This window comes from Oryx dammah, unplaced genomic scaffold, assembly GCF_014754425.2.
Source record: "Oryx dammah isolate SB20612 unplaced genomic scaffold, SCBI_Odam_1.1 HiC_scaffold_3, whole genome shotgun sequence".
NCBI lineage: Eukaryota > Metazoa > Chordata > Mammalia > Artiodactyla > Bovidae > Oryx > Oryx dammah.
The window spans coordinates 44,117,245-44,189,333 of record NW_024070187.1 but is presented as its reverse complement, the minus strand read 5'-3'; the positions used below and the strand labels follow the sequence as shown (position 1 = coordinate 44,189,333).

Genomic DNA, 72,089 nt, shown 5'->3' with positions numbered 1-72,089 from the left:
GAACGGTGACTATATGCTATTGCCCACCTCATGCAAATTCTAACCATCCTTCTAGATAATGGGAGGGGGAAAGTACACTTAACACACTAATAGCCACATATCATATGTGACTATTATGAAAGTACAATATGAAAGTACACTTAACATATTAATAGCCACAGTTCCCAAGTTGTGTTCCCATGCTGTGTTAATTTGGGCTTCCCAGGTTGTATGGATGTGAGAGTTGGACTGTGAAGAAGGCTGAGCGCTGAAAAATTGATGCTTTTGAACTGTGTTGTTGGAGAAGACTCTTGAGAGTCCCTTGGACTGCAAGGAGATCCAACCAGTCCATTCTGAAGGAGATCAACCCTGGGATTTCTTTGGAAGGAATGATGCTAAAGCTGAAACTCCAGTACTTTGGCCACCTCATGCAAAGAGTTGACTCATTGGAAAAGACTCTGATGCTGGGAGGGATTGAGGGCAGGAGGAGAAGGGGACGACAGAGGATGAGATGGCTGGATGGCATCACTGACTCGATGGACGCGAGTCTGAGTGAACTCCGGGAGTTGGTGATGGACAGGGAGGCCTGGTGTGCTGTGATTCATGGGGTTGCAAAGAGTCGGACACAACTGAGAGACTGAACTGAACTGAACTGAACTGAGGTGGCGCTAGTGGTAAATAACTCGCCTGCTAATGCGGGAGACATACGAGATGCAGGTTCCATCCCTGAGCTGGGAAGATGCCTAGAGGAGGGCATGGCAACCCACTCCAGTACGCTTGCCTAGAGGATCCCATGGACAGAGAAGCCTAGCAAGCTGAAGTCAACAGGGTCGCACAGAGTCGGACATGAGTAAAGTGACTATGCAGCAGCAGCAGCACTAGATGTTGTGTTGTTCTATATGCATTGTTTCATGTAATTTTATTTCATATTCAAGGGGACACTCTGAATTGGCTGTTACTACTGACATTTTACAGATGAGGAAACTGAGGCATAGAGGACCAAGTGACTTGCCCTAGATCACAGAGCTGCTAAGTGACACAGGTGGGAATAAACTGTTCTGTTTGATTACTGAATTAGATTTTTCATTCATAAATTAAATGCAAACTTTTTGTATCTTCTAATTATCTAAATTAGCACAGAAAAGTTCAAGGACCATAAGAAATATAGTATATAATGACATATATTTGTTGTTGCTTTTTGAAAAATACAAAAGTGTTTTTTAAACCTATTGAAACAATATTCTAAAATAAACTTTAGCTTTAGTTATTTAGTATCTAGTATTTAGCTATTTATATTATATGCAGAGGGGCAATGCATTCACTTGTGAAGTGCACCCTCTTCTCTTGGTGATAAACAGGATTAAAGAGAGAGCTCATTCAAAAGCTGTACATGGGATGGAACCTTGGCCAACAGGCTTCATATAATATTGTGGTTTTGTTGGTAAGACTGTCTTGGCAGTGAGGAGAACTGTCTCAAGCATTGTAATCTGGGGACCAACTTCTAAAGTCTCTCTACCTGACTCTCCTCACCTGGTTCCAACCAATCTATTAGTTATTCACGGCTGATGTACTGCACAGTATGGGTGGGGGTTATACCATTCTCACTGCAGTCCACATGAATGGCAGCCCTAGGGTTCTGCAATGCACAGCCTGGGAAGCTATATGTAGGTGGCTCTGAAAAGAATGGACAAGCCTTCCTGACACCTGCAGTTTGGGTAAAATTTAGTCACTCATAAAATAAACTGCCATCCAGTTGTCTGCACTGCTGTCTGTGAACCAGAATTAATGTGAGTCCACCTCTGAGACAGGTCCATATTCTCTGTTCTCATACCACCAGAGTTTGGATTTGGAAGACCATGAACCAGTCCCTGGAGTGCTGTAACACTGTTGAGGAACCAGATGCCATATTATGAGGCCTCTAGGTAAAGAGCCACAGGCTTCCTTGGCACGACCATGATTAAACTACATGTCCTCCCATTTGTGGAAGATGTTTTGCTGTGCCACTTGGGAGAGGAGGACTAAATCCCCAGCTGTTAAGACAGCATCAGCTAAGAGGGCTCCCTTGTCCCCTTGGGACAGCTTCTGAGGGTCCATCTGGCTTCAGAATTCCTTGTAAGGTTGGCTGAAGCTCCTACCAGGACTGTGCCATAGCTCAACTTCTCCCACTGCCCCGTCCTGCTCTCTTCCTTTCCTCCCACGGGTGCTAATAAACAACCTGTATGCTCATCTCCATCTCAGAGTCTGCTTCCTGGGAAATCTAACCTGTGATACCACTCAAGCCTCAAAATTCGAGACCCTAACCTTAGGGATTGGGAATTGTCATTATGGAAACAACAATGGAGAACTCTCCACTTATACATCTGACAGTGATTTACTGAGCACCTAATATGAGCCAAGTCCTTCCTAGACATTAAGAACAGAGCAGTGAATAGGAAAAGTGTCTGCTTTCCGGAGAACTTTCTAGTGTGGGAGGCAGACGAAAACAAATAACAATTTAATATGTTAGGCAGAGATGCGTACTTGAAGAAAAATAGAGCAGGGTGAAAGGTTGGAGTTTTGGGGTGGGAGGAACTGTCTTAGGATGGTTCAGAGAAGGCCTTTCTGATGTGCTGACATAAAGCAGAGACCCAAAGGAAGCCAGCAGTGCAAAGATTTGGGAGACGAGCACTCTGAGCAGAGTCACCTAAAAAGCAAAGGCCCAAGGTGGGAATAAGTGCTGGGTTTTGAGAAACAGCAGGAAGACCAGGATGGCAGAGTGGAATGAGCAAGGTGACAAGTAGTAAGCTGGACAGATCAGAGGCCCAGAAGGGTGTCTGAGCACAAGGGAAAGCCTTAAAATGTTTTAAGCGGAAAAGCAACAGAATATGACTTATGTTTTAAAAAGATCACTCTGACTGCAGTCAGGGGAAGAATGGAAGCTGGGGACCAGTGAAGAGGCCCTGCAATAATTTAGAAGAGGGATGATGGTGACTTAGACAAGTGTGAGGGTGGTAAGAGGTAGCTGGATCTGGGGGTGTATTTTGAAGGTGGAGCTTTAAGGCTTGCTGATTGTTATGGACTGAATGGTTCTGTCCCCCTCCCTGCAAGGTTCATATGTTGAAGCCCTAATCCCCACCACCCAGTGTGATGGTATTAGAAGGTGGTGCCTTTGAGAGGTAATTAGAATTAGATGAGGTTAGGAGGGTACAGTCTCCATGATAGGATCGGTACCCTTATAAGAACTTCCTCTCACCACCCTGTAAGAAAGCCACAAGAACTGAGCCTCCAGCAAGCCTGGAAGAGGGTTATCACCCTAACCAACCAGGCTGGTACCTGGATCTTTTATTTCCCTCCTCCAGATTGTGAAAAATAAATTTCTGTTGTTTAAGCCACCCTCTCTGTGGTATATTGTTACAATAGGGAGAGCTAAGAGACTGATGTGTCAGATGAGGGGCTAGGGGTGGGAAGAGAATCAAGGTGGCTCACTGACATCTTGGCCTGAGTACATGGATGAATGGTGGTGTCTTTACTGAAATACACATTCTCCCCATTTGTAGATTTCTAGAATCTTTTGTGCACAAGTCAGAGGGCCCATATGGCAATTTGTATTTGCAGGAGAATCCTTCACTGCATGTCTGAGAAGACGTATGATGAAGAAACTAGAGGAGATAGCATTTAAATTAAAACAAATATGCACTTATTGTCTTAAAAGAAATATTCCTGGTGGGAAAGAGAGAGTGAGTGGGGAGGCTGCATTCAGAGGCATTCTGCTTTTATTATCACCAGAACTGTCATCTCACTTGCAGAACAGAATGTGCTGTGTTAGTCGCTCAGTCGTGTCCAACTCTTTGCGACCCCAAGGACTGCAGCCTGCCAGGTTCCTCTGTCCATGGGGATTCTCCAGGCAAGAATGCTGGAGTGGGTTTCCATCCCCTCCTCCAGGGGATCTTCCCCACCCAGGGATTGAACCCAGGTCTCCCACATTGCAGGTGGATTCTTTACTGACCAAGCCACCAGGGAAGCCCCGAACAGAATTAGGTGTAATAAATAAGCTTCAGCTTCCCTGGTGGCTCTTGAGAGTCCCGTGGACTGCAAGGAGATCAAACCAGTCAATCCTAAAGGAACTCAGTCCTGAATATTCATTGGAAGGACTGATGCTGAAGCTGAAACTCCAATACTTTGGCCACCTAATGTGAAGAACCGACTCATTGGAAAAGACTCTGATGCTGGGAAAGATTGAAGGTGGGAGGAAAAGGGGACAACAGAGGATGAGATGGTTGGATGGCAACACTGACTTGACGGACCAGGAGTCTGAGTAAACTCTGCGAGTTGGTGATGAACAGGGAAGCCTGGTGTGCTACATTCCATGGCGTCACAAAGAGTCGGACATGACTGAGCAACTGAACAGAATGGAACTGAAATAAGCTTCAAAACCAGAGTACTGCAAATGCAGTTTGGGGTCTCTGGTCAGTTTTGCTGGCATTTATTGATATAATTATAGTTTTCTTAACTTTATGCAATAAATTTTACTTCAACCAATGTTTAGGACAGTGTTTGGCAAAAACTGATCTCATAATTTTTATAAATCCAAATGCAACTCAGTGTCCCATGGGGAGAGAATTGTTCTTGTTATCTTAACCAACTGCTAACCAGAACTCTGCCTCTGTTTGTATTCACTTTTACTTCGACTGGACATCTCCTAAAATCCCAAGAAGGAAATATTTCTAAGCTATAAGGAGCTTGGGATGTGTTTTTCAAAAGTACATTTCTGGTTTTTTTTTTTTTTTACCAGTCAAGGAATTTTGAGAAATGTACCATTTGCCTAAGGGCAGATAATTTAAAAGATCTCTCTTGTGATGGCTTCAAATAAGTCAGTGATTGGAAAGCTGATGCATGAATATAAGACATTATTATTCTACACTGACGCTTCAGGGGAGGAAACTAGTTAAGGGAATATTTTCCTCCCTAACATTTTATCCCTGCTGAAATAAGTCAAAATACCCAATGTTCTTTGTATTCAGAGGTGACACTGGTCCCAGCACAACTGTCAGCTGCTGTCAATCCCAGGCTACTGGAAGCAAAGTCATGGTACTTTAACTTGCTTTTCAGTTTGCTCAGCATGTCTTTGAAGCATCGCCTCTACTCGTCTCTTCCACAGCTCACTGTTCAGCCAAATTGCACTATTTCAGCAGGAACTCAGCTAAATACTCAAAAGCTAGTGGACCAGCCTCCTTCTTGTTGAGGTTTTTAAGTCTGTTTTTCAAAGAGAGATCCTCAGACAGGCACCAGCCATACTGCCTGGGGAGCTTGTTACATTGCCTATTCCTGGACCTTATCTCTCGATGGAAGGATTCAGAAACTGGGAATAGGAGAGCAGATAACCAGCATGTTAAGCAAATGCCCCTGGTGATGTCTATGCACTGATGGTTGGGACCTCTGAGTTGAGGGTTTTTACAGTCACCAACTATGTTTTGGTTGAGCCTCATGTATTCCTTTACACACTGGGCTGGGACATCAACAGTCTGTAGAAGCCTATTTCCAGAAATAAATCTGGACATCTTCACAAAAGGCAGGTTGGTTCATACGACTCAAAGCTTTCCAGAAAACCCCCTGTCCCTTGAATATTTTATGGCTTATATTTTGAAAATGTCCCATGTGCAGTCAAGTATATATCTTTCTAAATGGCTAAATAGATCTGGAACAAAGGAAACAAGCCAAATCCAAAACAGTAACATATTTTGAAAGAAGAAGCACCATATTTCACATATCAGTAACTGTGATATGTTACTGATTTACATATCAATTACACTCATTGAATAGTAAGAGTAGAATTATGACCTTTGGTGGGATTGGAAGAATCCCTCACCTTGGCTGATAAACAGGCAAGAACTCTTTCAGGTATTTGTTAAGAAAATGAAAATAACTACAGTATCTTGGGCTTCCTTCCAGACAGGTATCCTCTTCGGCCTGCTCAGGGCAGTCTGCACTTCTCCTCTGGTGACCCAGATGCAGCTCCTCAGGCTCAGAACTTCCTTTCCCTCTGTATTGTTTCTGCAACCACAGAGAACATTTCTGCCCATGTTTTTAAAAATGAACTTTTGATTGTGAAATAATTACAGATCTGTTGGAAATTTTTTAAATGAAGAAGTATAGGGAGCTTTAATATGCCCTGTACCCAGATTCCCCATGGGTAATATCTTGCACAACTGTAGTACAGCATCAAAGCCAGGAAGCTGATACTGGTGGCTGGTATGATCTATGGAGTTTCTTCAAATTTGACCAGTTCTACCCCACACTGTGTGTGCTGTGTGTGTGTGTGTGTGTGTGTGTGTGTGTAGATCTATGCAAATTTATCACACGTGTAGATTAGCATAACTACTACTGACACTAACCTACATAACTCTTCCACCACCCAAGGCTCCCTTGTGCTACTACTTCACAGCCACAGCCAGCCTCCTCTCCCATCATCTTTGTGTGTGTACGTGCTCAGTCACTCACTGGTGTTAGACTCTTTGCGACCTCATGGACTGTAGCCCGCCAGGCTCTTCTGTCCATGGAACTGTCCAGGCAAGAATACTGGAGTGGGATGCCATTTCCTACTCCATGGATTGAAAGCACATCTCTTGGGTCTCCTGCATTTGTAGGCAGATTCTTTACCACTGTGCCACCTGGGAAGTCCACCACTGTCTCTAACCCTGAGCAATAGCTATTCTGTTCTCCATCTCTGTAATTCCATACAATTATTTTTAATAGCATTTTAATAGCCTTGGAGCAACTTCCAACCATGCTGAGCTTCCTGCCTGAACTGTCCAAGTTGTCTCCCAAGATACCAATGACCATTTTTGTTCATGCCCTCGTTATAAACTTGCATACATTTTTAGTGGTCTGACTATAAATATAATATTCCTAAAAGCATTATTTTGAATGTATAATTTTGCTGAATGTGTGGTTTTTCAGCAATGTTTATTATGGGAGAGCAGAAATATTCGTATAATGACTCCAACATATTAGAGTTTATTTTTTACCGAAAGAAGAGTTCAAGGAAGATCTTCTGTCCAGTGAGCATTTCTCCTTCAACTGGCAATCAAGTACTTACACTCTCTTCATCTTCTGACTCTGTCACTTTGATGGTTAATTTTATGTGTCAGCTGCACTGGGTCGAGGGTGCCCAGAGGTTGGTTAAACATTATTTCTGGGTGTATCTGTGAGGGAGTTTCTGGATGAGATTATATTTGAATCAGTACATTGAGTAAAGCAGATTGTCGTCCCTAACGTGGTCAGGCCTCATCGAATCCATTAAAGTCCTAAACAAAATAAAAGGCTGATTACGAAAGAATTCTTTCTCTCTGCCTGACTGTCTGTGAGCTGGGCCATCAGTGTTTTCCTGTGTTTGGACTCAGATGTGGATTGGAATTTACACCATTGTCTCTTTTGGTTCTTAGGTCTTTGGACTTGGACTAGAACTGTACTATTTGCTTTCCTGGATGTCCAGTTTGCCATCTACAGATCTCAGAATTCTCAGCCTCCCTAGCCATGTAAGCCAATTCCTGATAGTAAATCTCTCTCCCTCTCTGTCTATATATATCGTATTCTGTTTCTCTAGCAAACCCTGCCTAACACAGCTACCCTCTGGGGCTACGCACAACTGCAGTTGTACCCCTCTAGAGGATGGGTGGAGAAGGCAATGGCAGCCCACTCCAGTACTCTTGCCTGGAAAATCCCATGGATGGAGGAGCCTGGTGGACTGCAGTCCATGGGGTCTCTAAGAGTCAGACATGACTGAGCGACTTCACTTTCACTTTTCACTTTCATGCATTGGAGAAGGAAATGGCAACCCACTCCAGTGTTCTTGCCTGGAGAATCCCAGGGATGAGGGAGCCTGGTGGGCTGCCGTCTATGGGGTCGCACAGAATTGGACACAACTGAAGCAACTTAGCAGCAGCAGCAGAGGATGGGTACACAGAGAATGGGGGAAGCACAGCTACTTCTTTGAGATCTGACTAGAAATGGCCTGATTGCTTTCACTTACACCCCGTTGAATGTGTGAATTCAGTCATGTGGCCACACGAAATCACAACAGGGGTTGAGGAAAGTTGTCTAGTTCAAAGGACATCTCTCTTCTAACTTCTAAAAATTGAGGTTTCCTTAGGAGGAAACACCAGGAGAAGAAATGGCTTTGGGGTAGGCAAAAATAATGTCTGAAATAAGGATGAATGCAAAGATGATACTATAAAAATGTTCACCACAGAACTGTTTATAACAGTGAAAATATTTTAACAATCTAAATAACCTGTAATAGGAGATTGGTTAAATACATTATAATGAATTCATAACATTATAAAATATGACATTTAAAATGGTATTACAGAAGAAAACATGCTTTAGCATGACATGGAAAATGTTTATAACGCATTGTTAAAGTATGAAAGGCAGGTAATGAAACATATACAATATATTTCCTCTTTTGTAAAACAACAACAGAAGTAGTAGACATGTGCACAGAAGAGAGACTGGATGAGTATATACAACAATTTTAATAAAAATGGTTATCTTTCTCTGGAAAACTATAGGTGATTTTTATTTTCTTCTCTAAAATCTGAATTTTCTAATTTGGGGGGTATATACCAAAAATGTATTACACTTGAAATGGAAATAATAAAAAGTTAGTTAAAATGAAGATCATGAGTATAGATGACCATAAAACTGGTGCCCTGGTTTGAATCCTCACTCTATCACTTACTAGTTATGTGACCTTAGATGAGTCATTAACCTTTCTAAGTATTGATTTCCTCATCCACAAAAGGAGAATAGTGGTAATAAAAATTCTGACCTCATTGTCTTGTTATGAGACTTGAATAAAATATTGTTCTTATAGTTCAGTATCAGGCCCACAGTAAGTGCTCAAAAAGCTTAACTATTGTTACCATGATCATTATTAATAGTAATATAGTACAGTGTCTTAGGGCAACTCAAAGTCATAGGGTTGGAAGGCACATGGAAGTCATTGATGGGTCTTTCCATTCCTGGACCAAATATCAATCTTCATAAATAAATTCTTGCTTCCCTCAAATCTACATTGCTTTTCATTCACCTCAGTTTGGTATTATCCTGTTCATAAACTTTCAAACATGTTCTTTTTTATCATTACTATTCAGCCTAAACTCCATCTAATTTTGTAAAATCACAAATTACAATATTATTTCCTTTTAGCGAAAGATTACACCACCAATCAATCATCATTACACATCATTGCTAAAGAATTTGGCTCTTAAGAGACTTCTAAGCAATTAGGATGACAACATTTCTTTTTTTTCTCTGTTGTTATCCAAGTGGTGGTAGGAGCAGAAAGTGAAAGTCACTCAGTCGTGTCCAACTCTTTGCGACCCCCTGGACTATAGTCCATGGAATTCTCCAAGCCAGAATACTGGAGTGGGTAGCCTTTCCATTCTCCAGGGGATCTTTCCAATCCAGGGATCAAACCCAGGTCTCCTGCATTACAGGCGGATTCTTTACCAGCTGAGCCACAAGGGAAGCCCATGGCAACATTATACAGAACATATCTCTCTTACCACCACCATACAGATACTGATATCTGTCCCCACTCCCAGAGTTTCTTTTATGCAGAGGCAACTCTTCTGGCTCTCTCCAGCACTTCACTAACTCTTCCCCCTCCCCTAGCTAGAACTTCCCTCTTCCTTCTCTTTGGGGAGACTGCCCTGGGCCAGCACTCACTATGGTTAAGTCTGGTTAATTCTGGATGCTGCAGGGGAAACACATTTGTGTTTGTGTGTGGGTTAGTAGCTTATCTGGTCCAACTCTTTGCGACCCCATGGACTATAGCCTGCCAGGCTTCTCTGTCCATGGAATCCCCCAGGCAGGAATACTGAGTGGGTAGCCATTCCCTTCTCCAGAGGATCTTCCCAACCCAGGGACTGAATCCACGTCCTTTGCATTGTACGTGTATTCTTTATGGTCAGAGTCACCAGGGAAGCCCATTTGGCATGTCTTTAACCTAGACTTTATCAGTGATAAAGAAAACATTTTATCTCCCTTCTGCTTTATCCTTTGTCTTATTTCTTAATTAGTTCAAAACCTGGATGGGGAAATAAAACACATACATACAGTTTCTTGATAATATCAAAGGATAATGGTGGGTTTTTTGTTGTTGTTTTGCAGAGGGGAGGGTTGATGTGTGTGTTTTGTTTTTACTAAAGCTATAGTAGGAAGCAGGCAGGAAGAAAGGTATACTCAACCGTCTAAAGAAGTAAAACTATCTGACTAGGAAAGGAAAGACTAGGTTAGTGGTCAATGTGGATTCAATTTGCATTTTTAGGACACGTTAGTGCTTCTCAAACTTTAATAGTGCCAAAGAATTACCTGGGAATGTTGTTGAAATTAACAATCATTTTGCTTAATCTAATATTTACAATGTGCCTACAATTTCTAAAGCATACATCTATCTGCATAGCATGTCATATTTGCTCACCTGCCCTCACCTCTGAATATCTCTCATTCTCATTATCAGCCGGCTTTTGCTGTTTAACAAGCCACGCCAAATGCATTGGCTTAAAACAACAACCATTAACATGCTCACAGTTCCCTGGCGTCGGCCCCACTGGGTGATTCCCTTGCTGGTGTTGACTGAGCTTGCTCTTGATCTATGGCCAGCTGCAGGGAGCTAGACTGCTGTCCCCCAGCAGTGCTGACTGTTGACTTGGGCAATGGAGAGTACTGGACCACATGTTTCTCATCACCATCCAACTGGCTAAAGCAGGATTGTTCATGTGGCAGCAGAAAGGTTCTACATATAGGGTGGATCAGCCTACACATGTCAGCTCTTCTCACGTCTCTACCTCCAGTGCTCTTGCCTGGAAAATCCCATGGACTAAGGAGCCCGGTAGGCTGCAGTCTGTGGGTCGCTAAGAGTCGGGCACGATTGAGCGGCTTCACTTTCACTTTTCACTTTCGTGCATTGGAGAAGGAACTGGCAACCCACTCCAGTGTTTTTGCCTGGAAAATCCCAGGGACGGGGGAGCCTGGCGGGCTGCCGCCTATGGGGTCGCACAGAGTCGGACACGACTGAAGCGACTTAGTAGCAGCAGTGGCATGTCTCTACCTGAATCACATTTGCTGCCATCAATCCCACTGGTCAAAAAGAGCTGCATGACCAAATCCAGCATCAGTGTGGGACAGAATTACCTAAGTTGTGGATGCTGGATGGGGAAGCATTTGTGGTTGCTCTTGCAATCCGACTGTTCAAGTTCAAGTTGGCCTTTAAGGTCCACTTCCCTACCACTCAAAAGTCCCATCAGGCTTATTTTTATCTCCGTACTATTACTTTTCTACTGTCCTCCTCCTAGAACACTCCTTCTACCTATCACTGGACAGAGAACTGGTCCACTTTCAAAAAGTATGTCCTACTTAAGCTTGTTGTCTAAGTTGGATGGGATCTTGAATTACACAGCACAGCTCATTCAGACATTCAGACTCATTGTTACTTATACACAGGTTGCCTCCAACCTTATTAGATCAGATATTTCTAAAGGATTTTGATTATGGCTTGCTCATCTTTGCATTCCTGTGACATTCAGCAAATAATTTAAATTTGAAGTCCATTCATGTCACTGGGAATGGAAAAATTTCATTCTTTTTTATGGCTGAGGTATGAGGTAATATCAAGAGGCTTTTTTAGTTCTTCTTCACTTTCTGCCATAAGGGTGGTGTCATCTGCATATATGAGGTTATTGATATTTCTCCCAGCAATCTTGATTCCAGCTTGTGCTTCATCCAGCCCAGCATTTCTCATGATGTACTCTGCCTATAAATTAAACAAGCAGGGTGACAATATACACCCTTGACATACTCCTTTTCCTATTTGGAACCAGTCTGTTGTTCCATGTCCAGTTCTAACTGTTGCTTCCTGACCTGCATATAGGTTTCTCAAGAGGCAGGTCAGGTGGTCTGGTATTCCCATCTCTTTCAGAATTTTCCACAGTTTATTGTGATCCACACAGTCAAAGGCTTTGGCATAGTCAATAAAGCAGAAATAGATGTTTTTCTGGAACTCTCTTGCTTTTTCCATGATCCAGTGGATGTTGGCAGTTTGATCTCTAGTTCCTCTGCCTTTTCTAAAACCAGCTTGAACATCTGGAAGTTCAAGGTTCACATATTGCTGAAGCCTGGCTTGGAGAATTTTGAGCATTACTTTACTAGCATGTGAGATGAGTGCAATTTTTGAGCATTCTTTGGCATTGCCTTTCTTTGGGCTTGGAATGAAAACTGACCTTTTCCAGTCCTGTGGCCATTGCTGAGTTTTTCAAATTTGCTGGCATATTGAGTGCAGCACTTTCACAGCATCATCTTTCAGGACTTGAAATAGCTCAACTGGAATTCCATCACCTCCACTAGTTTTGTTCATAGTGATGCTTTCTAAGGCCCACTTGACCTCACATTCCAGGATGTCTGGCTCTAGGTGAGTGATCACACCATCGTGATTATCTGGGTTGTGAGGATCTTTTTTGTACAGTTCCTCTGTGTATTCTTGCCACCTCTTCTTAATATCTTCTGCTTCTGTTAGGTCCATACCATTTATGTCCTTTATCAAGCCCATCTTTACATGAAATGTTCCCTTGGTATCTCTAATTTTCTTGAAGAAATCTCTAGTCTTCCCCATTCTGTTGTTTTCCTCTATTTCCTTGCATTGATCATGCTGCATAAGATCATGGCATCTGGTCCCATCACTTCATGGGAAATAGATGGGGAAACAGTGGCTGACTTTATTTTTTGGGGCTCCAAAATCACTGCAGATGGTGATCACAGCCAGGAAATTAAAAGACGCTTACTCCTTGGAAGAAAAGTTATGACATTGCTTTGCCAACAAAGGTCCATCTAGTCAAGGCTATGGTTTTTCCAGTAGTCATGTATGGATGTGAGAGTTGGACTGTGAAGAAAGCTGAGCACCGAAGAACTGATGCTTTTGAACTGTGGTGCTGGAGAAGATGCTTGAGAGTCCCTTGGACTGCAAGGAGATCCAACCAGTCCATCCTAAAGGAGACCAGTCCTGGTTGTTCATTGGAAGGACTGATGCTGAGGCTGAAACTCCAATACTTCAGCCACCTCATGCAAAGAGCTGGCTCACTGGGAAAGACCCTGATGCTGGGAGGGATTGGGGGCAGGAGGAGAAGGGGACGACAGAGGATGAGATGGTTGGATGGCATCACTGACTTGATGCACATGAGTTTGGGTGAACTCCAGGAGTTGGTGACGGACAGGGAGGCCAGGCGTGCTGTGATTCATGGGTTTGCAAAGAGTCGGACATGACTGAGCGACTGAACTGAACTGATGAGGTAATATTTCATTGTGTGTATGTATATATATATATATATATATATATAGAGAGAGAGAGAGAGAGAGAGAGAAAGAGAGAGAGAGCACATTTTCTTTATCCATTAATCTGTTGATGGACACTTAGGTTGCTTCTATTCTTGGCAATTGTAAATAATGCTGCTATGAATATTAAGGTGCATGTATCTTTTCTATTAGTATTTCTTTTTTTAAAAAAAATACACCTAGGAGTGGACTTGCTGGGTCATACAGTAGTTCTGGCTTCTCTGGTGGCTCAGGCAGTAAAGAATCTGCCTGCAATGTGGGAGACCTAGGTTTGATCCCTGGGTTGGGAAGATCCCTGGAGAAGAGAATGGCTACCCACTCCAGTATTCTTGCCTGGAGAATTTCATGGACAGAGGAGTCTGGTGGGCTACAGTCCCTGGGGTTGCAAAGAGTCAGACATGACTGAGTGACTAACACACACACACGCATACACACACAGCAGTTCTACTTTTAGTTTTTTTGAGAAACCTCCACAGCATTTTCCCCACAGTGACTGCATCAATTTACTTGCCTACCAACAATGCAGGAAGGTTCCCTTCTCTCAACATCCTTGTCATTATTTGTTATTTGTATTCTTTTTGACAATAGCCATCCTGACAAGTGTTAGGTGGTATGGCATGGTGGCGTTGATTTGCCTTTCTCTAATGATTAGTGATGTAGAACATCTTTTCATGCACTTGTTGGCCATCTGCATTAAAAGTAGGTATTCTTATTGCTTCTTTTTACATTAGTAAAATGAAAAACAGAGAAGGAAAGTAACTTGATCACAGAGCCAGGAAGCCTAAGATCAGGATTTGAATCCATTTCTCTTGAACTCAAGAGCCTAGCCTTTTTAATTTGGAGAAGGAAATGGCAACCCACTCTAGTACTCTTGCCTAGAGAATTCCGTGGTCAGAGGAGCCTGGTAGGCTGCTGTCCATGGGGTCGCACAGAGTCGGACATGACTGAAGCAACTTAGCAGCAGCAGCAGCAGCCTTTTCAATTAGTTTCCTAATGGAATGAAAATAAATGGTGTTGAATATGCCATATGCAGGTAATTAGGAACTGAACAAAGACAGCATGTTTATCCACTTTGGAATGCAAGTCACGCTTTTTAGGGCTTCTCATAGAGATGAGCTCAGAGTTTTGATTCAGATCAGTAGGTTCACAAGCTATTCTCTCTTCTCTGTACAAAGTTTTCAGACTCTAGAAAACTGAATCATTGATAAAATGATTCTAGACTCACAAAAAGCTGAAAAAAATCTAGAATGCTAACTCATTAGTGTCTAGGGAGATAGAGAAGTTACAACCACACCAGCACAGGTGTCAGATGGGTAGCATGGTCTTTTATCAACAGGGAAACCAAGATGAAAAGGTTGCAGAGTGTATTTACTTCCTGCCTTCTGAAGAGGATTTGAGTCCATTGCAAAGGGAGTGGTTATTTTAAAGCAATACAGTCACTGATGAGGCATGGTGAGTCATTCTTGATGAAAAGGCTAAATCTGCCAAGCTGACAGAAAGACTCATATTGAGTCATTAGTACTCCATCTCTTTTGAGCAGTACTGGGGAAATTCTTCTTTGTCAACGACCCCACTTTCAATATTCCATAAGGACATCAGTATTGATTGGGCTCCCCTTTCTTGGTTTGGGATTGTGAAGTCTGCTCTATTCTGATTCTTCTGACTCTGATTACTTCCTCCCCAGCATCACAGTAGCAATTTGGACAGCTGTCACCAGGAGATGACAATGCCCAGACTTAGTTACATAGGGAAGGGGTAATTGGTCAATCTTCCAGGAGGTGCGAATAACTCAGGGAGGATAATGTTACCAGATAAAGTGAATGATGTTTTAAAAACACTTTTCTTTTTCACATGTGAAAAATGTGACAACAACTGAGATTGTGAAAGAAATAAATCCAAACACCTAGTGTAGTAGTCAGGATTGAATGCTGGTAGTGGACATAGCTCTAGGTATTTAACTGTGAAGGGACTTGATGTAGGGAATAAGGTGTTTACAAAATCATTGAGGGGTCAAGGGATATGGACTCTAGACTGGGCCTCTGGAAATGCATTCTAGAATACTACAGAACTGACCTATCAGGGGAGCTACCATCTCTGGGGCTACTGCTAGGGCTGCTGATGTCAAGAACCCAGAGCTGAGATTGTGTTCCTGGTATCAGGAGGCCATACTGCCTCTGGATCCCAGGACCAAAAATTCCATGTCTCTGCTGCCTTGTTTGCCAGTGACAATCAACAGTCCAAAAAAAAAGGCAGGAAATGTCTTCCACCTTCTAACTCTCATGGAAGTACATCTAATTGGCTAAAGTTAATTTGTTTCTATAATGCTAGTTGGGAGTCCAGAGAATGTAGTTTATAATTGTCCAGTTTCTAGTAAGGGGGCTTCCCTAGTGGCTCAGACAGTAAAGAATCTGCCTGCAATGCAGGAGACTTGGATTGGGAAGATACAGTAGAAAAATGAATGGCAACCCACTCCAGTATTCTTGCCTGGAGAATTCCATGGACAGAGGAGCCTGGCGTGCTACAGTCCATGAGGTTACAAAGAACTGGACAAGGCTGAGCAACTAACACTTTCACTTCTAGTAAGACCCATGAGAAGGAGGCTGAGCGAGACAGTGCACACTCTCCACACTCAGGGTCAAGTGACACACTCACTGCCATGGCCACAAATGGCTGCAACAGCAGAAACCAAGGTCTCCCACTTGCTGAGTGCTCCATCAGTGCAAGTACTGGGCTGAGTTCTTTACACCTGTCATTCCTTCCCTGCACTATCATTAGGTTCCTTTCACAAAGGAGAGAGCTGGGGTCTCTCTAGAGAGACAGTAAATTGCACAAGTTTATGCTGGTGCTGATTTCCCTATAGCTCAAATGGTAAAGAATCTGCCTGCAATGCAGGAGAGCAGGGTTCGATTCCTGGGTCGGGAAGATCCTTTGGAGAAGGGAACGGCAATCCACTCTAGTTATTTTTGCCTGTAGAATCCCATGGACAGAGAAGCCTGGTGGACTACAGTCCATGGGGTCACAAAGAGTTGGATACAAGTGAGTGACTAACACACACATGCTGGAGGAAGAGGAGGAGCCAGCCTCTGAGTTCCGTCTGCCTGATTCCAGAGGCTACTTTCTCATTGCTACTTGACCACCAGCCACCCAATTCTTTATCACTGCTCCCCCATCCACCATCACTCTGAGCCAAGAGCCTCTGAAACTCTCTTCACTCTCTGTTAAGTGCAGCGAACCTCAGGCTCTGGGCCAGTTCACAGACTCCTGAGAAGTCTCCCACAGCTTTCCTCTTGGTCCCTGCTTTTGAAGTTATTGCAATAATCTCAGTTTTCCTGCTTGGAAGAAGCTTTCTCTACCCATCTCTCCTCCTTCTGGAAAAAGAATTGCTTTACTCATCCCAAGGAAGGTCTTCATTTCCCTTCTGCTACATCCACATCTACTTTTAATTCATCTCTCTCCATCTGAAATACAGATGAAGGCAAGACCAGGCTCTCTGAATTCTGAGTCTAAGCAAAACGCAATTACTATATTTCTTTTTTCTTGTTCTAATCACAGGAGACTTTTCTGAGAAACCTAGTTACTGATTCTACCACTCCCTTACTTCCTACTTCCAACTCCTCTTTGAAGCTTGACATTGGTGTGAAAGGTATTTTGCTTCAAATTGCTTAAGAGGTCTCATTAATGTGGTTGACGACAGCCATATCCTGCCATGCTTTGTGAGACTTGTCATTTCCCCTACCCTGAAAATTTAGAACACATGTGAAAGGAATGACAAAGTGATGTGGTCATTATTTGTTTATTTGCATCTGTCTTTGGAAAATATTTCCTTAATTTGAAATACCCTCCTCTCATGAGGTGTCACTGATTTGTCTCTGGCTGTCTCCCCTCTCTTCGTATCTGGGTTCATTCAGCAACCACCAAATGATAAGCAATCTCTGGGACTCATTCTAATTATTTATTCATTCAAATCTGTGAATGCTTACCATGTGCCAGACACCACGCTAACTGCTAGAAGAGTAGGTGAATAAATAGTCATAGTTTCTGTCTTCCAGGAGGTTCCATTCTAGACATCACCAAAGCAGTTTTAAGTAAATATATAAGGAATTTGCCTGCAATGCAGGAGGCATGGGTGGGATCCCTGGTTGGGGGAAGATCCTCTGGAGAAGGGAATCGTTAACCACTCCAGTATTCTTGCCTGGAGAATCCCATGGGCAGAGGAGCCTGGCAGTCTATAGTCCATAAGGTTGCAGAGTCTGACAGGACTGAAGTGACTTAGCATGCACACACACATGCCTTCTTTCTGCATGAGCCTCCATTTGCATAACAGTCACCCCTCTAAGAAGTAGGAATGCATCTAAAGTTTACTAACTTGTCCATTTTCAAAATGAGACTTCCAGCACTGTGTTCAAAGTCAGGTACTACTCCAAAAGCTTACATTCTATCTTTCTAAGTATGTTTACTCTCTGGTCCTCGGTTAACTGACTAGCTCTATTAAGTGCAATAAAGTTCTGCCATTTGGGCTGATTTTTACCTCAGGCAGAGGACTGATTTCCAAAGGAGAGCTTCAGTTAGTGACAGTATATACTGCTTGATAACCTCCAGATTCAGTTTTGAGGTATGAGCCATCAACAAATAATATTAGACCACAGTTATCAGTGGCATTCTCTAATACATTTGAGTCACAAACAGAACATCCTCTAACCAAGGCAAGACAATTGTGCTGTTCACCTTCCTCTGGCTGAGTGGCAAAATTCAGTGTTGGAGTGGTGATTAGCTAGTACTGTGAGAGTACAAGAGTAACAATGTTACAGGAGGTGAATCAGCTGGCTGAAAAGGGTTGCATGTTCTCAGCCAGCATTAATGTCTGTCCTATATGAGGAACTATGAAGTCAAATGAGGATCCTAGAGCTAGTTCAGTAAAAACATCAACAATTACTTATTTTTTTAAGCAACAGCTACTATTATGGGGAATAAATCTTTGCAATGAGGTCAAGAGTCTGGCAATAGATTTTTGATGGTTCCCATGAAGTTGAATTAAAACTCCAAGGGTTTGTCCAGATTTCTTATGCACATATAGACAAAAGGGATTTTTGTATTTAGAAATACCAGTAAATGAAGCTATTGAAGAATTTTCTTTCCTTTTTCAGAGAACCTTTCTGAAAAAGGAAAACACTTTCAATATACTGACTTATCTTTGAACACTTGAGGTGAATAAATACAGATAGCTGAGCAAAAATGACAGGGTTTAATTTAGTAATAGTAGCATCCCTGTCTACTGGGAATTGATGAGGCTGACCATCTGCACATAAGCAGCCATTTTTCCTGGAGGAAAAGAGATTGTAAGCTTAGACAACCTCAGGAGAGCTGGAAATAGTTGGTTACAAGAGATGTTTGTTCTCTTTGTATTTCAAGACCACTCTGAACATAGACCCAACAAATTTTCCACCCTTGGCAGGTGAGTGAATTTGAGTGAACGCCCTCTAGATCAAAGGCAAACTCTCAGAACAAAAATCAAGAGGAAAATCGAAGCTCATCCAGTTTCATTGGTGACTCACAACAAAGTTTGTCCAAATGGATGCTGGTCTGATAAGAACAGCCCTCATTAGATCAATACTCATCAGTCTGGGACACTGGGTTTGAACAACAGGTTTAGAGGACCTGTGTCTGTGTTCTACGTTATGATTCTTCTTCTTATGACAACACTTTCAAACAGCACAATACAAAATAGAAGTATAAAAGAGAACCAGAAAGCATGGAAAGGAATGGTCTGATTCCAAGGATGTCAAATATATGGGAACCAATAACAAAACCTGGGTACCAAACTTAGAATAAATAGTTGAAGAACTCAACACAAAACAGTGGAGCCCAGATTTGGCACTTACTTACCATGTTGAGACAGACTTGACAGCCACAAGCAGGGGGGCATTAGGGTATCTGTGAGAACCTCATCCGGCTGAAGGCTGGGATCCGTGGTGATGGACAGAGCAGACTGTGTCTCAGTGGAGTCTCCAGGAAAACTATGGAAATGAATGAAAACCATCCAAATAACAGAAACTTCAGAACTAGCAAGTTCTAAAACAAATTCAGAACTTGGTAGTGTAAGAGATTTAGTCATCATCACTTGCATTTGGCAGACTCAAAGGCAGGCAGGGGAGTGGAAAAGCTTTATGTTAGAAAAGGGGAAGGGTTCAGGTGTGCTCTGATTGGAGACTGTTGGCAAGGGGAAGCTGTTGAACATCTATTATATAGATGTTCAGTGCTGTGCTTTGAACACAGGTGTCAAACATAACCCTTGTCAATGAGGAGCTCACACTCTAGTTGAGGAAGACAGAAAATTATCAACAGAAATGCAATTTGGCAAGTATCATGGCTGATAAATGGCAGGATGGTCATTTATCCTACTGTGAACACAGTAGGAACAGTGGTTGAGTGTGAAAGCTTTAGTCATTCAGTTATGTCCTTTGGGACCCCATGGACTGTAGTCCACCAGGCTTCTCTGTCTATAGAATTCTCCAGGCAAGAACAGTGGGGTGAGTTGCCATTTCCTTCTGCAGGGGATCTCTCCAACCAAAGGATCAAACCTAGCTCTCCTGCACTGCAGAAAGATTCTTTACTGTCTGAGCCACCAGGTTACCTGTTAAACAATGAGTCCCAGGGGAGTGGGGTGTGGTGGGGGTTGGGGATTGGGAGGGAAGGGTCTGATTTGTAAAGATTACTGATTTCAGTGGATTTCCATGGTGTAAACACTCCCACCCTGGCCAGTTTTAATTTACCAGTAGGATGCCACTAAACAGGTTGTTGGAAAGAGACATGAAGTAAGGTGCCATTATATCCTGTTTCCACCATACAGTACAGCAGATGCAAATAATCTCAAGAGCACAGGTAATAGTAAAATGTAGAAAAATAATTAGGAAATTACGAGTTTGAGTGTTTACTATATTTTGTTTTTAAGACAATTGGCTGAATTGTAAACTTACAATTAAGAGCCACTGTATTTAGAAACCAACTCACAAAATTATTGAACATTTAACAATCACCTCTTGAAAGAGAATATGAACTATTGTAAATGGGCCCCAGCATACCACTAGAAAAGAGTAATTTCAAGAATTATTGTAGGCTCACCTAGAGTGAAGACTGCAAGGAAATCAATGGGAGGGATCCTGCCTTTTCATCTCCATCTCAAGCACCTAGTGCTAGGCTGTTGAAAAGTCAAAAGTAACTCATTAATTCTCTCTCTCTCTCTCTCTCTCTATATATATATATATATATATATTTAAATTTGAGCTCCTACTATATTCTGTGCACTTTTCCAGGCATTTGGGGAGTATCATAGCAAATACCAGCTGATGGCTCAGAGGTTAAAGCATCTACCTACAATGTGGGAGACCTGGGTTCGATCCCTGGGTTGGGAAGATCCCCTGGAGAAGGAAATGGTAACCCACTCCAGTATTCTTGCCTGGAGAATTCCATGGATGGAAGAGCCTGGTGGGCTACACAGTCCATGGGGTCACAAAGAGTCGGACACGACTGAGCGGCTTCACTTTCACTTTTCACAGCAAACACCAAGGCCCTGCCCTTTAGAGGGTTTCCATTCTTTTGGGTGTGTGTGTATGTGTATGTTTGTTATAAACGTCTCGTATCAGGAGGTGGATGATAAGTGTTATGGCCAAAAATTTTGCGGTGCAAAGGAGAAGAAAAGGAGTGGGAGCATTGTTACTTCAAATGGGGTTTCCAGACAACTGTCGACGTTGAGATCTATGAGGGAAGGGATGACCGGGTCTGGAATCTGAGAAACTGCCTGAGTAAGGCTGAAGAGCAGACTCATATTTCACCATTCAACAGGACTGGAATACAGCGTAACCTAGGAAATTTTTTCTTCAGGGAAGCCACTCACTTGGCCCTAACTCTCCCCAGCCGCTCCTCTCAGGTGCAAACTCCTTCCTTCAAGTCCGTGGGCAGGGCTAATTCTCGGTACTGGTTGAAGCCTGCCAAACGACCAGACACCCTTGCGCAGGCGCAGATGCTCCGCTTTCAGGCACACTGGTAGGAGCGGTTCGCGCATGTGCGAGAGCGAGACGGAAGTTTTTGTCCCAAGGCCTTCCCGTACCGTCCAGGAGGTGGGTCGCCTCCTGGTTCCGGGGTGTACTTGTTGTATGTCAGTTGTGCTCCGGTCTCCGACAGCTGTCGCCACTACGGACATGAACCGCGAGCTCTTCGCGGCGGGCGAGCGGCTGGTGTCGCCGGCTTACGTGAGGCAGGGCTGTGAGGCCCGCCGCTCGCACGAGCACCTCATGCGGCTACTTCTGGAGAAGGTACTGGCTCTGGGGTCCCTCCCCAACCGCCGCGCCCCCCCAGGCTCCGGCTCCGCCCAGCGCCCCTGTTAGTTCCAGGACATGCCCCACCCGCTCGTATTTGCTGTCTGAACCCTGTCCCCAGAGCCTGTCGCAGATTGGCATTGCCCTGTGCCGGCTTGCACCGCTCAGGTCCTTCTCAGCTTCGCCAATGCCGCAAAACCCGAGAGCGTTATTAGGGGATACGAGGTGTTCGGGATGTTGAGCCACCCCCACCCTCCCTTTGTTTTTCTAACTTCGGGTTGGAGAAGCGAGGGGGCGGGACCACATGATTTAGTTTTTTGTTTGCGGGTAGGGCACAGTTCGCCTCTTCCAACTTTCACTACTCCCAGGAAACACGTGATGTTTATATAAACTTAGGTTTATTAACTGGAAGGGCTTACCTGGTGGCAAAGAATCCGCCCGCCAATGCCGGAGAAGTAGGTTCCATTCCTGGGTCGGGAAGACCTCCTGGGGAAGGAAATGGTAACCCACTCCCAATTTTGCCTGGAGAATCCAGGCTCCATGGAAAAGGAGCCTGGTGGGCTACAGTCCATGGAGTCTCAAAGAGTCAGACAGAACTTAGCGACAAAACAACAAGGCACTTAAAATCCGTCAATCCTAAAGGAAATCAACACTGAATATTCATTGAAAGGACTGATGCTGAAGCCCCAATGCTTTGGCCACCTGATGCAAGGAGCCGACCCATTGGAAAAGACCGCGAAGCTGGGAAAGATTGAAGGCAAAAGGAGAAGGGGGCGGCAGAGGATGAGATGGTTAGGTAGCACACACGGGATGGACAGGAATTTGAGCAAAGTCTGGAAGATTGTCGAGGACAGAGGAGCCTGGGGTGCTGCAGTCCTTGGGGTCTCAAAAGAGTCGGACCCCTTAGTGACTGAACAACATGCTAACTCACAGCAAGTATTGCTGAGGAACTTCACAGGTCTCCTGGTTCTTGCCAGCATCCTGAATTTTAATCTCAGTACAGTTTGGCAACCCCAGTTTTAACACCCTAGTTTGAAAAATCCTAGTTGAAGATAAGGTTTATTTGTCTTCAGTTACTTTAAACTTTAAAGTTTAAACCTGAATAAATCTCATTGTATGCATTTATCATCACTTCTTGCACCAGTCTGTAGATAATTGTAATGGATTGTAACAAACGTTTTGCCTCCTGGGAGTTTCTTCGTAGTGTTGAATTCATGTCTGAATTTTAGAAAGCAAGGAGCAGAACAGAATGTGCATGAAAAGTTTTAAAGTTGGTTGAAGTAGGGTTCTAGGGAATGATGGTTTTTTAAATATAGTCATAAGCTTTTTTTCCCCTCCTTTTTTAAGGGCAAGTGTCCAGAGGATGGTTGGGATGAAAGTACACTTGAACTCTTTTTACATGAACTTGCAATTATGGACAGCAACAATTTCCTGGGCAATTGTGGTGTGGGAGAAAGGGAAGGAAGAGTGGCATCTTCATTAGTTGCTCGGCGACATTACAGGTATGTTCTTTTTTAAGTGCAAAGCATTTCTTTTTTCTTTGTTAAAAACCATGGTGGCAGTATTAATAATATTAAATTATAAAATGTTCATTTGTAACCTACTTCTTGTTTAAATGGACATGTGAACTAGCTGCAACAGGGAGATGGAAACAATTTATCTGAGTAGGTGTTTTTTAAGACAGTAGGGTAAAAGTTCTAGTATGTGGTGGTTCTCCTGTCACATCTGGGTTGTTAAAAACACTGGCTGTATGTTGTGTTAACAGTGTTTAACCTAACCTATCTGGTTATAAGAGTTTAAAATGTGTTAGGGTTCTTTATAATTTTCCATGTTTCTTTTCTAACATTGCAAATTTTTTTAATAGAATGCTATATGGATAGAACTTTCCATCATTCACTCACATCTAAATTGAATCCCATTATATGAGTATCCTGCTTTGTTGCAGCAGGTGTAGGAAAGGTATATTTAATTTCAGGTTATTAAATCACTCTTTTCTTTTGTATTATTTCAGAAAACAGTATTCCATCAATTCTGACAATGATTTAGTTGTCAGTGGTTCGAAATATGATTATTTCTCTGTTCTCCAACCTTTCCTTGAAAAATAGGTAAACTCTTTAAAACTCATGTCTTCCATGATTTTAAATCATGATGAAATTTTCCTCGGGATAGTAGAATTTTATTTCAGCCCAAACTATTGTCAAAGCTAATGATAACGAATGTATGAGCTAGATGAAAAATTCATGGTTAAAAATAAGCTGATAACATGGTTGATAATATATGTTAAAAAAAAGCTTTGTACCTGAGGTTGCAGTGGTCATGGAGTATGACACTAGTGTTCTGTGATAATTCTTATGTGCAGAGTTTCTAATCTAGGCAACTATGAATGATAAATAAATCAAATTTAAAATGAATGGTTTGTACACTAATTTTCAAGGAGCATATAATTCTTCTAAACTTAAGGCAGTATTTGAAACATCAGTTCATCTGTGTTGGAACTTAACTCACTGCTCTGATTAGGAAAATGGAAAGAAGATAATTTAATATTGCATATATTCTGGTTTTCCATTGCTGTATAACAAACCATGTCAAAACATAGTGACTTAAAGCAGTCACTTATTGTTGTCTCTCACAGTTCTGTAGGCTACCTGGACTCAGCAGGTAATTATTGCTTCAGGTCTCTCACGTATACAGTCCAGCTGAGAGTTTAGTCATCTGAAGGTTCAACTGGGCAGTTTATCCAAGTTCAGTCACTTAGATGGCTGGGAATTGAGATGGCCTCTCCAAGTGGCTTGACTTGGGTCTCTACCAGCATGGCAACTGGATTTGAAGAGAGAAACCCTCTCCTCCTCTCTCCAGCCTCCCCTTGAGCAAACCCTTCAAGAGGCCAGGTAGAAGCTTTAAGCCTTGTTATGACCTAGCTCAGAAGTTCCACACCATCATGTCTGCTTGATTCTTCCAGACCAAACAAATCACTGAGGCCAGCCCAGATTCAATCTGGGGAATTAGACTCCATCTCTTGGTGTGGCCGTGGCATATGGGCATAGAGAGAAAAGGAATTGATAGTGGCCATCTTTGAAGACTAGCAACCACAGCATAATTGATGGATCTGTTTTGATTTAACTAGATATTTCCACATTATAATAGTCAAATATAGTGTTTATTTGGTTATTTGTATACTTATACAGTGGATTACTTAATACTGAACATTTTTGTCCAGTTGTTGGCCCATTTTTTGCTTAGGTTCATTCATGGAATTGGACGATCAGGTGATATTTCTGCTGTGCAACCCAAAGCTGCAGGTTCTAGCCTTTTGAACAAAATTACCAATTCTTTGGTCCTGGACATCATAAAATTGGCTGGTATGTACTGTGTTAATCATAATACTTTTGGCTGACCAGTCACACAAACCTTTGCCTCTTTTATTAATGCTTCTTTCCAAAAGGAGTATAAATGGCTTTTGAAAAGATATATATAAAACCTTTAGAATAAGATGGAAAATAAGAGCCATAAGCCTGGAGGATGAATTTAGCAGTGAGCTTCCTAAGCAGGAATACAGAAGTATTAAGTCTATAACTCTTTTTATTTGATAGAAGTATATAATTTCTTTAAGAAGGATGCTAGTTTTTCAATGGCATATCTAATTTCTGTTTTTCTTCTTTTTTGTAGGTGTCCATACAGTGACCAGCTGCTTTGTAGTTCCAATGGCAACTGGTATGAGTCTAACCCTGTGTTTCTTAACATTGCGACACAGAAGACCAAAGGCAAAGTATATTATATGGCCACGAATAGACCAGAAGTCTTGCTTCAAATCCATGATCACTGCAGGTAAAAAAAGAGAAGTAGCGTATATGTCTTAAATATCACAGAAAGTTCAAACATGTTATATAGAGGCAAATAAGTGAAAAAGAAACTAAAGTGAAGTCACTCAGTCATGTCTGTCTCTGTGACCCCATGGACTGTAGCCTGCCAGATTCCTCCATCCATGGGATTTTCCAGGGAAGAATACTGGGGTGAGTTGCTGTTTCCTTCTCCAGGGGATCTTCCTGACCCAGGGATTGAACCTGGATCTCCTGCACTGCAGGCAGACTCTTTACCATCTGAGCTACCAACTAAACCTGTTCCTATTCCATTTTTTAAATTGTGGTAAAACATGCATAACAAAATTTATTATTTTAACTAATTTTAAATATATAGTTTCTTGACATTAAGTACATTCATAATGTTTGAACCATCACTATCATCTCTCTACAGAACTTTTTCATCCTCTTAAACTGAAACTCTACCTATGAAACAATAACTCTCCCCTGCCCTCTACCCCAGGTCCATAGAAGTCACTATTCTACTTTCTGTCTATGAATTTGTCCTTCATATAGGTGGAATGACTGTCCTTTTGTGACTGGCTTATTTGACTTAGCATAATATCTTTAAGGTTCATCCATGTTATAGCATGTACCAGAATTTCCTTCTTCTTTTAAGACTCCCGCTGTGTGTGTGTTTGTGTGTGCATGTGTGCATGCATATTACATATATATATCTCACATTTTGTTTATTCATTAATTCACTTACTGATGGACATTTGGGTTGCTTCCACCTTTTGGCTATGGTGAATAATGCTGCTAAGAACATGGGTGTACATATCCTGTTTGAGTCCCTCTGTGAATCCTTTTCAGTGTACACTCAAGAAGTGGAAGTGTTGCATTGTATGCCCCCATTCTTTAAAATGGGGATATGATTACCTACTTCAGAAGATTGTTTTCAGGATTAAATGGGATAACGTGTGAAATGCCGGCAATAATCCCTGGCGCATACAAAGTGCTTCAGGAATGTTTCTTGTGTGTACATGAGTGGAATACCCATAAATAATTACCATGAATCAAAGTACAGGAATACAGACATCACTGAGTATAGATGAGAAAAAACTTTAAATTGGCATTTTAGTATTTGGCTTCCCTATTGGGTCAAGTCGAATTTGAGAATTTAAAGTTACTTTTGAATGACCTCAGTCTGTTGTATGAAATGAACAGTATTGGACTGTAATTAAACTGCATAAATAATTCTAAAGAAACTCGGGTAAAGGGATTCATAATAAGGTCATATAGCAGAAATAGACTTTTAACTGGCATAAGTCTGTCAAATCTGTTAATTTGCAAACTATTAACCAAAAATCTGATAACCAAACTTATGGAAAGATTGATATATTGAAAAACTGGAAACTTTTTCCAAAAGGTGTTATGATTTGGACTACATTATATTCTTAGGAAGCAAGATGGTTATATTCATAGACAAACAACACAAACTTGCATTGTAGTTGTTGGAAAGCAAAAATAGGGTTGAATCTAGAGAATTTGATAGTAGAAAATTAGTTATCCTTAGGATGTTATTTATTTAAGTAAATTTTTAATAGCTGCTTAGATATGAAATCTAGACTTCTGTGGACCAGCATATGTGAATTGATGATTTTATAGTGGCTGAAGTTTTATATTTCTGTAGGTAGAATGCAGACAGCCTGTTGTGGATTCTAAAACAGAAATGAAAACTACTTGCACTTAACTTTGCTTTAAATTACTGTGTGACCTTGGGGAAGCCACTTAATCTTCCTAAACTTTGGCTCCCTTATCTTTGAAATGAGTAAGTTGAGTTAAATGGTTTCTAAATCCCTTATAGCTTTTAAATCCATGAATCTAGCCTACTGCTAGATCTGGTATTTGGGAAGACTTAAAGATGTGAGTACATAATAACTTTATGTCCAAAACAATTTTTATATTTAAATTATAGAAGGCTGTTATAAGCTATGAGATGGGTCTCCTAAAATGTGTTTTATTTTTCTTTAGAGGTAAAACATTAAGTGCATGATTGTGATTTGTTCCAGTACTTGAATTATATTATTTTTGTTCATCTCTGAAATAAAGTGAACTTTAAAATAAAACTTGTGTTGCCACAGATTGAGTAGATTTACTTTTCGGTGGACTGAAATTGAACAGGGCTCAGTGACCTCTTTTGTCATCAATGACTGTGTTATTACTTTTCTAGGCATCTATTCAACACTTGTTTTTGTTTCTTCCCAGAATTAGTCTTTCTTGTCATATCAAAATATTAAATAGATTTGTGATCCTAATTGTCCTTCACATTGTTTTGACCTTCCTTTGCCTCATGCCAGTATTAAACCAGATCTTTATATTAGAGAAGGGTCCATTGACCAAAATAAATATTTAAGAGTTCTGTATAGAATAGGACTGCTTCCTAGAGTCCAGGATCTCCCCTTATTCTAACATTTTGGTTTCTGGTTGACTTGGTTAGGTTTTGAGCCTGTGGTGATAGAGAACATTTTAGAAGGTGATGAGCTGCGCACAGACCTGAAAGCAGTGGAGGCTAAAGTCCAGGAACTTGGGCCTGATCACGTTCTCTGTGTTCATTCTACCACATCCTGTTTTGCTCCAAGAGTGCCTGATAGGTAAATGATTTGTGAACATTGTCTTTCACTGTTCATCAGTCTTGAAAATGCACTTATACTAATTCTGAGAGATGTCTAAGTAACATTTGGCAGTTAATGCTACTTGAATGGACTGTTGAAGAAACAACATAATGGCTTCAGAAAATAAAAATATGATATAGAAGAAGGAAAAGCAACTAGTACCAAGTGGAGACCCTTTTTATCACCTGAATAGACACAGAGCATCTCTGTTTTCTTGCTCTTCATTGTTTCTGGCTTTCTAGCATCCTTTTTGTCATTATTTAATAGAAGTTTCTAAGTTAAATTTTGGATTTACATATTTGTTTTTATTGCCATCTCCACTTATTTGATCTTACAGTTAGTTTTCATATATAGGAACTATCAGTATTATAACAACAGATTTTAAATAGAAAATTTTAGGATTACTTATTGTCCTTTGATTTTTCTTTTTTAAATTGGTAGAGTAACCCAGGTATACAGTTAGGTATATAATTATCCTTGTATTTAGAGAAAATGCAAATGTTTAAAAATGGCAACTGTTTCCTTTACTAAAGGACGGCCACAAGCTTTTGCTCTGAAAATGTAGTAGGCTTAGGTATAGTAATATATATTTCTAGTTTTGACAGCAACTGTTTGTTTCATTTTAACATTTTGAACAGAAGTACTAATAATTTATAAAAACCACATTGACTTTGGACTATTTTCATAGCATCAAGTTATACTTTGATTTTATTTCATGGAGTCACATGATTTGACAGTAATAAATGCATGTTAGCTTTCTTTATAGGCAGATTTTAAGACACTTTTTAAGACACTTGCTTCATTCATGAGCTTGAGTTCTGTTTTCAGATTATGTTACATATGCTTGTTTATTTATTATCAAATTTTAAATTTGTATTGAAATATTAAATAAACATCTTTATTTCCTCATTGATGTTTTTGCTATCTAAGAAAATTTTAATGTGATGGAAATAAATTACATTTCTAAAAACAGCATATGGATATTTGTATTATAGATTATTTATCCTTGAGGATATTTTTGTGAGGATATTTTTATTTTTGTTTCATTTTGACTTTTTTTTTAAATTGACATATGGTTGATTTGCAGTGTTGTGTTAGTTTCTGGTGTACAAAAAAGTGATTCAGTTATACATATACATATAAAAACAATATACATGTTGTTTTTTAATATCTTTCCATTAGGGTTTATTAAAGGATATTGAATATAGCTTCCTGTGCTATACAGTATGACCTTGTGGTTTATCTATTTTACATATAGTAGTTTGTATCTGCTGATCCCAAACTCCTGATTTATCCTTCCCCCACCCCCTTTCCCTTTTGGTAATCATAAATTTGTTCTCTGTGTCTGTGAGTTGTTTCTGTTTTGTAAGTTTGTTAATTTGTATCATATTTTAAATTCTGCATATAAGTGATATCAAATTGTAATTGTCTTTCTCTGACTTGCTTCACTTAGTATGCTAATCTTTAGGTCAGTCTATATTGCTGCAATTGGTGTTATTTTGTTCTTTCTTATGGCTGAGTAGTATTCCATTGTATATATAGGCCACATCTTTATCCATTCACCTATAGGTAAACATTCAGGTTGCTTCCATGTTTTGGCTATTGTAAATAGTGCCGTTATGAATATAGCTCAGTCACTCAATCGTGTCTAAATCTTTGCGGCCCCATGGACTGTGTAGTCTGCCAGGCTCCTCTGTCCATGGGATTATCCAAGCAAGAGTACTGGAGTAGATGTCATTTCACACTCCAGGGGATCTTCCCACCTCAGACACTGAACCTGTGTCTCCTGCATTGGCAGGGAGATTTTTTACCACTAGTGCCACCTGGGGAAGCCCTCGTTATGAATATAGGGATGCATGTGTTTGTTTGAATTAAGAGTTTTGTCTGCATGTATGTCCAGAAGTGAGAATGCTGGATCCTATGGCAACTCTATTTTTATTTTTTTTTAAGGAATCGCTATACTCTTTTTCCATAGTGGCTGCATCAGTTTACATTCCCGCAAACAATGTAGGAGGGTTTCCTTTTCTCCACACCCTCTCCAGCACTTATTATTTGCAGATTTTTTTAATGATGCCATTCTGAGTGGTGTGAGGTGATACCTCATTGAGGTTTTGATTTGCATCTCTATAATAATTAGCGATGTTGAGCATCTCTTCATGTGCCTATTGGCCGTCTGTATCATTTTGAATAACTTTATTACCTGGTATAGGATAAGTACATTTGGTGTGTATTATCCTTTAGAAAAAAAATCAGGGTTTTTTTTCAGTCAGAATTCTCATGTTTATTCTTATGTTAAATGCTACTGTTTAGTGGTGTTATATAATGAATGTTCCTGATTAGAGTGAACTTTAGGAACATGATGATGCTCAGTTATTAGTAATGTGTTTGAATTTCTAATTTTATTAAATTTAAAAATACATTTTTATTTCTTTACATTAATTCCTTTATAGTCTTAACTTGAATGTATATGTTATCTTTATTAATTAATTGGACAGAGTATTGTGGGGCAAAATCAAAGAAAATATTTTTTAAAAGTATCATTCTTAAATTGATAGCTTAAGTTGGATTCTGAGTTAGAATACAATCCAATTCACGTCAAAAATATTTTTTTGTTTCTCCTTGCCTTCTTAATATACATTGTAAATATTAGCAATTTGATCAATTCAGAATATTTAAAACTACTCACAAGTCCCTTTTTTTAAGTACTTTGTTATTATGATGCTGTATTCTCAAAGAAGTTTGTTCCATTATTAAGAAATACTTTCATTAGAACACAAACATGTGAAAGTGTCTTTTATGAAGAAAATACTTGTGTGTATTCCAGAAGGTCTATTTTTGTTAAAAACATCATCTGATTAGTTTTCTGCCTTGATTTGTGAGATTTATGAAAATGAGTGATAAAATGAGTTTTTAATTCTTAAAACTTTAGGGAAGTAAATTGAAAACTTCTGACAGTTGAATAATGTTATTTCTATTTGTAGTTTAAAAACATATTACTGTACATCACTGTAAAAGGAAAATGTGCTATGGATAAATAGATAATTAAGCTATTATATATTTGTAATACATTCTTACAGGGAAGAATTTTTTTTCTTTTAACATGCTTTGCTTTCAAATTTTATATTGTAGAGAGCATTTTTTAATAATTTTATCAAGCCATAGGATTTTGTTTTAGCTTCATAGCATGAAGACATTTCTGTTAGAGATGACCTCAGTCACAAGTAGTATTTAGTTTTACAAAAGAGCATTATTTATTACACTCCAATTGAAATTTATTACCTTACTTTGCATAAAGTTAGTCTCTCAGATTGTCTTAATATGAGAAGTATCAAATGAAAAAGTAAGAGTGAATTTTAAACCAGCAGCTATTTAAAAGATTCTTTAGTATCCAAGTTGCTGGAAAACGTTATTTTGGTACTCAAGTAGTTTAATGTTCTGTATTTTTTAATACATTAAAGTCTGTTTGAAAATGTATTTTTTAGTTTATGAGATGCTTCATATGAGACTTCTTAGGATTTCAAGATATGCTAATTATTTTGCAGATATTAGCTTTGGAGTGATAAGCAACTGAAAGCATTTAAAAATGAGCATATCAACCTTGTAAGAACTTTATAAATAATCTGCTTCTTGCTTTTTATATAGAAAATTTTCAAGTAATTTAAAAGCTACCATATATATAGATTTTTCTAAACACTTGTTTTCTTATTTTTATTGGTAACATTAATTTAAAAGCTTTTCCAGGCTTGTCCCTAACTACCTACTATGTATTTCAAAGGTGCCAAATTATATGCTGAAATACTGCTGTAAAAATTTCAGTTTGTCATTTTTTCCCCTAGTATACTTTTTTGCTATTTAGTCGCTAAGTCGTGTCTGACTCTTTTGTGACCCCATGAATTATAGCTCATCAGGCACCTCTGTCCATGGGATTTCCCAGAGAAGAATACTGGAGTGGGTTGCCACACGGATAACTTAAATTTTAAAACTTTTTAAAATAACTTATTAAGGCAGAGTATGAATACCTCTTTCTATTGAATGTTTATAGGTTAGAAGAACTGGCTGTGATTTGTGCTAATTACGGCATTCCACATATAGTCAACAATGCTTATGGAGTGCAGTCTTCAAAGTGCATGCACCTCATTCAGCAGGTAAGAGAGCTTCAAAAGATACGTAAAGAAAAAATGTATTTTAACATATTTGGGATTATTACTTTGTTTTTCTTGCAACCTAATATAGAAAGACAGTTAGTTTAGCATCTTCATTTTTATGGAGCATTAGGAATTTGCATCCAGTAGTCATAGTGAAAGTCATTATTCATTGCTAGTGGCATTGGACTATAGCTATCCTCAGAATGGATATAAAAATATTTCACCACAGAACACAGAGCTGAGCTCCCTATGCTATCAAAAAGGTTCCCAGTAGCTAAATCCTTTACACGTGGTAGTTGGTAGTGTGTGTTTATCTGTCCTAGTCTCTCAGTTCATCCTACCCAAGGTGGGAGGTGGGAGGGAGGTCCAAGGTGGGGGGCTATATGTAGCCAGTTCACTTCATTGTACGGCAGAAACTAATACAACGTCGGACATCACCAGATGGTCAATACAAAAATCATATTGATTATATTCTTTGCAGTCAAAGAAGGAGAAGTTTTATGTAGTCAGCAAAAACAAGACTGGGAGCTGACTGGGGCTCAGATCATGAACTCCTTATTGCAAAATTCAAACTTAAATTGAAGAAAGTAGGGAAAAGCACTATACCATTCAGGTATGACCTAAATCAAATCGCTTAACAATTATACAGTGGAAATGACAAATAGATTCAGGGAATTAAATCTGATAGAATGCCTGAGGAACTATGGACAGAGGTTCGTGACATTGTACAGGAGGCAGTGATCAGGACTATCCCCAAGAAAAGGAAATTCAGGAAGGCAAAATGATTGTCTGAGGAGGCCTTACAAATAGCTGTGAAAGAAGAGAAGGAAAAGGCAAAGGAGAAAAGCAAAGATATACCCCTTTGAATGCAGAGTTGCAAAGAATAGCAAGGAGAGATAAGAAAGCCTTCCCCAGAGATCAATGCAAAGAAATAGAGGAAAACAAGAGAATGGGAAAGGGTAGAGATCTCTTCAAGAAAATTAGAGATACCAAGGGAACATTTCATGCAAAGATGGGCTCAATAAAGGACAGAAATGATATGGACCTAACAGGAGCAGAAGATATTAAGAAGAGGTAGCAAAAATACACAGAAGAACTATACAAAAAAGATCTTCATGACCCAGATAATCATGATGGTGTGATCACTCACCTAGAGCCAGACATACTGGAATGAAAAGTCAAGTGGGCCTTAGGAAGCCTCACTATGAACAAAATTAGTGAAGGTGATGGAATTCCAGTGGAGCTGTTTCAGATCCTAAAAGATGATGCTGTGAAAGTGTTGCACTCAATATGCCAGCAAATTTGGAAAACTCAGCAGTGGCCACAGGACTGGAAAAGGTCAGTTTTCATTCCAATCCCAAAGAAAGGCAATGTCAAAGAATGGTCCAACTACTGCCCAATTGTATTCATCTCAACACGCTAGTGAAGTAATGCTCAAAATTCTCCAAACCAGGCTTCAACAGTATGTAAACAGTGAACTTCCAGATGTTCAAGCTGGTTTTAGGAAAGGTAGAGGAACCAGAGATCAAATTGCCAACATCTGTTCCATCATCAAAAAAGCAAGAGAGTTCCTATTTCTGCTTTATTGACTATGCCAAAGCCTTTGACTGTGTGGATCACAGCAAACTGTGGAAAATTCTTCAAGAGGTGGGATACCAGACCACCTTACCTGCCTCCTGAGAAATCTGTATGCAGGTCAAGAAGCAATAGTTAGAACTGGACATGGAAGAACAGACTGGTTCCAAATCGGGAAAGGAGTACATCAAGGCTGTATATTGTCACCCTGTTTATTTAATTTATATGCAGAGTACATCATGCAAAATGCTGGACTGGATGAAGCACAAGCTGGAATCAAGATTGCCAGGAGAAATATCAGTAACCTCATATAGGCAGATGACACCACCCTTATGCAGAAAGTGAAGAAGAACTAAAGAGTCTCTTGATGAAAGTGAAAGAGGAGAGTGAAAAAGTTGACTTAAAGCTCAACGTTCAGAAAACGAAGATCATGGCATCTGGTCCCATCACTTCATGGCAAATAGATGGGGAACAGTGTCAGACTTTATTTTGGGGGGCTGCAAAATCACTGCAGATGGTGATCACAGCCAGGAAATTAAAAGATGCTTGCTCCTTGGAAGAAAAGTTATGACCAACCTAGATAGCATTTTAAAAAGCAGAGACGTTACTTTGCCAACAAAGGTCCGTCTAGTCAAAGCTATGGTTTTTCCAGTAGTCATGTATGGCTGTGAGAGTTGGACCATAAAGAAAGCTGAGTGCCAAAGAATTGATGCTTTTAAACTGCGGTGTTGGAGAAGACTCAGGAGTCCCTTGGACTTCAAGGAGATCCAACCAGTCCATCCTAAAGGAAATCAGTCCTGAATATTCATTGGAAAGACTGATGCTAAAGCTGAAACTCCAATACTTTGACTACCTGATGTGAAGAACTGACTCGTTTGAGAAGACCCTAATGCTGGGAAAGATCGAAGGCAGGAGCAGAAGAGAATGACAGGATGAGATGGTTGATGGCATCACCGACTCAATGGACATGAGTTTGAGTAGGCTCTGGGATTTCGTGATGGGCAGGGAAGCCTGGCGTGCTGTAGTCCATGGGTCGCAAAGAGTCAGACATGACCGAGTGACTGAATTAAATTGAATACAACATTGTAAAACAACTATACCTCAATTTTTTTTAATCTGTTTTTCTTGAAAAAAAAAATTCAGTAGATTATTTTATTTAACTTTCTCAAAATGTTCCATTACCAGTGTTCTCATTTTTCTAATGTACTTGATTATAGTATTCAGAAAATGTTGATTTTATTCTAGCATATAACTGTAGAGTTGGCAAATAGGAAAGGACTGTTTTCTGTTAGGGAAAGGACTTTGTTCACTGTTACATCCTCAGTCCTTGGGACAGAACCTGGTATATAATTGGCACTCAATAATTGATTACTCCAAATTGAATTATATTTACTTGCAGTGATTATTCATGGTATATTAGTATATCGATAGATATGAGTTTTATGATTTGTGTGCATAATGATGTAAAGCAAGTACTCAGTTTTGACACACATGTAATTTGTGTTATGTGGTTAAGAGTTGCTCACAGATTATCTGTGGTCTCCCACGTGGTGGTGAATACTTCTTAGTTTTGTAGGTCCTATCTCATAAATTTTTTGTTTTCTTTTTTATTCTTTTGAGTGTACTAGTATTATCTCTGATAAAAATATAGTTTGTATGATAGTATTAGCCGATTTTCTTAATTTCTTTACTCAAAGGTTGTACCAGTTAAGATGTAATTGGCTGCAGGTAACGGAAACCCAACCCAAATTAGCTTAGTCAATAAAGAAATAGATTGGCTTGCATAACAAAAGATGTCCAGAGGTGGAGTGGTATGCCAGGTTTTTAAAAACCTTTGTGGAAAATCATTTACTGTTTCCTTGATATCCTTTTCCATAACTCCTTATCTCTTTAAGCCTTCATCACAAGTTTAGGTTTTATTGTATCTAATTTGAATAGTGGTAGAGGAACTCTTGGAAAAACCATGATCTCAGTGATTCATCTTTATTCCATCTCCCTTTCCCCCTTTTCCTCTCTCTTTCTCTTTAATTTTTAGCATCCTCGGTTCTTTTAAAAGTTAAATATACCAGCATTCCTAAAAGTTTAGAAAAATGAGGAAGGAGTAGAAGATCACTCATAAACCTGTTACCCTAACAGTTACCCTTAGTAATTTCTGTATCCCTTTTCTCTCTTTTTTAAAATACATATATGGTTATAGCTATTATGTATACTTAGTATTAACATTTCCAAATTTAGTAAAAATATTTAATTTTTAAATTTAAATATTAACTTTGTGTTTCTGTACTCTCCACATGCCTATGAAGTTTTCATAATAATCCGTTTAATGGTTCCGTAACATTTATCCAGATGTTACATACTTAACCCAGCAATGTTGATGACATATTTTTGAATACTGGAAAATTTGATGGTGTAATTGATGAAATTAAGACTATGAAAGCTTCCTGTGGGGTTATACATCACGAATAGACTACTTTGTCATCACTTCTCTTCATTTGTGAGGTGATTTTACTAAAATTTTAACCGGAAAATAGCATTATAAGATGGTGAATGAATTTTTATGAGGTAGTTGTTGTATTGTTGCAGATACTGTGTTACCTTCTAGAACTGATAGTTCTTTAAAAAAGCAAAGAACCGTACATGAACATTGACCCTTACAAAAAGAGGTGGTGTCCCTGTTGCTTTCAACCAAATAAATATTTGGGTCTTATTGGTGCTAGTTGTTTCATGACATTCTAAAAAATTAAAATTAACTTTATTTCAGTAGTTTTTATTCATTGTACATGCCATTTACTCACACATGTCAGGCATCCTGCTAGACTTTTAAAGTTTATTAAATTAATCCTAACAATTTAAGGTATACTTCTTATTGTTTCTGTTCTGCAAATGAAAAGACACACTCAGAGGTATTAAGTGACTTGCCTAAGGAGCCAAGCTGCAAAATGGCCCATCTAGGTGTGTGTGACTCCAAAGCCCTTATTTTCCTCTAAAAAACAAAGTACTAAAACTGCAAAGCTTTCTTGAGAAGATAGTATTGCAATAATCAAGCAATCAGGGAAGAAAGAGGTATAACTAAAATGTTTCCAAATTCTTTTTATTTTTTTTAAGGGCTGTACCGCAGAATGACTTAATGCTGAGCATACCGTGCATTCTGATATGCATATATGGCCAGGAAATTAACTTTGCAAAACGTATGATTTTGATATATATTAAACTGACTACCTTAGACTCATAGAATATGGGTGTGAGGACACATTACTAGATAGGGTTGTAGTAGAGTCACAAAATTACGTAGAATTAATTTAAATTTTAGAGTTAGAATGGATTGTTAAGCTCCCAGAGTGTGGGAAGCAGTGAGTGTTTTTATTGAGAATTTGAGAGAAGTAGGTGTTATCCTGCTTATTCATAGACCTGTCAGTTCATTCAACACATATTTGCAGGGTTCCCGCAGATGTGCCAGGCACCAGGGTAGGCATTGGGGATGCAGTAGTGATTGTAACAGTCTTCCTCCTCATGGAGTGGAAGCAGACAGTGAGTAGTAAGGATGACAGGTCTTCATAAATGCTCTTGCATTTGAGAGGAGGGGTGTTAGATGGAGTGATCCAGGGAGTCCTCTGAGAAGTAACATTTGAGCAGAGTCCTGAGTGATATGAAAGAGTGAGTTGGGTGGTACCCTGGAGAGATTCCAGGCAGGAAGTAACACTGAGGCCAGGGTGTGCTGGGAATGGGTGAAGAAGAGCAAGGAGGCAGGTATAGCTGGGCCAGGGCAAATGAGGGTGGCAGTGAGGATAAAGAGGTTCTGAGATGTGGTAAAGGTTTGAGATTTTATTCTTGGTATGATCATCAGCCAGTGGAAGGTTTTGAGCAGAATAGCCTGTGACTTACTTTTTTAAACCATCGTTTTGGCTGTGCTGTGGGAAATGGCTTGCAAGAAGACAAGTATGGAAGGGTGTTGCAGCTGCCCACGTGAGATGTGTTGGTGGCCTAGGCCAGGGTGGTAACTGCTAAGGTGTTAAGGAACAGTTTGATTCAGATGTATTTTGAGAGTCGATCTTATAGGGTATGCTGATGAATCAGATGCAAGAAATGAGGAAATGAGGATTCAGGGCCTCCAAGACTTCTGGTGTGAGTTGCTGGAAAGGTGACAATGCTATAGGATACTATTTAATTCTTTAAACATGAGTTCTTCATTGCACTTACCTAGGTTTTTGCCAGGGTGACTTTCAGTGTGTGCACGTGTGCTCAGTTGCTCAATCAAGTCTGACTCTGTGACCCCATGGACTGTAGCCCACCAGGCTTCCCTCCATGGGGTTCTCCAGGCGAGAGCACTGGAGTGGGTTGCCATTTCCTCTCCAGGGGATCTTCCCGATCCAGGGATCGAACCCAGCTCTCCTGTGACTCCGCACTGGCAGATGGAGTCTTTGCCACCGAGCCACCTGGGAAGCCCCGGGTGACTTCCAGTAGGACGCTTTAACTTCCTGTGCTGTTAACTGTATTTCTGACCTTGGGCACATCACTTTAATTTCTTTATGCCTTAATTTTCTCATCTGTAAAATAGTTATTATTGTGACATCTGCCCAGAGGGGTATTGCAAAGGTTAAATGAGTTAAGAATGTAGAGTGCTTAGAACACTGCCTGGTGCATAGTAAGTTCTCCATAAATTCTAGCCTTAATTATTGTATGAACAGTCATCTGTTTTATTCACTGCTGCTGTGTCCAGGACCTGGAGCGGTGTATGATAATATAGGTGCCCCAATATTTGTCCTCTGAATAAATGAGTGAGTGCATGAACTGATAAATGGCCACTGTTTACTTCATAGGACATGCTCCTGTGTTTCCATTCTGTTTAAGCCCTTCTAGCCTTGTAGTGTTTTTCTTGCCCCCTCAGTAATAGCCTCAGACCTTAGTGTGAAGAACGAGGTCTATACACCATTCTTAGCCTGTTTGTTTTCCTGCCACAGAGTTTGCTGCCCTTTGAATGCTTTCTGTGTCTTAGTAGTGAAGGGATTCTAGCAAAGTCTTGTGGACTGATGGTCCTCTTAGTACTCCTGCTCCCAATTTAAGTTCAGATTTCTCTTGGGACATCTTGGGCAGTACTTAAATGTTGATGAAAAGGTGACTCTGTTCCACTTTATTTTTATGTGCTACTACTTTGCATAGTTTTCAGTTATTTATTCAGTGACTTTGCATGGTTTTCAGTTATTTATTCAGTTAGTCTCCTATGCTTCTCTCTGTTTTCCTGTGGAAAGATGAGATTTTTCTCTGATCATAGTTTATGAGGAAATTAGAAAGGAGAATGATGGGGAAGGTTATGATTGAAACAATCACGTGATAACCTCCAGAGTGGTCTGTGCCCTTTTTCTGCTTTTGCCGCTTCTCCCTATTGCCTGGATCTGGTCTCTCAGATTAGGCTACCTATCTGCTCCTTCTATTCTCCCAGAGATATGGATGTGGATATAAAGTGGGAAGATGAAGGTCAAATGTGTTACAATACTAATAGAAATGTAGATTGTGAATACAGATTGAAAATCTGTGGCTATAGATAAAGAAGAAAAACTATCTTAGCTGAAATTTAGATAGTATCTCAGTTTTTAAAAGGAGAAAATTGAAACACATTAAGCAGAAGGTCATGGACTGTGTTGCATGGAACTAGAACTTAGTTTTACATTTCTAGCAAGTATTCCATTTTTCACCAGAATATGAAATTTTCACTTGAAGTTCATTTGCAATGGAATCGGATCATCCAAGATTATTACATTAGGAAACAAAAGTTACGTAGAAGCATGGCCAGTAGTATACCCCCCCAAATTCCATTAGTTGATGTTAAAAATGAAATCTTTCTTTTCTCTGTTGTTATCCAAGCGGTGGTAGGAGCAGAAAGTGAAAGTTGTGCAGTCTTGTCCGACTCTGCAACCCCCTGGACTATACACAGTCCATGGAACTCTCCAGGCCAGAATACTGGAGCGGAGGGATTGAAACCAGGTCTCCCACATTACGAGCAGGTTCTTTACCAGCTGAGCCACAAGGGAAGCCCAAGAATACTGGAGTGGGTAGTCTATCCCTTCTCCAGGGGATCTTCCTGACCGAGGAATTGAACTGGGGTCTCCTGCATTGCAGGCGGATTCTTTATCAACTGAGCTATGAGGGAAGCCCTCCAGTTATAAGAAGCAGCCTTTAAAAACTCCATTTAATACTTAAAAATATTTTACTGGTGTTTATACAAAGAAAATAAAAATATCTGATCTGTGTTTTTATTTCCATGCATTGTTTTAATGACATTTATTAATAGCAATTGCTGTCCTTTCTTCTGGAAACTAATAATGTAATATTGCATGTTGTTCTGTTCTAGGGAGCTCGTGTTGGTAGAATAGATGCTTTCGTTCAGAGCTTGGACAAAAATTTTATGGTTCCAGTAGGTGGTGCTATAATTGCTGGCTTCAATGATACCTTCATTCAGGAAATCAGCAAGATGTATCCAGGTAAATAAATCAGTTGCTCTTCAGAAAAAGTAACTAACAAATATCCATTTGTATATAGGCTACTGTAATAAATCTTACTTTACAAAGCTTTTTCTCCCTAATGTAACATATCATCCTTATTTCAGGAAGAGCTTCAGCTTCACCTTCTTTAGATGTCCTTATTACTTTATTATCACTTGGATCAAATGGCTACAAGAAACTATTAAAAGAAAGAAAGGTAAGCTTTCCTTATAGGTATAAAATAATATCCTTGACTAAAACAGTACTCCAGAGTATTGGTGTTTCTGTCTATTGGTTTATCACTTTGGGATATAGATACGTAGCACAGTCCTAGGGGATTGACTTTGATTTGGTTTTCAATTAATCATTGTTATCCCATCTATTTAGATATCCTGAGGAATGTTGGAAAAGTGATTTTGTTTTTATGTTTGTTTTTTTGAGAAAGTCCTGTATCAGGGGTTCTATTAGTTCGGTAAAATTTAATTCATTGATCACTTATAGGTAGATAGAAGCTCTTAAAAGACAGACAGACAAGTTTTTTCTTTTTAGTTTTGGAAGACTTGTTTAGATGTGACATGTCATTTGCAGGAGGAAAAATATAGGTCAGAAGTTGACCAGCTTCTCTTTCTAAGTAATAAATCCATCCCTTGCCATTATTGGAATGCTGAACTCATTGATTATGTTGATTATGGAAAGTGACATTTGTGCTTGAAAACTGGACTTTGTCTTCAACACTAAAAGCTAGCTTAATTCAGGGCAGCTTCAAAATTGTAGTCAGAGACAGTGTTGAAACGGCAGGTCAGATTAAGATGTTTTATTCATCTCCAATCTGGGAGGGCTAGAGGTTCCTGGTATCGTTTTTGTATCTATACCTTTCTAATACTTAGTAGCAGTTATAGTCCCTAAGATTTATAATATTAATTTACATATTTTAAAATATTTTAATGTATATCATCTGATAGATCTTCTCAACAAACAGCCTCATGAACATCTAACAGGAATGTAAACCTTCTGTGCTCTGTTTTATCCTCGTCCCTTTCTTCCCACCAATTCAACCCATAGGAAAGTAATTGCCTACTTTTTATTGTTAGGACATCTTTTAAGATTTACATGATATAGGAAAAGATGGTCAACCTCAGTCTTTAGGGAATACAAATTAAAGTGAGATATCACTAATATAAAAAACAAAAACTAATATAAAAAACTAATCAGCAACTTTGATAACACTTTGACAGTTTTTTGTATACTTACCACAAAAACTAGTGTCCCACTCTTATCTATTTAGTCAAGAGAAATGGAAATTTGTATGTGTACAAAAACTTACATGTGAATGCTCATGGTGATTTTATTCATAATTGCCAAAACCAGGAAACAACTCAAATGCCCATCATCTGGGGTATAAACAAACTGGTGCATACATACTCCGCAATAAAAAGGAACCAACTACTGATAAATGCAACAGCATAACTCTCAAATGCATTATGCTAAATGAAATAAGCCAGACTTGAGAGGCTACATATTGTATGGTTTTATTTACATGCCATCTTTTTTGTAAAAGGCAAAAAGATACCAGGACAGAAAAGAGATCAGTGGATGCTAGAGGCCTGGATTGGGGAGGGGACTATTAATGGTAGTGAAGTGTTTTGTATCTTGATAGTGGCAGTAGTTCCATGACTGTATGTTTGTCAAAATTCACAAAAGTGGACACCTGAAATTTTAGTATGTGTAAATTATGCCTCAATAGACCTGAAAAGAGATTCTAGATGATTAGACTAAAACTCCAGTTTAATGAACTCCAAGAAATAATCATCTTGTTGTAGAGAGAGAAAACCTCAGCAGAATGTTTCAAGGCTCTGTCCCTATAGGACAGATGGAGACTGTTGACTGAGGAAAACCATCACCTGTTGATGTGAAAGTTTAGTTGTATCAGACACCAGTGGGTCTTAGCTCTCCTATCCCTACTTGTTTCACTATGGTAAAGGTACTTGAACTCACAAATTTTATTCCCTTATTTGTGAAAGAAACAGCTGGTATCTCAGGCCACTTCTAGTTCTGAAAATTATAGAATATTTCTTAAAATGAAATAGCTGCTTTCTGGGCCTTGGGTATTATAATCATGGGAGTTGGCCTGTAATTTAGTAATCCAGCACAAGTCATATGGGTAATTTATATCAAGCATTTTTTAAGTTTGAAAATTTTAGGATGATCTCTTCAATTTCATGGTGTCTCATATCCATTTCCACCCCTGTTAAGCCGTCTTGACCTACTCCCTCCCCCAACCTGAACAGTGACAAGCTCATTTAAAATAGCATGGTCTAAAGTATGGACCAGTGTTTCTATGAAATAGAAATAAATAGTGGAGAACTTTGATTGTAGGATAAGTTTCACTGAGTAATTTACTAAGTATCTGTTGAGCATATATTATGTGTCAGGCCTATAATATTGATACGGTAACCTGTAAGATAGACAAAACATACCTCCTCTTATGGAGCTTACATTTCGTATGAAGGATACCAGCAATAAACAAATAACATAAAATATAAATTATAAAGTTTGTTTAATACATAAATTATACAGGTGAAAGCACTGTGGAAAAGAACAGAGTAAAATAAGCGGGGTTAGGGTTGATGTGACAGGGGAGATGGTGAGAACTGATTTTTAAAATACAGTGGTTAGTGCAGGCCTCATTGAGAATATGACTTCTGAGTTGACCTGAAGAAGTTTGAGGGAGTATACTCCCTGAAGTGTATGATGGCAAAGAGTATTTCAGGCAAAAAACCAGTACCTGAAATTAGGGCAGAAGACCGGGAGCTGACTGTGGCTCAGGTCATGAGCTCCTTGTTGCCAAATTCAGACTTAAATTGAAGAAAGTAGGGAAAACTACTAGACCATTCAGGTATGACCTAAATCAAATCCCTTAGGATTATACAGTGGAAGTGAGAGACAGATTTAAGGGACTAAATCTGATAGAGTGCCTGATGAACTATGGACAGAAGTTCGTGACATTGTACAGGAGACAGTGTTCAAGACCATCCCCAAGAAATAGAAATGCAAGAAAGCAAAATGGCTCTCTGAGGAGACCTTACAAATAGCTGTGAAAAGAAGAGAAGTGAAAGGCAAAGAAAAAAGCAAAGATATACTTGTTTGAATGCAGAGTTCCAAAGAATAACAACGAGAGATAAGAAAGCTTTCCTTAGCGATCAATGCAAAGAAATAGAGGAAAACAATAAAATGCAAAAGACTAGAGATCTCTTCAAGAAAAATTCAAGATACCAAGGGAACATTTCATCCAAAGATGGGCTCAATAAAGGACAGAAATAGTATGGATCTAAAAGAAGCAGAGGATATTAAGAAGAGGTGGCAATAATACACAGAAGAACTATACAAAAAAGATCTTCATGACCCAGGTAATCATGATGGTGTGATCACTCACCTAGAGCCAGACATCCTGGAATGTGAAGTCAAATGGGTCTTAGGAAGCATCACTACGAACAAAGCTAGTGGAGGTGATGGAATTCCAGTTGACCTGTTTCAGTCCTAAAAGATAACGCTGTGAAAGTGCTACACTCAATATGCCAGCAAATTTGGAAAACTCAGAAATGGCCCCAGGAATGAAAAAGGTCCATTACCATTCCAATCCCAAAGAAAGGCAATGCCAAAGAATGCTCAAACTACTGCACAGTTGCACTCATCTCACATGCTAGTAAAGAAATGCTCAAAATTCTCCAAGCCAGGCTTCAACAGTACGAGAACCATGAACTTCCAGATATTCAAGCCGGTTTTAGAAAAGGTAGAGGAACCAGAGACCAAATTGCCAACATCCGCTTGATCATTGAAAAAGTAGGAGAGTTCCAGAAAAACATCTGTTTCTGCTTTATTGACTATGCCAAAGCCTTTGACTGTGTGGATCACAATAAACTGTGGAAAATTCTGAAAGAGATGAGAATACCAGACCACCTGACCTGCCTCTTGAGAAACCTATATGCAGGTCAGGAAGCAACAGTTAGAACTGGACATGGACCAACAGACTGGTTCCAAATAGGAAAAGGAGTACGTCAAGGGTGTATATTGTCACCCTGCTTGTTTAATTTATAGGCAGAGTACATCATGAGAAACGCTGGGCTGGATGAAGCACAAGCTGGAATCAAGATTGCTGGGAGAAATATCAATAACCTCATATACGCAGATGACAGCACCCTTATGGCAGAAAGTGAAGAACTGAAGAGCCTCTTGATGGAAGTGAAAGAGGAGAGTGAAATAGTTGGCTTAAAGCTCAACGTTCAGAAAACTAAGATCATGGCATCCGGTCCCATCACTTCATGGCAAATAGATGGGGAAACAGTGGAAACAGTGTCAGACTTTATTTGGGGGGCTCCAAAATCACTGCAGATGGTGATTGCAGACATGAAATTAAAAGATGCTTGCTCCTTGGAAGAAAAGTTATGACTAACCTAGACAGCATTTTAAAAAGCAGAGATATTACTTTGCCAACAAAGGTCCATCTAGTCAAAGCTATGGTTTTTCCAGTAGTCATGTATGGATGTGAGAGTTGGGCCATAACGAAGGCTGAGAGTCAGAGAACTGATGCTTTTGAACTGTGGTGTTGGAGAGGACTCTTGAGGGTCCCTTGGACTGCAGGGAGATCCAACCAGACCATCCTAAAGGAGATCAGTCCTGAATAGCCATTGGAAGGACTGATGTTGAAGCTGAAACTCCCATACTGTGGCCACCTGATGTGAAGAACTGACTCACTTGAAAAGACCCTGATGCTGGGAAAGATTGAAGGCAGAAGGAGAAGGGGACGACAGAGGATGAGATGGTTGGATGGCATCACTGTCTCAATGGACATGAGTTTGGGTAAACTCTGGGAGTTGGTGATGGACAGGGAGGCCTGGCATGCTGCAGTCCAGGAGGTTGCAAAGAGTCAGACACGACTGAGCGACTAAACTGAACAGTGCATTTGAGAAGCAGAGAAGAGGGCAGTGTGGTTAGGGCAAAGAGATTAAGGAGAGTTGTGAGAGTTGAGGTCAGGATGGTAATGGGGACGGTGCTGGTCACGTACGCTTTTAGGCCATGTAAGGTCTTTGCCTTGTATTCTGAGTAAAATAGCCATTAGAGGATTTTCAGTAGAGAAGTATTGCTTGTTCTAACTCTCATCAGACTTGTAATTATTTATTTGGTATGTAGATTTCCCCTGCAGTGTAAGTGCAGGGTCTTAACCACTGGGCCACCAGGGAAGTCCCTAGTCACTGGATTTTTAACAGACGCCCCTGATAAATCTGATGCACACCCAAGCTTAAAATCCATCATTTTGGGGCACACAAATCATTTGTATCTATAATGGAAGCTTGGAACAGAAACCTGCAATGTCATAGTGTTGTAGAGTTTATGAAAGTGAAAAGTGAAAGGACATTTGGGAACACATAAGTCCACTCTTCAGTCTTGTTCTACACGGAATAAGTATCTTTCTATAAAATTAGGCAGAAAACAAATAACACATTAGTGCTGCATCTCATATGACTTAGATATTCTTAAAGAGACATTTCTCTATAGGGATATAGTTGAAAACTTGTGAAAAAGGAATGACTTAAAATGGTGATTACCTGTTGTATGTAGCATTTAACTGTGCTTGAATAGGGCTTCTTCCCTAGCAGATACTCTTCTTCCAAAAGGACTTTTCTTACCCCTAAGAATTTTGAAATTGTTGATTTTAGGGATGTTCTGGCATCTTTATGCAGTCTAGGAATTTCTTTTATGCCATGCTTCTTACTTTTGACATTTAGAGTGTGACTTTAAAATTTAAAGTTACTTTTAGATGATACCAAAGTCCCATGCACATGTACGTTTTGCTCAACATGAGTGAAAGTCCACCTGCTTTGAGACTGACTTGCAGGAATGTGTAGCTTAGCTGGTAAATGGATCCACTAGGCAGCCTAGCTCTGATTTCACTGGGACTTTGTCCTTTATTAACCACTGGGTAAATATTTTGTGGGGAAATAGTCCACTTTAGGTGTCAAGAGATCCCTCACTTTGTAGCATCCAGAACTTTGTTATTTTTCTTTATTTAGATAATGTAGAGTGGAAGGAGCAGGGAAAGGAAAAGAACAGGATTATGGCTTCAGTATATTAGCATGTGTCCGTATGAGTCCTGCTGCTGCTGCTACTGTTGCTAAGTCGCTTCAGTTGTGTCCAACTCTGTGCGACCCCAGAGACGGCAGCCCACCAGACTCCTCTGTCCATGGGATTTGCCAGGCAAGAACACTGGAGTGGGTTGCCATTGCCTTCTCCGATGAGTCCTGCTAGCTAGTGTTAATTATTTTAGTCTGAAAACTGTTAGGCTAAGAGAAAAGTAGGTGGGTGGGAAACTAATATTTTTATGAATGTCTGCTGTATGTCTAGGACTCTGCTAGGTTCATTGTATTCATTATTTCATGCAGTGCCTGTAGTACTCAGAGCAAGTTTATGAGGTAGATATTATCCCCATTTCACAGACGGAATTGAGGTTAGGTGAAGTTACATACTTACCCAGAATCACATGTAAGTGCCAGAACTGCTGTTGAAAGCCAAGTCTGTGTGATACTGAAGCCTCTGCACTTTCTGTCTTCCCACTCTTCCCACCTGCTTCCAGTCACCCATCAACTGTTGTGGAAGTGTTTGCTTGCTCTGTGCTAGGCATCTGAACCATAAAAATAGTAATCTCATGACACCTTTTCTTATCTAATGGAGGTGTGTAAAATCCCAAAGACTCTAATGTATTCATTGATTTTATTTAAAATTCTTTGTATTGAATTTACTTAGAACAGAGACTATCTATAGTAGTAATCTTCATAGTATAAAAATGCTCATTTGAGAACTCTATCATTGTAAGAGAATAAAAGTTTGCTTTTTAACAACTTCATTCAACAGGAAAGTCTTTTTCTTGAAAAATGTGGATGTCCTCCATAAACCATAATTGCATATATATAGCATAAATATTGTTTTTTTATTGGATTTGTTGCAGAAGTAAAGCCCTCTTTTGTTTAAATGGACTTGCTTTTGAACTGTGAAAATTTAATCGTGATAGTTTATTGGTTCAGCTCTGGAGAAGCTGAGGCATAGCTATTTTGCTCCAGCCAGAGCTATTTTTATACCATCACTGAGAGCTCCTTTTTATATTATTGGTGTTATTGCATACTAAAAAAGGAGTGTTAAAAAGAAAACTTAGGATTTTTTTAAATTCTGTGCCCTTATTCACCACAATGATATTTTTAGAGGTTATTTCATCTAGCTATATCTCTTCCAAAAAGGCTTTATCTTTTTCACAGTAAAAGCAGACAAGAACTCAGCTTGAAGCCGTTCCTTCTCAAGCCTTCGTTTTTGAAGAGTGAAAGGATCTAAGAGAGTGGAACTGTGTGTGTGTGAATTGAACCTCTTTGCCCTTGGCCCCTTCCTGATCGACATGTCTGCTTCACTGAGGGGAGAAGTGACCAGGAAGTTTAACTGAAGAGTCCTTTAAGAAAAGGGATGAATATTGCAGAAACTATTTCTTTGAGTTGCTCTACGCAAAAGAATGATCAGTCTTAGATGTTCATCCCTGCTTCAGATTTGGTTCCAGAGAAGACCATTATTCTGCTTAGCTTTACTTTTTAGAAGAGTGCTCTGCTGAACAGGACAGGCAGGTAATCGTTCATTGTTGCAAATGTCTGCTGATTTGGAGAAGAGAATATCTACAGAAAAGGAATGACAAAATGGCTGCTTCAGTGACTAGAATTTGTTTGCTGAAACTTGGAAAACGTTAGACATACAACTCAAACAAACTTTGTAGCCCTAAAGGTAGAGTAGTTGAATCCCAACGAAAGTGTCAGATTTTAGGCCTGGATATGAAGCATCAGTAGAAAAGTTTGAAAGCTTTAGCCTGTGCTGCATGGAGTGTGTCTGGACGCTGTGGCCTGGCCATAGTCATAGATAGCAGCATCCCACATTGAGTGTGTTTGTCTTCACTTAGGAACATCTGTGTGAGTGGATATGTACCTCCAGTCCATTGTCTGTCCATCCTTACATGTTATCATTGAAATACCAGACTACTTGTTATGTTTCCTTTTTGATTTATTACCCACCTTACGGGGCATATTGTAATGATATGTGAAGTTCTCTTTCATCTAGTAACATGAAACAGTTATTTCGAAAGACGTGATTACCTAAGACCCTTTTCTTTAAAATTCAGTGAATTATGTACATCTTGGGTTATGGGAACAGATAAGCTAGATGTTGGGCTTCACAACTGCAAATCAGTTTGCAAAAGGCTATATGAAAGATAATGCTTAATGTAATTCAACTTCTCTTCCATTAACATCTTGAGTTATGGTGTAAAGTTCTGTATTTTTATTCTAGAAATACAGCTGACATTAGCATTCAGGTATATGGTTCAGCTTATCTCTGGTGAAGAATCTTTTAAAATTAAGTTAAATACAGCACAAAAGACATAGAAAATCAATAATATTTCATTTCTTTTAAGTAAGATCTTTCTATATACATTTGTTTGGAGTGCTTATAAATTTCTCCCTTTACAGGAGTGTTTTATAATAAATGTCAGTTATAGATTTAACTGTAGGAAAAAAATCGTGCAGGTTTTGAAATACCTTTAATATATCAGATAAAAAACTGCTTAGCTAAGTATTAGTGTAGGAAATAGTGATACAGTCTCTTAAATGATATTTTTAAAGTGTAGTGATATTAATTTTTAAAGTGTAGTGATATTAATAGGAGAGCATTTAGGACCTTAATATGTGAAATACTATAGGACTCAGTACATTGTGCTTTAAGATATTTTAAGCTGCTTTGCTTATTGGATTACTTGTCATAACCCTTTATACAGACTAGAGATACTAAAAACATTTGCAGATGGATGTGAACTTGACTCACAAATATATTCATTTTTGTTTAATTACTCCCATACTAGTAATACGTGATTTAGTTACTTTAGCATTACACTTATAGTCTGAAGATTTTTATTCTAATATTAGCTACCATTCCAGTGGTATTAGCAAGTGATTGATAGAACTGGTTATAATTAATTTGTTAAGATATTAGAAATTGAACACTGGAAAAATCTGTTTTTTAATAGCCATGTATGCATTAGTGAATTTAAAAGCACCCTCTAAGGGTATTATTAAGGAACCATTTCCTCTCTCTTTTTTTAAAGAAATAGCTAAGTACAAATTAAGGAGAAACTTAACTACTCTTTTCAGGTACCTTTTATTCTACAAATGTGACCACATTGGTGGTTACTATGGCAGTCATACTAGAGAGAATAATATTTTAAATTTGGCCCTTGCAATTGAAATAAGTTTTTTGTTATTAGTGTTAGGGGGGAGAATGTGGGAGTCTATAAAAGGCATTTCCTGGCTCTCAGATTTGTTTCTGCTTATGGGAGGTTAATGAATTTGAGAGTAAGAGAGAATTAGATGCCCATTAGGTACACCTGTGGTGGATTCATGTCAATCTATGCCAAAACCAATACAGAATTGTAAAGTAAAAATTAAAAATAAATAAATTAATTAAAAAAATAAAATTTAAAAAAAAAGACTTTAATGTATAATATTATGAAGAATCAGCAGTTAACATCTAAATTAAAATATATGACTCTTTTTTTTCTTTTTTAAACAACACTGAACGTTTTCAAAATTTTATTTTTAATGTTTTTGGCCTGTGGGATCTTAGTTCCCCAGCCAGGGATTGAACCCAGACATTGGCAGTGAAAGCACCAAGTCTTAACCACTGGACCTCCAGGGGAATTCCCAACACTGAGCATTATGTTAGTGACCTAGTTACTTTATAGTAGAGGGAAATACATAAATGAAACCCAGGAATTTTGCTCTTCATTAACACTGGCATGGTACTAAAAGATTATGAATTATTCCAGTTGTAGGAAAAACTCTTGATTTTTAAATTTCATTTGATTTTCTTATAATTTCACCTAGTGAAGTGAACACCAAAATATTAGTTTAAGACGGAAGGGCCAGGAAATCTTTATATGTCTAAGAAAAGATGCCTACTCTCTTTTCTGTTACTGCAAATGGTGATAACATATGTCTCCTAAAGTATTTCTGTATACTTTTTTTTAATGACAGAAGAGAAAAACTTATTAAATATAACAATATGTTTACTTATAACTTCATTTGGTATGACAAATGTGGGTGTTAACTTTTTTAATATAAAAAGAATCAGTATATTTTAGTGACCTAAGATTTCATAATTCTGGCATGCTGAGAATTGATATTAAAAGATCCTAAAAATTTAAGAATGACTATTAAAGTTTTTTTAGGTCAGAATATAAAATATACTGTGTTGACAAGGATAAAAATGCTTGTGGTCTTAAGGAGACTCATTCATAATTCATAAACCTGGTAGGAATTTTCCTCTTCTTTTAATCCTTACCTAACAAAAGACAGAGTTAGTCATCTACTATGTGCTTTAGACAGGAAAAAGCTACTCTGGGTCGCAGTGTGGGCTCAGACTCGCCAATCCTTACCTTAGAGAAAACTGAAGCCGCTTATGTGGTCTTTGAAGTTCAAGTATGATTTCCTCCTGTCTCCACTTAGGTACTCTGTTGGCCCTTGGCTCTTTGGTACATCATTAGAATTTATATGTCTTGACTGTGGCTGGAGGAGGTCATTGCAAATGGGTTTGTTCAGCTGCAGACTTACTGGGGCAGATATTCATTTCAACACTTTTTAAAGTCCTTACTAGGAGAAGAAAAAACAATTTTAGGTCAAACAGTTACCGACTTAATATTTATTTGTAGCTTCATTAAATTCTCAAATGTGCACATGAAATTTTGTACTTGTAAAATAATATGTATTTTTATTTTTTACTACTAGATATACTTTTCAGAGTAGGATCAAGAGTACAGTTTTTAGTTGTTAGCTGCTATATTTTTTAATTGAGTTAAAAGGAATTTGTTAATTTTAAGTTTATAATATTTAAAGGAAATTAATTTTTAAACTGTCTCTTCCCAATTCACTTACATACTAAAATCTTGTCATATTTTTCTTGATGTTGGGAAAACAGTGGTGAAGAAGGTAAGGAGTCCCAGCTTTCAAGGAGTTTTTCGATTCTGGTGGGTAGTCATAGGCAATATTTATTTGAGCACATAAAAGAGATAACTTCAGACTGTAAGTATAGTGAAGGAACCAAAATAGACCGTGGTGTTGGAGGGAGATTAGGAGTTGGAGGTAGGCAGGGTCGACAGTTACTTTAATAGGGAAGAGATAAAGGAAGGTCTCCTTAGATTGTGACAAAAGGGACCACTCATGGAATGATCTGGGGGAAGAGCCTTCCCAGTCCTGGAGGAGCAGGCAAAGGTTATGACATGTCCAGGGATCAGAAAAGGAGGCTGATGTGGCTGGCAGGTAGTAAGTGGAGGGAATGGTTGTTGCTGAGTTGGGCATTTTGGCTTGGCTGGATCATGCGGGGCCTTATAGATGAAGAGTTTTTGTTTTTTTAAATACTTACAGGAGGAAGTTGGAGGAACATGATCTGATTTATATTTTTGAAAGACCACTCTGGCCTCAGTCTGAAGAACAGATTGTAGCCAGTTGGGAAAGTAGGCAGAGAAATCATTTAGAATCTATTGCTGTGATGCAGGGGAGAGGCTGATGGCTGCTTGGACTAGAGTGGTAGCCCTGGAGGTTCTGAAAAGAGGATGGATTTCTGATAGATATGTGATAGCATCTGAGCAGGAAATGTTCTGGTTCTTTACCTTTAAATCTTGTGGTTTCAGATCATTCTGGCAGCTCTGAATCTTACTATATTGTGGCAAAGGAAAGAATTGTTCCTAGGGCTTATGGATGAGTTAATCTACAGCATAGACTGTACACCAGTCAGATTTGTTTTACTCAATCTGGCAAGTTGCAGTGAGTGTTTATTTGATTTTCTGTAAATGTAACATTTTGTTGTTGCAGGAAATGTTTTCCTATTTGTCCAACCAACTAAAGAAGCTGTCAGAAGCCTACAATGAAAGACTGTTGCATACACCTCACAATCCCATATCTTTAGGTAATTTTTTTTCTTTTTTAAAACATTAGTACTTCTGAACCATTTCCAGTGGGAAGCTGGTATTTCTCAAAAGAGTATGAATTCTTCCTTGTTACAGTGATGTTTCTAATTTCATTACAGTACTAATTTGTAAATTTAAAAAATTTAGTTAGCCTTTTTAAATACTTTAATGTATTTCAAAGGTAAAACCTATGTGCTGAAAGAATTCAAATCTGTATTATGTTACAATGAATATATGGAAAAAATACTTTGACCTCTTGCTTCTTACCAGAATAATTTGGTCAATAATAATGAATCTATATAACTATTTAAAAATTTCTACCAGTTAAAAAAACACCATAACATTGGATATTAAAGTTACTCTTATAATTTTTAATGCTATTATTGTTAGTTTTCCTTAGTATGCCTATGTTAGAGATACCAGTGTTTATGATAATTTAATATTGTCATTGTAGTACAGGAGAGCTACTAAACAGGGTAATATGAATGTTGACTTTTATGTTTTTAACTAACATTTAAGCTTCATCATTACCTCTTTTAATTTGTGAATATATATAGTATAATATGGTTCATATTTATGTATATCTGAGGAAAGTAAGGAAATTAATAATTTGTAGTTGAAACCTTTTCCAGGAATGAACTTCCTTGGAAAACCATTTGGCCACTGATACATAATAACTCACCCCAATCAGTCCTCTCTGTTGGTTTAAAATCTAGGTAGATGTTATAGAAGGTGATATGGTGTGATCTGAATTTCAGTTCTGCCATGTAGTAGCCTCTAACTTTCCTTTCCCTGTCTATAAGTAGAGATAATGATCCCTTACATACAAAGTTAAAAGTGGTTGAGATAATAATTGTAAAGTATCTAGTATGGTAAGTCATACAATTCATGTCATTGTTACATGAATTTAATTGGAATATTCACTCTTTGGAAGGGTTGTATGGAAATTCTTTTCTGAGTATGTTAGCTTGTTTTAAAATATTTTTCTTTGATATGCAATAAAATCCTTACTATAATTTATTAAGTGCATTAACGTGAAATGGTGCCATGAGACAATGAATAAAAAGTGCTATCTCCATGAAATAAGCCAGTTGCAAAAGATAAATGCCATATGCTTCCACCTGTGTGAGGCACTTAGAGTACTCAGAATCACGATAGAAAGTGTAATGCCAGTTGCTAGGGTCGGAAAGAATAGAGAATGACAGTTTAATAGGTGTAGAGTGTCAGTTTTTAAGAGAAAAAGTTATGGAGATGAATGGTGTGATGGTTGTATAACAGTGTTTGAGGTATTTAATACCACTGAAGTATATACTTAAAAATTGGGTAAGATGGTAAATTTTATGGTTTATGTTTATTAACACAATTAAAAAAAGTAACGTCTTCATGATTATTTGTTTCTTGAGTGGTTTGTGCTGGTGAACCAAGGCTCACTGGAATACTGTTCTCTTTCAGCTATGACGCTTAAAACCCTAGATAAACACTGTAGCAAAGCTGTCACTCAGCTTGGCTCCATGCTTTTTACAAGACAGGTTTCTGGAGCCAGGTAAGTATGTTCAAAAGGGGATTGGTTTTATTTTGTGTTATAAAGTTAATGAAGTATGTTTCCTTACCAATAAGTCCCTCAAGTATATGGTGAGCTATACCTGAGGATTCATCATGGAGGAAAATAGTGATGAGGTAGAGAATCTGTGAGGCTGTTACGCATCCACCTGTAGCATGTGAAGTAGTCACAAAGGGATATGAATCTTGTTTAATAGATACACAAAAACAAAGTTCATCACCCTCTGTACAAATTTTTGTATTTATTTTCCTTTGTTAGATAATCTTCACATTATGGTGTTAGAAATAAGTTAGTTTCATTCTTAAGTTTAAGTGAAAATGTTTTTAAGGAAAAGTCTATTTCCTAAACAGAAAACAGCTATGCAATTCTTGTCTTGCCTTTGAAAAATGTCTATTTTGTTTTTATAGCTTAAGATGAATTTCATTTTATATTTGATGAGGTCAGAGAAAGATGACTTGAAGTAGCTTGCTCTAAGTACTCTTCTTTACACGCTTCTACTAAAGAATTTCTCTCTGACTACCAGAGGTCAGAGATTTCACATCAAAGAACAACTTTTTAAAAGGAAAAAATCTTAGATTACTTCACCTTTTTAACTTGATGAGCTCTGTCTGTATGCAGCATAGTTTTGACACTTATAAAATGGTTTTCTTGGCCTTGCTTTTTAGTGTTGCCACCATTTGTCTTTATGTTTAGGTTGATCTTAATTGGCTGCTTTTTAAAAAAAGTACCATTAGAAATCTGCTTATATCAAGTATGCCAGTGAAATCAAGCTTTAAAAATGCATGTGCCTTGCTGAATATTGCTAGTTGCTGACCATCAATCCACTGTAAGCAATTATGCGATTTCTTCTGGAGCCTTGCTTTAAAACCTTCCATGCATAATATGATCAGATAGGTGTAATTTTAGTCTATTGATTACTTGAGGCAATACATGGCAGTTAATCAGAGTGGTTTGATTTACAGACTTAAATATTCCATTGAAGTGTGTGTATATGAAGTGTCAGATTTCCATATTTGGTACAAAAACGGAAATAATTTTCTTTCTACTTTTTTGAAGATGTGAAGGTATTTTTGATTTCTAGAGCTTGATGATAAGTTAATGGCAAGCATCAGATAGTACCTTTCTGTGTGAAGTGCACTGTATCGTATAATTTTATTTTAAGGCTGACAGTCTATTTTCATAGGCTACGATCTATGGCTGTTTTTAAACTTCTTAGTAAGTGGGTGTAAGGCTTAGTAACACAGCTTTCTTTTGTTTATGAGTGATACTCTGTTAATATCACCAGACATATTAAATTGGTAAATCTTTTCCCTTTCAGGGTTGTTCCTCTTGGGTCTATGCAGACTGTGAGTGGCTACACTTTCAGAGGCTTTATGTCACATACAAATAATTACCCTTGTGCTTACCTCAATGCTGCATCAGCCATTGGAATGAAGACACAGGATGTGGACTTATTCATAAAGAGACTTGACAAGTGTTTAAAGACAGTCAGAAAGGAACAAAATAAAGAGAGTGATGTATCTGGAGTTGACAATAATGACAAAACTGAAGATGTGGATATAAAAGAAATGGCTTTAAAACTAGATAATGTATGTCTTGACACATGCCAGGATTCTTCTTGATGACATGTGAAGGGTTTCTTTTTGATAATTTGAAAGAAGTGAGGAAGCTACAGTATAAGCTAACAGTTTAAAGACAAAACGTAAGATTTTTGAATTGAGAATTTCATGGAGAATATTTGGTCAAGGAATAGAATACAGTCTGAGCTAGCCATTGATGATTGTTATATTTGTTGTTTTTAGACTGCTTCAGTCATTACCATCCTCAACAGGTCATAATATACAATTAACATTTTTCTAATTGTTAAACATTTGCCAATTAAGCATTATGATTCAGATAATTCTTACTAATATGTTGATAGTAAAATTACACATGACCTCTGATTCTCTTTGAAATGTGTAGACTGTGTTCCTCTGACCATTCTCTGTCATTCACAAATTACTTAGTTTCTGACCACACAGAATTTAGAAAGGTCACTAATGCTACTATTTACTAGATGTTTGTCGATGTGTGTAAGTCATGGTATGCCTGTAAAATGGATATTTCCCAAGAAAGCAGAGTCAAGGTGTAAGCTTTAATTTTCATTCAATAGAAATGGATCTCAACTTCAGGATGATTTGCTTATATCTAAGAAACCTCTGGGGATCTTTTTGATTGTCAAAACTAGCAGAATACTATTGATATCCAGTTAGTGGAGGCCAGGCATGCTGTTCAGCATCCTACAATGGGCAAGACAACTTCCCAAAACAAAGATTTATCTAGCCCCAAATCTCACTAGAGCTGGGGTTGAGAAACACTGCTCTAAATTCTCTCATAGCTCAGTCGGTAAAGAATCTGCCGGCAATGCAGGAGACCCGATTCGATTCCTGGAAGGGAAAGATCCCTTGGAGAAGGAAATGGCAACACACTCCAATATTCTTGCCTGGAGAATCCCATGGACAGGAGCCTGGCAGGCTATAGTCCATGGGGTTGCAAGAATTGGACATGACTTAGCGACTAAACCACCACCAGAGTAAGAGAACTCCTAAGTAAACAGAAGTTTTCCATTGCAACTTTACTTAACTAGTAACTTAATATAAAGTAGCTCTGTAAATGTTAATGAACTACACAGTATGCAGATTCTTAACTGATAACTGAGGTTACCTCTTCTGAGTATATAATTATAAATTATTAATACAACGTGTGCATTTTTCCATTTGGGAAAATGAAAACTTTATTTCAATGTTTTTGCCTCAAGAAGTCTTGGTTAGCTTGTTCAGGTGTTTTGTACAGCCATCATCAAGAGTGGTTAACATGGGGATTCTGAACATATTTTTGCTGGGGAGGTGAAAATGATGGAGTATGATGAACAGGTGTATTCCCTACCCATTGCCCATATGCTTCCTTTCTGAATCTGAAATCCTAGACTTTCTGGCTATAACTGTTATTTTTGGTGTTAATTTTAAGACTGATAGCCTAAGGAATTAGTGAAGCTCCTGAATGCACCAAAGTTTCAAAACTGTGTTTCTTAAGACTTGCTCTGTGGAGCCTTTATTCCTGAGATGCTCAAGGGTATGAAAGGTTCCATGAGCAAGTTGGGAACTTTGCAGACCTGCCTATTGGCATATTAAAGGCTCTAAGAATCCTGTCTATTTGAGTTTGACTATCTCCTTGTCTAAAGATGGAACCTGTTTTTTAAATTAAATACTGACGTCCCATTGAATGTATTTTTGAAAACACTACAGTAGAGAATGCCACTTTTCTTTCTGGATTGTGTTTTCTCCATTGGTTTGGTACTGCAAACTGTGTTAAACGTGAGCTCAGATTGCTGCCACTCCCACTGGTAAGTTAGAATATTTTATTGCCAACTTTGGAAGTCCACTGTTGAGATAAATACTTAATTACAACTATCGTAAAGGGTTGCTTTGAAATTTTTGTATGTCTGGGGTTCAGATATTTGAAGTGTCTGGATTCTTTAAATACTTCTTTCAAAGGTAAATCCTGGATTAAAAAGTTGTAGAATGTTTTTAATGTGAATTTGGGACCGAATCAAAGAACTAGTTAAGATGAAGAGTTGCTAGAGACCCTCTCCTGTCTGTAAAAGGAAATGAAGTGATGTTGTGGGTGTAGATGCAGTATAGTGTCCACATAAGCCAAGGTCGTTTTATAGAACGAGTGATCTGTTTTATGTGATCATCATTTAACTTAAGAAAGGCCAGAGTCGAGAGACCCGCAAATGTTTTCTCATCTGTGGTGTATCAGCAGTTCTTGGGCTACAGCTGCTGAATAGATAATAATTCTAATTGAAGATAAATTACACAAACCCACATGTGAATGATAGATATAACATTTCATTCCTGGTGCATAAAATCAGCTGCAGCTTTTACTATTAGCCCTTTCTTTTCAGAGGTTTTAGAATTCCAGCTCTATCCCTGCTGGTTTCAGTTTGACCTTGAGGTTGTAGACGTCAAGGAGTTTTGAAGGGATATTATAGGTTCTGCACATTTAGGCTTTCCTTTGTTGCCCCTCCAGTGTCCTTTGACTTGCTGTCTCTCCTTTCCGTGTACATACAAGTTATTTATTTTAATCTCCTAGTAATGATTGGTAAGCCTCATAATTGGCTTTAGTTATCGTCTCACTGGGGCAAAGGGCCAACCGATGATATCTTTTCCAATCAGTGGCTAAGATGACCTCTTCTATCTTTGTGATCCAACTGCTCTTATTAAGACTATCAGGTAGAATTTTGGAGTTTGGTTTTTAAAGTCATTGGGCTGTGTGGTAGTCTGCCCAGAAAAGAAAATTGAATAACATGAAATATTCTTTAGGTCACTACACCCAATGTGTTACTTATTATACACAGAGCAGGAAAGGGTATTTTCAATCCAATTCTCAATTTCGCTCTTAAGTTCTCTGCTGACAAATTCTCCCTCTATCAGGGAATGATATGTGATACTAGCCTTAGGAACTCTGTGTTCAACTATAAATCTTTTTATTTAGCTTTTTGCATTAGTGGATGAGTTGATCAAATGTGAATTATTGAATACAGTTATGTTCAGTCAGTGGGCACTTGATATACAGAATGATAACTTTAAATATAAATTGAGGGTTTTTTCCCTGATATTTTGCCCTAGCACATACCTCTATTGTGGTTCTGTTTCTTTAACCACTATAATAAGTACTGTCATGAGGTGTAAGCTATAGGGTAGGCTTTTGGTTTTAGACTAGACGGCCATGGTAGGTCTTAGTAAAATTAAACAGATAATTTGTTCAACCAGTGATGTTACTTTAATATTGAATTAGTAGCTCATACTAAGTTATAGTCTTGTCTTCTTTCGTAGAGGAAAAATCCAACAACTGACAGGTATGGCAAACCCTGATGAGTCTCATTCAGGGAAACTTTTTTGAATACATACATATTTGGTGCATATAAAATTTGGGTTTTCTTTTCCCACTGTCTGAAATGTACTCATTTCTGCCAAGCCCTTAGATGGTTTTGTGTTTTGGATTCATGAGGCCAATCTCGTTTTGAAACTAAGTTTGTGTATGTAGAAGTTTAATTATTTCAGAGGTTTGATACCCTCTGAATAATTTGATAAAACAACTGAATATGCTGTGACATCTTTTTTAAGTTCCTGTAAATAGTTTTTTCTTGTCTGTCACATTGTGTTGATTATTAGCCTCTTGCAGCCACTCAGCACACAGGTCTAAGACCTCCCTGCTGCATTCTTTCGTGCCTTCCTTTCTACTTTCCTGCTCTTCTTGGTCATGATGGTGTGTACACGTGTCAGGTGATGAATTCAAGGCTGATGACTATATCTTTATAATTATCCACCTAATATTTTAAAGTTCAATCTAAGGCCTTAAGCAAAATATGAAACTATTTATATGGTCTTGTTTTTATCAAGTGATATTGGTGTCAAATTGAACTTTTAGAGAACTATGAAGAAAGGCTGTGTTTAAATGTATAGTTGTGAGGGATTTTAGCTATTAGAATTGAAGCTGGTGTCAGCCTGCTAACTTACATGTTTTACTAAAAAAGAAAGATATTTCCAAAAATATTTTTGGTGTAGACTATTTAAAAATAAGACTGAATTGTATAATTTATTATGCAATAAATTTTTAATAAATCATGGCAGTGCATTACATTATTTTACCTAATCATTACTGCAGATAAAATCTGAAAGTACAGATAACTAACATTAAATTACTTGGACGTATTTTCATTTAGTCATCAGTATTAACTTGCCCAGAAATCAGCAAGGAAAGTCATACTTTGTAATGAGACTCATGAGTCATGGGGGTGGAGGCTAGATTTTTTTTTTTAAAGAGGAAGGAGCAAAGAATCTTCCAGCACCCATTTCACAAAGCTCTGTTGACTGTAGAAGGTTGGAGGCTTAGAAGTATTTAAAAAGAAACATGTTAAATATAAAATGGTAATACTTCCTTCTTCAGCAGACTTCATTTTTAAATTGTATTGTTTGATTTTTGCAGGTTCTCATTTGATTTTTAATTAAATCTTTGCACTGATACTTATTCAGTTCAGTTCAGTTCAGTTCAGTCGCTCAGTCGTGTCCGATTCTGCGACCCCATGAATCGCAGCATGCCAGGCCTCCCTGTGCATCACCATCTCCCGGAGTTCACTCAGATTCAGGTCCATCGAGTCCATGATGCCATCCAGCCATCTCATCCTCGGTCGGCCCCTTCTCCTCCTGCCCCCAATCTCTCCCAGCCTCAGAGTTTTTTCCAATGAGTCAACTCTTCACATGAGGTGGCCAAAGTACTGGAGCTTCAGCTTTATCATCATTCCTTCCAAAGAAATCCCAGGGTTGATCTCCTTCAGAATGGACTGGTTGGATCTCCTTGCAGTCCAAGGGACCCTCAAGAGTCTCCTCCAACACCACAGTTCAAAAGCATAAATTCTTTGGCGCTCAGCCTTCACAGTCCAACTCTCACATCCATACATGACTACTGGAAAAACCATAGCCTTGACTAGACGGACCTTAGTCGGCAAAGTAACGTCTCTGCTTTTGAATATACTATCTAGGTTGGTCATAACTTTTCTTCCAAGGAGTAAGCGTCTTTTAATTTCATGGCTGCAATCACCATCTGCAGTGATTTTGGAGCCCCCCCCCAAATAAAGTCTGACACTGTTTCTACTGTTTCCCCATCTATTTGCCATGAAGTGATGGAACCAGATGCCATGACCTTCGTTTTCTGAGTGTTGAGCTTTAAGCCAACTTTTTCACTCTCCTCTTTCACTTTCATCAAGAGGCTTTTTAGCTCCTCTTCACTTTCGGCCATAAGGGTGGAGTCATCTGCATATCTGAGGTTATTGATATTTCTCCCGGCAATCTTGTTTCCAGCTTGTGTTTCTTCCAGTCCAGCGTTTCTCATTATGTACTCTGCATAGAAGTTAAATAAGCAGGGTGACAATATACAGCCTTGACGTACTCCTTTTCCTATTTGGGACCAGTCTGTTGTTCCATGTCCAGTTCGAACTGTTGCTTCCTGACCTGCATACAGATTTCTCAAGAGGCAGGTTAGGTGGTCTGGTATTCCCATTTCTTTCAGAATTTTCCACAGTTTATTGTGATCCACACAGTCAAAGGCTTTGGCATAGTCAATAAAGCAGAAATAGATGTTTTTCTGGAACTCTCTTGCTTTTTCCATGATCCAGTGGATGTTGGCAATTTGATCTCTGGTTCCTCTGCCTTTTCTAAAACCAGCTTGAACATCAGGGAGTTCACGGTTCACGTATTGCTGAAGTCTGGCTTGGAGAATTTCGAGCATTACTAGCACCCATGTGAATTCATATTTAACCTCTCTGAATCTCAGTCTCATCCTATGTTAAGTGGGTACAATCCTTTAGGATTGAGGATTTAAATGAGATATAAAGTGATTAACTCGGTACTTGAAACATAGCACTTGCTGTTAATAACTTCTATGGTGGTCTGCATAAAGCTATAATGTACCAGTTTTTACTAGATTTAAATTAAATTTTAAAAATTAAATAAAAATCTATTTCTTAGCTTATTAGGTTGATTTTTTTTTTCAGCCACACTATGTGGCTTATGGGATCTTAGTTCCCTAATCAGAGGAACCTTGGCCATGGCAGTGAAAGCACCAAGTCCTAAACATAGGAACCCACCAGGGAATTCCTAGTAGATTATTTTTGAGAGAGAGTCATCAATGAAATTTTGTTCATTTCCAGTGGAAATTACAAAGTATTAGTTGATTTTTGATGACTATCTTTTTTCTTTTTCCAGAATTTTTCCATTTAGATTTTTGTGAATTTCTGTTTTGTGTTTATATCTGAGTTGTTGTTTTTCAAGAAACTTTTAAATATGCATTAATAATTTTATGTACCTGAAATTTCAGATCATAACCCAGCAAAAATGTACAGAGAAAGTTCATTTACTATGATGTCCACATCCATTGTATTATCTGACCAGAGTTTTTGGTATAGTCAGCATACCTACCAGCACAGCAGTTTGCTATATTTAGCCCTATTCTTATATAACTTTATAGTAGAATGACCAAATATGGTTCTCAAGCAGACCTCTTTCTTGAACTCCATAGCTTTGAATTTTCCTCTTTCCCTTTGTTCCCCACATCATCTAATTCATCAAGAAACTTTGTTCTATCTACCTTAAAAAGTTATCTAGGATCAAACTGCTTCTTACCTCCTCCTCTTTTATTAGCCAGGTCTCAGCTATCAGTGTTTCTTGTCTGAATTATTTCAGTACTTTCCTCCACCCCTAAAAGTCTCCCAGCTTTCTCACCATGCCCCCTTATAGTCTTATTCTCAATACAACAACCAGGGTGATCCTTTTAAGACATGTAGTCACTTGTCTGCTCAAACTCTTGTAGTGACTCCTTATATCACTCAGTGTAAGTCATAGTTCTTGTTGTGCCCCCAAAGGCCCAACAGCATCTGCCCATCCTACTCCCACCCCCTTTATCTCTCTGACTTCCTTTATCTCTCTTTTCTTTCTACTCCACCCTTGCCCCTTCCAGCCAAACTGACTATCTTGCTGTTCCTCAAACACGAGGCACACTTTGCCTCAGAGCATTGGTTCCAGCTACTTCCTCTGCCTGGGAACAGCTCAACCGAGATGCTTGGCTAACTCACCTCTTTCGTGTTTTTAATCAAACTCTCCCTTCCTGATGAGGTCTACCTAGACGACTACTGGTAGCTATCTCCCCCACTTTAACATTGCTTAAAATTTTTCTTAAAATTGAAACTGGGGCCTCAATTTTTTTGTGCTTAAAAGTGAGCTTCTTGTTAAAATGCAAATTTGAATTCAGTATATCTGGGGTGAGGCTGGCCTTTCTAGCAAACCCACAAGCAATAACAGATACTGGCCTGTGATACTGGCCCAGGGACCACACTGAAGAGCAAAGATAAAACGTATTATGTAATTTAACTTTTTTACGTTCAATCGTTTATCTCCATTCTTCTGGCTAGAACATAAGCTACTTCAAGGCAGGATCTTTGTCCCTTCACATATACCCAAGTACCTAAATGGCACCTGGCACGTGAGACGTGTATTTGTTGTATGAATGATTCAGTAGGCATTATTAATTATATTTTAATTATGTATGAAATCCTGTCATATCTGATTGAGTCTCTTCAGTGGTTTTCTATTGCTTCTAGGACAGAGGTCCAGAAATCCTATTTGTTTATGCCAGATCCAAAGAGGTCCTGCTCCAGTCTCCCCATCAAGAAAAGACTTTGTTACCTGGCTACAGCAATGTGCTTCGCTGACAACCTCCCTGATATTCACTCCTTTTTATTTTTTCCTGGCTGCTCCTTGAGGCACGTGCTATCTTAGTTCCCTGACCAGGGATTGAACCCGTGCCCTCTTCATTGTTTGCTCCTTCAAAGTTGGTTCACGCCTCAGTTAGCTCTTTTGTAATTTAAAGTACTAGTTACTGTTTTAAACATGGGGCGAGACAGTGGTTTAGCATACCTCTGACAAGTGGTCCATACACTGTGAGGAGAGTAAAGCATCCCCTGAACCTTTAGGAAGAGTTCTGTTGTGACCAAAGTACTGTAGCAACCAAGGTACTGTGGTGACCGTGACGTAATTAATAGACCAGACTGCCACGTGTCCGAGTGACATTGCACAAGTTACTTTTGACTCGTCTGTAAAATTGGGGTAATGCTATCTAAGAAGGTTGAAATAAAGATCAAATGTAATCGTGTGAAGTACCTAGCAAGGAGTCTGATAACAGCAAGTGCTTTGATAGTAGCTTTTATTACACGGCAGTTAACAACACAAAAGAGATTTCAGCAAAGTAGCACCAGAAACAATCTTAAAATGTAGCTATGTTAGACATAGAAAGCAAACTTAACAGTTATCAAAGGGGAAAGGGATGGAGATATATTAGGAGTTTGGGATTAACATAAATACACTACTATAGAAACAGAAAGGACCTACTGTATGGCACAGGAAACTATACTCAATATTTTGAGTATAGGAAAAATAATCTTAAATATATATATATATACACACACATACACATATCTGAATCACTGAAACTAACACAACATTGTAAATCAACTATACTTCAATTTTTAAAAATGCAGCTGGGTTTAGAGGTCTGATCTTGATTAAATCCTATTAGATCAGATGAAAAAATGAAAGTTAAGATGAACTGTATTCAAAGCTCCTGTTTGAGTGGCCGTTTTCCTCATGGCCCCCTCCTTCCCTCCTCTCTCCTTTGCTCCCACCTTATCTGCTACTGTTGTATTTATTTATTTGTCTTAAGTCTTTTTTTAATCCTGTTAAAATGTATTAATAGCTGTATCAGGAAATAGATAACTGCTATTTACCCTTAGTATTAACATCTTAGTTTGGATGAATTTATCAGATGTTTCCCTGAGAGTGGTTTATTAAAAAAATGTTTTTATTATGGAAAATTTCAAACATATTGGAGAGAACCATATAATGAGGTCCACCTTTGACACTTATCAAGCCCTATTTTGTTTCACCCACACCACCCTCTTACTTTAAAGCAGATATACATTTTAACGTGTAGCTCACATTTCAGTATGAATCTCCTAACTGAAGAATCTCCTTTCTCCTAGAAGGAGAAGGGGGCAACAGAGGATGAGATGGTTGAATGGCATCATTGACATGAGTTTAAGCAAACTCCAGGAGATAGTGAAGGACAGAGAAGCCTAGTGTGCTACAGTCCATGGGGTTAGTAAAGAGCTGGACAAGACTGAGTAACTGAACAACAACTAAAGGACTCATTTTTTTAAAAGTGACAATATTATTATCAACCCCAATTATCTTGATATCATCAAATATGCTATCATTGCTCATTTCTCTAATTACTTTCCTTTTTTATATTTGAGTCATGATCCAAATAAGATCCCCTAAGGGTAGATTTTAGTGGAGAAGGGAGAAGAGGTGAGAAACAGATGGCTTGAGTAACCAGAGAAAATTAGACAAGTGCAGAGAAAAGAGATTCACAAGGCTTGAGACGGTATTTTTCTAACAACTTTCCCATGGATTAGTAATACTGGATTTATGAAGGATGTTCGTACTCCAAATGGGCTCCTAAATATCTTCCAGGATGCTGGAGAAATTCACATTTCACCTGTTCCAAGTTTTCACTGGTTGTCATAAGAAATGGACTTCAGTCCATAGTCATGTATAACAATCCAATTTCAATGCCAACTTCCTTAACATAAGTCTGCAAATTAGAACCTCAGATTAGGCCTGTAAGGCAATGGGGGTAATCGTTTCAGATACATAGAGGGAACCTGTATTCTAAATAAATGCGTTGAAGGCTAATTGAACCATTGTTTGGGGCTCCAGCCGGCCAGGTTTAATGAGCAGTGGAAGGGTGAGTGCCATCTCAAAACCAGTTTTCAGAGAAGGGATACAGACAGGGACCCCCTCCAGGATAAATCAGAAGAGCTGAGTGTGATGCTCAGTGGGAAGAATGCCTGATGGATGTCACGGACCACTTTAGAGAGACGGAAACTTTTAGAAAGCACTTGGAGCTTTTGACCAGATAGAAAGCTGAGAGAGTGATTTTCCACACTCTTGCCTCCAAAAGATTTGCTCACAGGCAGTAAATTGGTCTTATACACCATAAAGGCAGAAAGTACTTTCAGTTAGAAAGCTGCCAAAAAAACCCCAAATCCAAAAACCCAACAGAACAGAACAAAAGAGAAGCAAAACCTCTCCTTGGAGAAGTTAACCTGGAAATGAAACACCCCCTTTAAGTTTTTCCCCAGTAAGAAAACAGGTTCTGAGCAGGACTGACTGCCCAAAGTCACACAGCTAATTAGAGTCAGGACTGAGGCCGAAGCCCTCTACTAGCTATGACAGGGCATGGACAGGTCTGAAGGAGCTAAAACCCCTTTATAAGATAAAAAGTTGATCCAGAAAACATTTGACAGCTTTTGGGTAAACTTCCTTTAGTTCCCCTGTAAAACGCATGTTTCTTTTTGTGCCTTCAATTCCCCATGCCCACTCTCACCATGTTCACTTTATGCCCTATTTGCCATCACCTGGTGACTCAAACCTTCTGGGGTGAGAGTGTTGGCAGGTGGGAGATAGAAGCCTTTTTGTTTTGCACAGTGACCCCTGCTAACTTTTCTTGAAAGCCAGTAAAAATACTCGTTAGTTTTAATCTACTAATTATAAGCAAATGGGCCTTTTAACATTAGGAAATTCAGTATTTTTGTTTGCATTTATGATCATTGTCTATTTTCCATTTATTCCCATCTATTTGCAATAACTGCATTTTGGGGCCAACTTGGTTTATGCTGTTTCCCAGGAAAAAATAGAAAAAAAGCAAACCCACAACCAACCAAACTGCTTATATAGCCATCCCCATGGAGTCCAGTGCTTCCTAGGCATGAAATTGACTGACACACACAAAGGCAGCAGGTGCGGGGCCACATGCCACTTGCCGCTTTTTTTTTTAGTGTGTGTTTATAATCAGTAAATGGCTGTGGATGTTTAAATGGTTCCCTAATACTGATAGAGTGCGGATGCCATTATAACTTGAACTTGTATTGCCACGCAGATGGTGGAAATAAACATCCAATTCCACACACAGTTTTGTTTGCCTCTTACTTTTAAAAGATCGACTGAGCATGATGCATCCACGGTGCCAGCAGGGACTCTTGGATGGGTAGGGGTATAGGCGAGCAGGGCTGCTGTCAGATTCCAGATCAGCTTTTGTGTTGAGAGCCCCCAGGACAACAGATTCCTGGTGAGTGGGGGTTCATTGCAGCAGTGGGCCCTGCCCTGGAATTATCAAGCTCCAAATAGCCCTTCCCACTCAAGACATGCCTCACACCCTTGCCCTTCTCTATCACAAAGCAATTCCATACCTCTGGAACTCTCACTGTACCTTCCTTTCCTCCTTTCTCTCTCTTAGACACCTTGAAAAGTGGGCTTGGTTCAGTACAGTGGTGATGGCACCAACTTCAATTTCACCCTCCTGGCATTCTCTGCTGGTCCTTCAAATTGCCTCTTTCCTGGGGGTCATCAATCTACTTACTGCATGTTCCTCTCTCTACATGTTGGAGAACCTTAGTAAATATCCGTTGGTCCAATGATCAAATAACTTGTTCACACTATAGAAATAACCGAGAAAGTTTAATGGTAGTCTATTCCAGAAATAAATATTTAAACAAATGTTGAGTTTGGCATAAAGATAGAAACGAATCTCTGAGATCTTTTGCAAATCAGTGAGCAGAAAGAACTGGGTATATGTGGGGAACAGGGAAGATTTCGGAGTGTCTTGAGATTCCCTGGAGGAGGGGGCGGGTAACCTACTCCTTGGGAAGTGGCTGAATCTGGGAAGACCAGGTAGCCCAGTTTTCTGGGGCAAAAGCACTGGCCCCCAGATAAAAATGCTTGATGGATGATTCTTTTCTGCAGGGCCAAAGGAACTGCCTGATGAGTGAGGGCGACAGGGTTTATGCCAAAGGCCATTTCTAGCAGGTTTGGTCTGTTTCATTAATAACTCATACAAAAGCCAAGCAGAACTCCCCCTTCCCCCAAACTGACTTATTTTCCTCATACCAACCTCCTTCCTCTGAGTCAAATAATGCAGTAATCCTTCCCTTTTCTATAGAGTGCTTTCCAGATTACAAAATACTTTCACATACATTATCTTATTTTTATCTTCTGTCAGTCCTGGGAGCAGGACCAGGCGTAATGATGATGTGTATTTTGCAATTAAGCCCCCAGAGAGGTTTGGTGATTTAGGTGACTTGTCTGCCCTCCTTCCGAGGGGTAGGAGGGTCTAGAAACCTAGGCACTCAGGGCTCTGATGCCCGCCTTGCAGTTTTCTTGGGAACTTAGAACAACAGTTAAGATCCTGTGCTTTAGAGCAGGGATAGGCAAACTTGTCCTGAAAAGGGCCAGGTAGTAAATATTTTAGCCTTTGGAAGCCATACGGCCTCCATTGCAACAACTCAAAAACTGCGGCAGACAATATGTAAATGAATGGGCATGGCTGGGTTCCATTAACACTTTATTTATGGACACTGAAATTTGAATTTCATATCATTTTATGAGTTGTGAAATATTCGTCTTCTTTTGACTTTGTTTTTCAATCACTGTAAAGTGTAAAAACTATTCTTAGCTCACGGCCACACAAAAATAGGAGGCTGGTTGTGTTTTTGCTCATGGGCCACAGTGCACTGACCTTCTTTTAGAGCTGGTTCTGCCATTTATTAAGCATACAATTTGGGGCAGATTACTTAAATAAGCCTGCTGCTGCTGCTAAGTTGCTTCAATCATGTCCAACTGTGTGCGACCGCATAGACGGCCTCCCACCAGGCTCCCCTGTCCCTGGGATTCTCCAGGCAAGAACACTGGAGTGGGTTGCCATTTCCTTCTCCAATGCATGAAAGTGGAAAGTGAAAAGTGAAAGTGAAGTCGCTCAGTCATGTCCGACTCTTAGCGACTCCGTGGACTGCAGCCTACCAGGCTCCTCCGTCCATGGGATTTTCCAGGCAAGAGTACTGGAGTGGGGTGCCATTGCCTTTTCCGCTAAATAAGCCTGCTACTGCTGCTAAGTCACTTCAGTCATGTCTGACTCTGTGCGACCCCATAGACGGCAGCCCACCAGGCTCCCCAGGCCCTGGGATTCTCCAGGCAAGAACACTAGAGTGGGTTGCCATTTCCTTCTCCAATGCATGAAAGTGAAAACTGAAAGTGAAGTTGCTCAGTCATATCCAACTTGTAGCGACTCCATGGACTGCAGCCTACCAGGCTCCTCCATCCATGGGATTCTCCAGGCAAGAGTACTGGAGTGGGGTAAATAAGCCTAAGTGCCCTCAATGACAGGTTTGGAAAAGTCATAGTGTTTTCTACCTGCAGGGACTGGAGGATGAAATGCAATAATTGTAAAATGTTTAGCAAATTTCTTACATAGGTAGCCCTCAATGGATGGGAGGTGTCATGATTCAATGATGCTAAATTCTAGGGAATCATTCGTCCTCCTGAAATACACCGATAGGGGATTCTGCTGTCTCTCAAACAACTTCAGCCTTTTCTGCACCTGGTCCTAATGAAAAATTGTGAATTGAAGGGAAATCCAGATATACCTAGAGAAGGCAATGGCAACCCACTCCAGTGTTCTTGCCTGGAGAATCCCAGGGACGAGGGAGCCTGGTGGGCTGCCATCTATGGGGTTGCACAGAGTCAGACATGACTGAAGTGACTTAGCAGCAGCAGCCAGATATACTCACAGGACAGAAGTACTTTTTTTAAGCCAAAGGTAAGCCTTCAAAGGTAAGCCTAAGACAAGTATAGATAGTGTTTAGGTGTCTGAAAAGCAGAGACATTACTCTGCCAACAAAGGTCCGTACAGTCAAGGCTACAGCCTTCCAGTGGTCACATATGGTTGTAAGAGCTGGACTTTAAAGAGGGCAGAATGCCAAATAATTGATGCCTTCGAACCGTGGTGCTGGAGAAGACTCCTGAAAGTCCCTTGGACAGTAGGGAGATCAAGACAGTCTATCTTAAGGGACACCAACCCTGAATATTCAATGGAAAGACTGATACTGAAGCGGAAGCTCCAGTATTTTGGTCATCTGATGCTAACAGCCGACTCATTGGAAAAGTCTCTGATGCTAGGAAAGACCAAGGGCAGAAGGAGGAGAGGGCGTCAGAGGATGAGATGGCTGTATGGCATCACTGATGCAATGGACATGAACTTGGGCAAACTTTGGGAGATGGTGAGGGACAGAGAAGCCTGGTGTCCATGGGGTTGCAAAGAGTTGGACATGATTGGGCAACTGAAGAACAACAACAAAGCCTTTAAAAAATAGTAAGTTGTAGTGACAAGAAAGGCCCAAATGAACAGGCTGCATGTTTGGCCTCCTGACAAAATCAGGATAAGGATCTTCTGCTCGCAGGCCTCAGTGTTTTCATCGGTAAAATGGGAATAATAACAATGCTCTCTATCTCATAGGATGCAGAAGAAGATGAAATAGGATGATAGGTGTCAAAGGTATAGAATTTTGCTTAGCCAAGCGTCAACAATCTTCCCAAGCAGGTGGTCTCCCTGTTCTGTCCCTCACAGGTGCCCCACCTCAAGCTCGGATTCTGAAGGGATCAGTGTTGATGCTGATGGTGGCAGTGGGGGAGGGGAGGGAAGTGTCTATTAGCCAAATATGCCCCTTTTATTCCTGAGCACTAAAGAGACAGATATTCGGAAACCCTTTGCTCCAGGCACCCTGAGTATTCAGCTCCAGGCCCGGGGTCATGGTCTGTGGGGCTCCAGCATCACCACGGGAGGCTGGGAGCATGGTGAGCAGAAGACATCTGCAAGCACAGAAAGCAGCTAAGGAGCTGAATCCAGGAAAAAGCCCCAAGTCTGTCCACTCAGCATGTGCCAACCTGGCCTAGATTTGCTCAAATCTGGCTGGCTCCCTGCTCTCCTTGTTCAGAAGTAGAAGCTTGTGACTTGGCATCTGCTTCCAGAATCCTCCATAGACCAACCTTCTCAGATACTGCTGCTCCCTTGAGGCAGGCAGGATGGAAATGAAGGTCAGAACAGGCCTCTTGGTACCCAAGAGACTGAATCGAGTGTCTGCCCTTTGGGGCCTGAAGTTCCCTGTTCGTCAGCGGGAATCTCTGCCCCTACCCAGAGGACTGCTGACACTCACAATGACCACGTGCAAGGTGACCTTTTGTATCCTGTGGTGATGAATGGTGAGAACCATTGGTACTGAAGCAGATGAAGCCCAGCAGTTGCAAACAAAGATGGTCAGCCCTGTCTTTGGCTGACCCATCCAACAACCTCGTTGTTAGCCTGTCAGCCCTTCAAGGCCCAGGAGCTGCTCTGTGGTGATGAGGGTATGGGAAGGATCAGGGTGCCGGCAACTGAATAAGGGCTGCCTCTGCCTGGCCCACCCCTCACTCCTGAACCAGCCTCCTGCCTCCTGACTCCCACTCAGTTAGGCAGTGGTCACAGTCTTGTATAGGCAGAGCTGGCACAAATTACACCTCAACTGGGCTTTCAGTTCAGTGGGACTCCCCAGGGCACAGTCAGAAAGGGCAGAGGTCCCCATCTGACTGAGATTTACTGAACCTTGCTAATTTCTTCTTAATATTTCTATTTATCCTCTAGAACCCTGACTTTAACTAGAAATAATGGCATCCTCCCAATGGATTAAATTTCCCAGGCCACCTTGGAGTTAGGTGTAACCACCCAGGAAGGTTAGGCCAATGAGATGTAAGCTGATTTACTGGGTGGGGTTGCTGAAATGTTTCCTTAAAAAAGAAGTAATACACATGTCTGTGCTTTCTTGTTCCTAATACAGAATTTAGATGTGATGGCTGGAGCTTAAGCAACCAACGTGTCCCATGAAGTAGGCACACTAAGCCTAGTGGAGAATCTAGGTAGCAGGAATTTGAGCCTCTGATGCTGCTGCTGCTGCTAAGTTGCTTCAGTAGTGTCTGACTCTGTGCAACACCATAGACGGCAGCCCATCAGGCTCCACCATCCCTGGGATTCTCCAGGCAAGAACACTGGAGTGGGTACCATAAAACTTTCCCTAGGCTGCACACCTGCAGACAGTTTTCATCAGAGGTAGAAAAACTGCTGCCTTTTAAAACTGCTACCACCTTGAGTTCATTTGTGAACACACAGTCAAAGCCAGTCTAAGCTGATACAAGACTCTGCTGTACGCTACTATTTCAGGTAGAGGGGACAGCAGTGAGCATGGCACGTGTGGTGCCCTCCTTGAATACGCACATTGTAGTGAAGAGAGAACCGCAAGTGAGGAGACCCACAATCAATCCAGGAAATAATCAGTGACAGTGAAAAAGAAACAGTTACATTGGGTGAGACAAGGTTCCAAAACGGTCATGTTTATTAGCCAGTTTAATTTTCATGACAATTCTATGAGGTAGGGGCTATTAGTATTCCCATTCTACAGTGGCCTGTGTGAGGACACATGGCCAGGGAGTGGAAAGTGGCACATGAATCCTAGTATTTAGCCTCCAGAACCCACACCTGATAGGCTAGAGAGAGACCGGGATTCAGCGGGCATTGGGCCATCTGATTCCTGTCCAGTAGTCTTGTACATCAGTGCTGTGAGTCTCAGCGTGAGACCTCTTAAGATACCA

The 72,089-nt window shown here is 39.5% G+C and overlaps 1 protein-coding gene across 2 annotated transcripts; it reads left to right on the top strand.

Moving 5' to 3' along the window:
- The first annotated feature begins 21,462 nt into the window (after nt 1-21,462).
- On the top strand, nt 21,463-59,993 carry SEPSECS (Sep (O-phosphoserine) tRNA:Sec (selenocysteine) tRNA synthase). Of its 2 annotated transcripts, XR_005720675.1 has the most exons (12): nt 21,463-21,656; nt 23,007-23,161; nt 24,900-25,018; nt 25,326-25,484; nt 27,957-28,110; nt 32,174-32,276; nt 40,198-40,327; nt 40,453-40,544; nt 52,270-52,363; nt 53,817-53,907; nt 55,244-55,627; nt 58,803-59,993. XR_005720675.1 is itself a non-coding variant. In XM_040237956.1 (11 exons), the coding sequence occupies exons 1-11, from the start codon at nt 21,498-21,500 to the stop codon at nt 55,545-55,547; spliced, it is 1,560 nt and encodes a 519-aa protein (XP_040093890.1). In that variant the 5' UTR covers nt 21,463-21,497; the 3' UTR covers nt 55,548-57,491. The 2 variants fall into 2 exon arrangements, 1 of the variants encoding a protein (XP_040093890.1); XM_040237956.1 differs by lacking the exon at nt 58,803-59,993 and having other exon boundaries at nt 55,244-57,491.
- Nucleotides 59,994-72,089: the final 12,096 nt, after the last annotated feature.

Excerpts from the sequence above, each read along its gene's own strand:
- SEPSECS (XM_040237956.1), top strand. The coding sequence starts at position 21,498 with ATGTCAGTTGTGCTCCGGTCTCCGACAGCTGTCGCCACTACGGACATG. Across the intron at positions 25,485-27,956 it reads CAAATCCATGATCACTGCAG|GTTTTGAGCCTGTGGTGATA; the intron begins GTAAAAAAAGAG and ends TGACTTGGTTAG. Across the intron at positions 40,545-52,269 it reads AACTATTAAAAGAAAGAAAG|GAAATGTTTTCCTATTTGTC; the intron begins GTAAGCTTTCCT and ends TTGTTGTTGCAG.